The sequence below is a fragment of the Medicago truncatula genome, chromosome 6 (assembly GCF_003473485.1).
Source record: "Medicago truncatula cultivar Jemalong A17 chromosome 6, MtrunA17r5.0-ANR, whole genome shotgun sequence".
Classification (NCBI taxonomy): domain Eukaryota; kingdom Viridiplantae; phylum Streptophyta; class Magnoliopsida; order Fabales; family Fabaceae; genus Medicago; species Medicago truncatula.
The window spans coordinates 23,494,940-23,567,028 of record NC_053047.1 but is presented as its reverse complement, the minus strand read 5'-3'; the positions used below and the strand labels follow the sequence as shown (position 1 = coordinate 23,567,028).

General features: G+C 35.1%; 1 protein-coding gene and 1 non-coding gene across 2 annotated transcripts; both read left to right on the top strand.

The window, feature by feature from the left end:
* The first annotated feature begins 33,475 nt into the window (after nucleotides 1–33,475).
* Nucleotides 33,476–36,531, top strand: LOC25497091 (uncharacterized). Its single transcript, XM_013596839.3, has 3 exons — nucleotides 33,476–33,679; nucleotides 34,842–35,168; nucleotides 36,121–36,531. Exons 1-3 carry the CDS (start codon nucleotides 33,622–33,624, stop codon nucleotides 36,312–36,314), a joined length of 579 nt encoding a protein of 192 aa, XP_013452293.1. The 5' UTR covers nucleotides 33,476–33,621; the 3' UTR covers nucleotides 36,315–36,531.
* Nucleotides 36,532–49,815: 13,284 nt separating this feature from the next.
* LOC120576229 (small nucleolar RNA R71) lies at nucleotides 49,816–49,922 on the top strand. The gene has a single exon (XR_005642306.1). It is a non-coding gene; the product is annotated as a small nucleolar RNA R71 (small nucleolar RNA).
* Nucleotides 49,923–72,089: the final 22,167 nt, after the last annotated feature.

Genomic DNA, 72,089 nt, shown 5'->3' with positions numbered 1-72,089 from the left:
ATAACCATCTTGCATGATTGGTTCTGTGGAGTTATTGAGCGGAGATTGTGGTGGAGTTTCGAATGGAGTGGTTTCCTTGGGTGATTGTGGGGTTGAATCGAACAGGGGAGGAGATGACGGAGGTTTCTTCACCGGAGGTGATGGTGGAGAAGGAGAACGGGTTGGTGACGGTGAAGGAGGAGAGTCACCTGGGTTGGTGTTTCCGGTTCCTTTGGTTCGAGCCATTTGTGGTGGTGAAGATGGTGGTTTTGAGAGAAGAAGAGGAGACAGTTTGAAGAAGGAAGAGAGTGGGAGTTTTTAGAGAGAGAAAGTAAAATCGGTTTTGGGAGAGGGAAAAAGTTGAGAAGTGACTTTTAGTGGTTTAATGATGAGAGAGAGGACAACATCATTTATTAGTTGTAATTTCTAGTTGATCCTGGTAATTACCTAGTTACTTAGAGATCAGCTTTTATAGAGAAAAGTGAAAGGACATGGTTGAGGCGTGGCCATCAAGTATGTCTTTTGAATGGGGATTTCTTTCAAGAATGTTTTCAGAACATTCTGATGAAGAGAGACTCTTCCTATTTTAATCCTTTGCAAGGATTTTGAATAATATGCAATTTCTCTTTAATGAAATTAAAGTGATCCTCAACTAAAGGTTTATTAAAGATATCAACTAATTGATTTTTTGTATCAACAAAAAATCAATTCAATTTCCTTTTTATTAACATGATCCCTAATAAAATGATGTTTTATTTCAATATGTTTTGATCTTGAATGTTGAATGGGATTCTTTGATAAATTTATTGCACTTGTATTGTCACAAAATACTGGAATATTTGTGTACCTTATTGAGAAATCCTCAAGTTGATTTTTAATCCAGAGAACTTGAGAACAACAGTTGGCTGCTGACACATATTCTGCTTCTGTAGTTGACAGAGCGATAGTGTTATGCTTTTTGCATGACCAACTTATAAGTGCATTCCCAAGAAACTGACATGCTCCACTTGTACTTTTTCTTTCTATTTTGTCTCCAGCATAGTCAGCATCACAGTATGCTATAAGATCAAAACAAGACCCTTTGTTATACCAAAGGCTAAGATCAGTAGTACCTACTAGATATCTGAAAATTCTTTTTACAGCAGTTAAATGAGATTCCCTTGGAGAGGTTTGAAAACGTGCACATAAAGCAACAGCAAAAACAATATCTGGTCTGCTAGCAGTTAAGTACAACAAAGATCCAATCATACCTCTGTATTCCTTTTCAGAAATGGTTTTTTCCATTTTCATCCTTATCTAAATTAGATGTTGGATGCATGGGAGTTGCCATTATTTTGGCTTCATTCATTTTATATTTTTTGAGAAGATCTTTTATATATTTTTCTTGACAAATAAAAATGTCATTTGTTTCTTGCTTAATTTGCAAACCAAGAAAGAATCTTAATTCTCCCATCATACTCATTTCAAATTCACTTTGCATGAGATTTGAAAAATCATCACACATTTTTTCATTTTTGAACCGAATATGATGTCATCAACATAAAATTGAACAATTAAAAAATTTGTTTTGTCATCTTTTCTAAAAAGGGTTGTATCAATTTTTCCTCTAGAAAAATCATTTTTGATTAAGAATGTACTTAACCTTTCATACCAAGCTCGAGGAGCTTGTTTAAGACCATATAGTGCTTTTGTGAGTTTAAACACATGATTAGGTTTGTTTGTGTTCTCAAAACCATGAGGTTGATGAACATAAACTTCCACATTTAAGAATCCATTTAAAAAGGCACTTTTGACATCCATTTGAAATAATTTAATATTTTTATGAGATGCATATGCAAGAAGAATTCTAATTGCTTCTAACCTGGCTACCGGAGCAAAGGTTTCATCGTAATCAATACCTTCTTGTTGATTGTACCCTTGAGCTACCAATCTAGCTTTGTTGCTGATAACTTTTCCTTCTTCATTTAGTTTATTTCTAAATACCCATCTTGTTCCAATGATGGATTGATTTTGAGGTTTAGGAACAAGATTCCTGTTATCTGGATTTTGGGGTGTCAAGTCATTAATTAGGCTTGAACCTTTCAATCTTTGATATTCTCTATTTTTTCTTGGGAAGGGGAAAAATGAGAAAACCCTTTGAAACTCTAAGTTCGGGGGTTGTTTTCGTTACGGGAAGGTGTTAAGCATCCGGAACGACTATAGTATTCTATAGGAACCGTTTTCCTAAGTTTATGACTACGCTTTATTTTTATGCTTATTTATGGAAAAGAAAATTTATTTAGTTTAAGAACGGAGGGAGGAAAATGTTTGAGATTTTATTTTATTGGACTTGGAGAGGTTTTGACCTCTTGCCTACATACCCTTTTAAGTGATCAAAATTCCATGTAGTTCTCTCTCAAAAAATTGTTTTTGTGTGTTTGATTGATTTTAAGTTTTGCAAATCGTTTTGAAGAAGAGAAGGAGGCCGTAAAGGCATGAGACGAGACAATAGTGAATGGTTGGTTCAATTATTAAACAAAGAGTGTCTAAGTAGAAATTAAGATTCATTGAAGTTTTGATTAAGAAAATAAAGGAAAATACAATGGAGTGTTGACTCCAAGGTTTATTAGAGAAAAAAAAGTTTGAGTTATGGAGTTATTTCCGGGAAAATGATATTTTTTCTAAGTATTGCGTTTCCTAAACATACATCTAAGCGGTAAACATACAACGTGTGTGCGTGTCGGTGCTTGTGTCGGTGTACATCATTATAGAGAGTCCATTGTCCTTTACACTTTGCCCTAGTTTACATGTTATGGTCTTGCAAGAAATTAAAAGGAAATTAAACTACCTAGAACTATTACATGTCCACTTAACATAAGAATGAATAGGAATGAAATGATGAAATGCTATAAAATGGATGAGACATAGAACAAAAATGGTTCGTAAAATAAGGCATGAAAATATGGCAAGGAGAGCAAACAAAGGAATATAGGATAAACGGTAAAATAACGACGATAACCACAATACAAAGAGAAATGCAATAGTTGCAAGGCAAGAAATTAACAAATCATGTCGAAAACAGCGAAACACACACACAAACAGCGACATTCTCATCATGAAATTGCACATCGGACATTCATACCATAGATCAAGATATCACGAACGGAAAAACGAGAAATTGCGTGAAATTCAACTAAAGAGAAAAAGTAATCAAGAAAGCAACACATATATTTTTTTATCAATTTTATAACATGTAAAACATCACAAAAAAGTAAAAAATGTATCAAGAAACACATAGAAATTTTTTTTAGGAATTTTTACGAGAAAATTAGAACGAACAGTGGTTCAAACAGCAAGAAAACAAGGTGTGAATAGCAAGAAAACAGCAAAAACGCAGCTAAACCAAAAGGAACAGGCCCAAGCCCAAACCTAAGGGGTCCGGACGCACAGGAACCACAAGATTGATCCAGGGGATCAAACCCTAGATCAAACGGCTAGGATTGAAGGGAAATGGACTGGTCTTGGACCGGTCCGGTTCACTGGCCTATACAAGGAGGGGAGCACCGGTTTATTTCATTTGCTATTTCCTTTCTCTCTCTAACTTCCCACTTCTCTCATCTCTCTCTGACTTCCTCCGCCGGACTCATGAACGAACGGCCGGGGAAGATGAAGATCTGGCCGGAACCTTCATAGGTCCGCCGGAATCTTCATCTTCTCCGGTGAGATCTCCAGTTTCCAGCAACCTCTAACCTCACCAGAACTTCAAAAATTTTACGTCTTTCTACTCGCCTCTAAACCCTAAACACGAATCTAACACTGATTTTCACAAACAAGGCTTGAAACAACGTAGATCTAGAATTTTCATACGGTTTTGAAAATTATTTTTAGGTTTTTTCAACTTTTTAAAGGTAACCGTTCAAACTCCTACAGATCTACATAGTTTCGTCTTTGTTACTGTTCTTGAGAAAGAAAGATGAAGTTTGAGTTTTACCTGAGTTTTTAATCGGAGATTTCACGAGATTCTTCGGAAAAACTTGATTCTTGGCTCTGTTTTGTTGATTTTGCTTGGAAACCGAAAATAAATAGGTGTCTTCACCGGTTCACTTTCTTCATCTTCTTCGCCGGTTTGAAACTCTTTTCCTTTTCTTCTTCTTCTCCTTGTGATCGGTGCTTGAGTTTCTCATCTCCAGTGAGGAATTCGCGCCTGGAATTGCAGGGACTTCAGTTCAGTGATGAAGATTCATCCATGAATCTCTGAGAACTGATGCGATTTCGGTGAATTTGTTGATGAAATTTGGTTATGAAAGTTAGGGTTTGTGAATTGTTCTTGGTGGATTTTCTGTTTTGATCCTAACTGCCAAGAGAGAGAAGTTTTTCACGTGTTTGTGATGTGGCACTGGTTGAATGGGTCTCTGTGTGGATTTCTCTGACACTGTGCACTATTTATAAGCTGCCAGTTGTACTTGAGATCCAATGAAATGGTGACACCTGGACATGTATGAAAAAAGGCTCGGCCTTGGACTTGTTGTGACCTAAGGACCTTTCTGCAAAAAATGTAAAATTGAGGACTAAACTGCAATTAATAATAATGGACTAAAATGCAATTCTGGAAACTTGCTTGAGGGACCATAATGCAATTAAAAATATAATTGAATTAAAATTGGTAAATTGGAAAAAAAAAGTAAAGTGAAACCTAAAATAAAACCAAGAAAGGACTAAAACGAACCAATTACAACAATGAGGTATTTTACAATACCTCTCTGTCGAATTTTGGACGGGAAAAGACTAAAATGCCCCTAGGGACTAAGCTGACTCAAACTGACTCAGACACAATTTTGAAATGGTTTTTAAACAAAGACTCAACGATGATTTGTAAAACAAGCCGAAAAGACTCAGAGACAAACACAGGGACTAAAATGGGTTCCACTGCAGGAAATGACCAAAATACCCCTTTTGTATGATTTTTGAAATAACATGCAGGAAAAGCAATGCAATGATTCAGAGAGTTTTCAAATGACTTGTAATGTAAGAAAGACACTTTGGGATGATCCTATGCAAGAAAAACACAGGCAAAACCATGATTTGAAAATACCTTGAGATAGAGACAGTAAAATATGCAGATGAAAATAAAGTGAAGATTCAAAGTAAAACAAGAGTAAATTGCAATTATCAGTGGTAGAAAAGAAATTTGAACGAGTATTTTTAGGTCCAAAATCAGGGTATAACAATTTCATACTTCATTCTTTTCAAATTGAGAGAGTTCTTCTTCCATGGCTTTTACCCATGATTCTTCACATATTGCTTCTTGTATATTTTTTGGTTCAATGTGAGAGATCATTGCCATGTTGACATCATTGTTCATAAATGATCGTCTTGTTCTTATTCCATCAGATGTGTCTCCAATGATTTGTTCGGGAGGATGATCACCAACAGTTTTCCAGCTTTTTGGAAGAACTTGAGAAGAATGTTCTTGAGAATCATTACTTTCTTTTTGAGAAGTTTCTTCTTCATCTTCTTTGTTGATTACCAAGTCATCAAACTTATCAAAGATAACATGCATACTTATTTCCATGGTTTGATTTTTCAAATTATAAATTCTATATCCTTTGGAGTTTGTTGCATATCCCAAGAATATTCCTTTATCTGATTTTGAATCAAACTTTCCTAGATTTTCTTTATCATTTAAAATATAACAATAGCATCCAAAAATATGAAAATATGAGATGTTCGGTTTTATATTTTTCCAGAGTTCGTATGGGGTTTTGTTTAAATTTTTCTAATTGAAACCCTGTTTATGATATAGCAAGAAGTATTTATGGCTTCAGCCCAAAAGTATTTTTCTACATTTGATTCATTTAACATTGTTCTTGCCATTTCTTGGAGTGTTCTATTTTTTCTTTCAACAACTCCATTTTGTTGTGGAGTTCTTGCACATGAAAAATTATGAGAGATTCCTTTTTCATCAAAGAAATTTTTAAAGAAAGCATTTTCAAATTCTCCTCCATGATCACTTCTTACTGAAATGATTTTTGATTATTTTTCATTTTGAACTAATGTGCAAAAAGTTTTGAATGCTTCAAAAGCTTTATCTTTATGTTTTAAAAATAGAACCCATGTATATCTGGAAAAATCATCAACTATAACAAAACCATATTGTTTTCCACTTAAACTGGCGGTTCTAACAGGACCAAATAGATCTATGTGAAGTAGTTCAAGAGGTCTCTTAGTTGAAACAAAATCATTTGTTTTAAAACTGCTTTTAACTTGTTTACCTCTTGTACAAGCTTCGCATATTCTATCTTTTTCAAAATCAATTTTTGGAGGTCCTCTTACAAGATCCAGTATAGAGATTTTTGAAATAGTTTTCATACTTATATGTCCAGCTCTTTTGTGCCAAATCCATTTATCTTTTTCAAGCGTCATAAAACATGTTTCAGCTGGAATATCATCTAAGTATAAAGCATATAGGTTTTTCTTTCTAGAAGCAGTAAAGAAAATCTTACCTGAGGATGTGTGTTTTACAATACATATATTAGGTTTGAAAACAACTTCGAAGCCACTATCACATAATTGACTTATGCTTAGTAGATTGTGTTTTAAACCTTCAACATATTGAACATCCTCAATTTTTGCAGAGTCTTTCTTACCAATAATACCTTTACCTTTAATTTGTCCTTTGTCATTATTACCAAAGGTTACTAGACCTCCTTCCTTTTTTATGAAGGAGATGAAGCATTGTTTATCCCCAGTCATGTGTCTAGAACAACCACTGTCCAAGTACCATGGCTTTGTTCTTGCATCTTGTGAGAATCCCTGCATTTTGAGTTAGTGGTTCCTTAGGTACCCATGAAGATGTGGGTCCTTTGAGGTTAGTTTCTTTAATCTCAAGATGTTTAATCTTGAGAAAACAATTTAATTCTAGATGACCTAATCTCTTACAATATGAGCATTCTTTTCTTTTTAATGAAAAAGAATGTTCTGGAGAATGTTCTGAGATAGATTGTTCTTCTTTAATTTCTAGTTTTCTCCTTTTATGAAAACAAACAGATTCATGATGTCCTCTTTTATTACAGAATGAACATTTTAGTTTTTGTGGTATAAGACACTTTTCATAAATTTGATTAAAACCTAAACCAGATTTGTCAAATTCTGCCATTTGTGAACCTACAATTTTTTGAAATGTTTCTGTTGATTTTATAAACTGTGAAAGATCATTTCTAAGTTCTTTGACTTCCTTTTTAAGAATAACATTTTCATTCTTAGAATTTTCAGGAAGTTTTGTTTTTCCAAAAACTTTTAATTTTTCAGCTGCTTGAAAATAAGAGTCTTGTAGACTTTGAATGATTTTCTTTTGATCATTACTCAAAGTTTGAAGTTTCTCTTTTTCTTCTTTTAACTCATAAATTTCTTTTTGTAAAGAGTGACATTTGTTTGTTAAAAAATTTGAGTCAAATAAAAGACTATCAAACTTATTTTCTAACTCTTTATATACTAGAGGTTGGTTGATAAGAATTACCTCTTCATTTTCTGAATTTGCCATTAGAACCATGTTGGCTTCAGTGTCTTCATCTTTTGATTCTTCAAGATCATCCCATGTAAACATTGATTTTGAGTAGGGAGATTTCTTCTGACTCTTTTTGTTTAATGGACATTCGTTTTTGTAATGTCCTAATTTGTTGCATCCGAAGCAGGTTACTTGACTTTTGTCAACTTCTCCTTTTGAGTTATCTTTCTTGTTAGGAAAGTATTTCTTTATTTGATCTCTTCTTCTCATCATTCTTTGAATCTTCTTTGTGATGAGAGCTAGTTCATCTTCTGCTTCACCTTGGATGTTTTCTTCTTCATTGGATTCTTTAATTTCTTCGCTTTGTGGAAAGGCATCTTCTTGTTCACTTTGAGATGCTTTGAGAGCAACCATCTTTCCTTTCCTTGATGGTTTATCATCTTGAAGTAATGTCTCATGAGCTTTTAATGATCCAATGAGATCTTCAAGAGCTAAGGAGTTTAAGTCTTTAGCTTGTGTGATTGCAGTTACCATGGGTCTCCATGTGCTTGGAAGACATCTTAAGATTTTTCTTATCCGATCATGAGTGGTATAAGTTTTTCCAAGTGATCTTAATTCATTCACAATAGATGTGAATCTAGAGTACATTTCATCAATGTTCTCATCTTCGTTCATTTCGAAGATTTCAAATTTTCTTACGCCAATATCTATTCTTGTTTCTTTTACGTGGCTAGTTCCTTCATGATGAATTTTTAGAGTGTCCCAAACCTCTTTTGCAGTAACACGTTCATAAACTCTTTCACTTTCTTCCATGCTTAGTGCGCATGATAGAAAGAGTCGAGCTTTAGAGTTTAGAAGTACTTTTTCTTTATCTTCTTTTGACCATGATGCTTCTAGTGTAAGTGTCTCCACCTTTGTTGTTGCATCAGTTGTCATAGGTATATGATTTCCATTCGTGATTATTTTCCACATATCCACGTCTTGGGATCTAAGGAATAGTTCCATTTTTCCTTTCCAGAAATAATAGTTCTTTCCATTGAAGAATGGTGGTCTTGTGCATGATAGACCTTCTGGTATATACTTTTCTTTTGACATTGCCTTCTTCCTGAATCTTTTCCTCCAACACTTGTTAGGTGTTTTCGTAGAGCCCGGGCTCTGATGCCAATTGAAGTAGCAGTAAACGTCACAAGAAAGGGGGGGTTTGAATTGTGACCCTTTTAAAATTATCCCTGAAACTTAAGTTTAGATTTATATACTCAAGAGTAATCTTGGTGTATGTTAGTTTGACAAGATTAGAGTATATAACAATTAATTGATTTAGAACAGAACAATCTGATGAATGATTATAAGCAGAATGAGAAAAATGATATTAAGTTAAAAATAAAAGATTATTTTAGCAAGGACCAGAATGTTCTGGAGATTAATAAAATAATGTGTGTGTGTTGTGTAACTTTAAATAAAGAGAGAGAGAGAGAGAGAGAGAGAGAGAGAAGAATAACACAGCAGAGTTATCCTGGTTCACCAAACCCGACTACTTCCAGTCCCCACACCTCGTGTGAGATTATCCACAGTTTTCTTGCTAACAGAAACTTCTGACTAGCACTACAAGATCTTGCTCACACCAGATCAGTCTGTTACACCTGTATTATCAACCTCAGCAGGCTTATACAATTCTTTGCACACTAGCAAAAGAAAGGATGGAATTTTCTATCTCAAAACTATTAAGCCCAATAGACTTTGAGAAATACAACACACTTTGTATGATGAGATTTGTTTGGATCAAATAAATACTCAAATCTTTGTTTGAGTTTTACAATAGCAAATTCAAGAGAGAAGATCCAAGAGATATAGTGAGAGAGCTTGGAATTTGCTTTGTTTGCGAAGAGCTTTGTTTGTAGTGATGATTTTCACTTAGAGAGATATTAGCTTGCAAAACTCTTGCTTATGACCTACAAAGGCCCTTGTATTTATAGGTGAGGAGTGTCTTGGTGATCAAGGGAGAAAATAGAGCTGTTGGACACGTTTTTGATAGCTGTCCAAAGTCTCATTTGATTTCTCTTTTCTTCTTTAAAATAGCCATAACGTTCTCAGAATGTTCTTTCTGATTTGCCTGGCTTTGAAAGCACTATTGCTTTGCTTGCGCATGAGATAACCAGCTGTAATGAGCTGTATAACTTGCTGCCCAATGCTGATGATGTCATCTCCTTTTGGTTTAGTGATGTCATGCTTAAATAAGCCATGTGATCTTATCCATGAGAGATTAATGGGCTTTTCTTTTTCCAAATGGGCTTAAAGCTTTTCTTATGGCCCAATAGACATTTATTAAAACATAATAAACCATGCTTTCTTGCTGTGCAGACTTGTTCACTTTTGATGTACTGTTCCATTTTCATCGTTTTCACCAGAACATTATTAGTTCATTCTCATGAAACAAATTCTCACAAAAACGAATTAGTAGATAACAAGATTAAATAAGTATAATATGTTTATAATACGGGTACGAAACCTTCATCCTACTCTCCGGTTCCCAAGCGGCACTCTCACCAGTTTGTCTAACCCAAATCACTTTGACCAAAACAATCTCTTTGCCACGCAATCGCTTCATCTAACAATCCTCAATCCTAACCGGCCAATTAAGTTGAGGGCTTGATGCCCTGGGAGTATATTAATGCTCAAACAAGTTGAGGGCTTCAAGCCCTGGATTGGTACCACATGCATGATTAAGAAGATAAGTTGCATAGTCAAGTCGAAGTTGCATTGTCGGGTCAAGTTGTTAAGTTGATATGTTTTTATGAATTGTTTAATGATGAATTATTATTATGACGTGTTGATGATGTTTATGTTGTTAAATATAATTGATGAATTATATGCTTAATATTATTGTTTGTGAAATTTCACCCCTTCTGCTTGGAAATGTTGCCCTCCGTATGGGTAACTTACAGGTGATCAATGTAACACCCCGTTTTCCCAATATAAAAATTCTTAGAAACATTTATCAGAGTAAGCATCATAAACAACGGGATATCACATAAAACATAATCCAAAACAGTTAAATAATAATTTAACCAATATCTTAAACATTGCAGCGGAAATTATATCATAGTCATAAAACGTTTTGGCACGCAGGCCCCATCAAACAGTTCATATCATAATCCATATCAATATTTAAAATAACATATTAGTCACGTAAGAGAATGAAGCATGTATAGCATATAACCCCATCCCATTACGTATCAGAGCGACCTAGACGACACAGTGAGGCAAGGTCGGTCACAGAAGCAACTACACACTAAGCACGATCACCTGCAAGTTACCCATACGAAGGGCAACATTTTCAAGCAGAAGGGGTGAGATTTCATAACAAAATAATGCTAATCAAACTAATTCGAATCATAATTAACATTAACATCATAATCATTCTTGGATAACTTTGCATATTCAAATAACAAGTATCACGTATTCACATATTCAATAAACAAATATCACGTATTCACTTATTCAATCGTCATCAACAACATAGCATTATGGACATGACAATGTGACAATGCTCTTAGACTCCTTATATGCATGTGGTACCAAACGTCATCATAAGTATTAATATACTTTAATCGTGCGGAGGACAAAGCTCCTAATAATCGTGCGGAGGACGAAGCTCCTAATAAACGTGGTGAGGACTAAGCTCAATGAGATGCTATGCATGGACTCTTATGAACAAAACATCGTAATCAACATATCAACATGCATCCAACAATTTGGAGCTAAACGTCATCATTTCATCATATATAAATATATACAATGCACTTAGTTAAATAACAGAATCAAGTCACATAACAGGATGATATCATTATATCAATAGCACATCAATTATATCATAATTAAACTTCCATATCTTAGATAAATGTACAATACATTAATCATACTCCATCAATATCAACATATCTTAAACAGCTTTACAGACTGCATTTAACGTCATCATTAGGTCTTATTATCATAAGGGGGTTCGCTCTTGATCAAAACGTGCGACACAGATCGCACAAACACTCATAACACTCAAGGTTGGAGGTGCTCGCGAGGCGAGAGTTCTTGCTCGCCATGGCGAGTACTAAACAATTCCCAAACTAAAGTTGTTCTGGGTCTAATCTTGCCCTACATTCATTCTGAATCATTACTAGGTATGTTCAGGCACTCTAAGGCATTCAAGGTCCAACTAAAAAGTCGAAAATACAAAATCTAACATGCTCTCTGCCTTAGCTCGCTATGGCGAGTAAGGTCGCTCGATATGGCGAGCTGCATTGCACAACTCGCGAGGCGAGGGAACAGGGTTCGCGAGGCGAGATATGAATGTTCATCACTCGCGAGGCGAGATTCATAGCTCGCCGTGGCGAGCGATGAATGTCGCTACGGCCAGACTTCCTAAATTCACAAAAACTCGACGATTCACATGGTTCTAAGCTTGTTTTTGATTCCAAAGTTCGTCCTAAACATTATCTAAGGTCTATGAACACTTTCTACATCAATTAAACCAATTCCCACCGTTTGATCATCAATTCTAAGGTTTTGACCTAGTTTTCGTTTTCTCCAATTCAATCCTAATTCTTGTTAACTAATCATCAGAATCACATTCAATTAACAATACTGAGTTATTAGTCTCACCCTTACCTGGTTATGAAGAAATCGCAGCCCTCTCTATGCTCTTCTCCCTTCTAAGCTTTTTCTCCCTTTTCCAAAAGTTTTCACGTACAATGAGTTTCTAAAATATTAGGTCTTCTCCTATTTATATCTCTTCCTAATTACTTATCTTATCTCACTTTCTCCCCCAAAACTATCTAAAATATCAAAACAACCCTTAACTAAATATTTTATATTATTTTCAAATCTTTATTTTATTTAACAATAAAATAATTCTCATATCCTTATCAAATCTTCCAAAACTCATAACTTATCACGTCATCGATCAAATCATTCAAATCATCGTAAATCATCAAAGCATACCAAAATCATGCATATATTATATAAATATAATATAATCGCCTAAACTCGATTAAATAAACAATTTAACGAAAGTGGGCGTTACAACTCTCCCCCACTTAAAAGATTTTCGTCCTCGAAAATTTACCTCAAGCAAACAACTCTGGATAAGACTCCAGCATCTTACTCTCAAGCTCCCACGTCAAGCTTTCACCAGTCGCTCCCGTCCAAACGACTCTCACGAGAGGTATCTCCTTGCCTCTCAACGTCTTCACTTTACGATCATCAATCCTCACCGGTAAAGTCTCTACCGTAAGGTTGTCTCTAACTTGCACATCGTCACTTTGGATTACATGAGATGGATCCGGAACATACTTCCGAAGTTGCGACACATGGAAAACATCGTGCAAATTCGAAAGATGCGGTGGTAAACCCACTCGGTAAGCCACCGTTCCAATTCTTTCCGATATCTGATACGGACCAATGAACTTTGGGGTCAACTTCTTTGACTTCAAAGCACGTCCTACGCCAGTCATAGGAGTGACTCTCAAAAACACATGGTCTCCTTCTTGAAACTCAAGATCTTTTCTACGCTTATCATGATAACTCTTTTGTCGACTTTGCGACGCTTTCATTTTCTCTTGAATCATCTGAACTTTCTCAGTAGTCTGCTGAACAATCTATGGTCCTAAGACCACTCTTTCACCTGACTCAAACCAGCACAACGGAGTTCTGCATCTCCGACCATATAAAGCTTCGAAAGGTGCCATTCCAATACTTGAATGATAACTATTATTGTATGTGAACTCGATCAACGGAAGATGACTATCCCAAGTTCCTCCTTGCTCAAGAACACAAATCCTCAACAAATCCTCTAGCGACTGAATTGTCCTCTCCGACTGACCATCTGTTTGCGGATGATACGCCGAACTCAATCTCAACTTCGAACCCAAAGCCTCTTGCAAACTTTTCCAAAATCTAGAAGTAAATCTTGGATCTCTATCTGACACAATGCTCGAAGGAACACCATGCAACCTCACGATCTCCTTGATATAAATCTCTGCCAACTGGGCAACAGGGAAACTAATATTGATCGGTAGAAAATGAGCCGACTTCGTCAACCTATCAACAATAACCCGCATTGCGTCGTTCCCTTTAGGAGTATTCGGCAAACTTGTCACAAAATCCATGGATATACTATCCCATTTCCATTCTGGCACATCTAAAGGTACCATCATTCCAGCAGGTTTCTGATGCTCAACTTTCGACTTCTGACAAACTATACAGGAGTACACAAACTGTGCCACATCTCGTTTCAAACCAGACCACCAAAAAATCTTCTATAAATCATGATACATCTTCGTAGCTCCCGGATGAATACTCAAGCTACTTCTATGACTCTCTTCTAGAATCATCTTCTTAATCTCTTCATTGTCTGGAATACAAATCCTCCCTCGGAATCTCAACACACCTTGATCATCGATTTTAAAATCACTTTCTTCAGTCTGATTACTAGCAACCAACAAATCTACAAACTTGACATCAACTCTCTGTGCTTCCTTGATACTTTTCAGAAATTCACTATCAATCTTCAGCATACCCAGTTTCACACTCTGAGGTGACCATTCGCAAACCAAACTCATATCTCTAAACTGTTCAAGCAATTCGAACTCTCTGACCATCATAGCGGACATATGCAATGTCTTCCTACTCAAGGCATCTGCAACAACATTAGCTTTACCTGGATGATAATTCAAACAAATGTCATAATCTTTCAACAATTCAAGCCATCTTCGCTGTCTCATATTCAATTCCTTCTGATCGAACAAATACTTCAAACTCTTGTGATCACTAAACACCTCAAATCTCGAACCATACAAGTAATGTCTCCATATCTTCAATACAAAGACTACGGCCACCAACTCGAGATCATGCGTAGGATAATTCTTCTCATGAATTCTCAACTGTCTTGAAGCATAAGCTACCACTTTACCTTCTTGCATAAGCACACCTCCTAAACCCAATTTGGACGCATCACAATATACCACAAAAGTTTCATCAGACTTCGGCAAAATCAAAACTGGAGCAGTCGTCAAACGCTTCTTCAATTCACTAAAATTGTTCTCACAATGGACGTCCCACACAAAAGTTTTACCTTTACAAGTCAACTGCGTTAGCGGAAGAGCTAACTTAGAAAACCCTTCAATAAACCTTCTTTTGTAACCAGCTAAACCCAAGAAACTTTTAATCTCAGTAACTGACTTAGGAGTCTCCCACTGTGATACCGCTTCAACTTTAGACGGATCCACTACAATACCATCACCAGAAATAACATGGCCAAGAAAACTCACTTCTTTCAACCAGAATTCACACTTAGACAATTTAGCATAAAGTTTCTTCTCTTTCAACACTTGCAAAACAATCTTCAGATGTTCAGCATGTTCTTCTTCAGTCTTGGAGTAAATCAAAATGTCGTCGATAAACACAACCACAAACCGATCCAAAAATGCATGGAAGATGCGATTCATATACTCCATAAACACTCCAGGTGCATTGGTAACACCAAAAGGCATAACTTTATATTCATAGTGACCATAACGCGTCCTGAAAGCCGTCTTCTGCATATCTTCATCTTTCTTCTTTACTAACAAAACCGGCGCTCCCCAAGGTGAAACACTTGGTCTAACAAATTTCTTCTCAAGCAAATCTTCCAACTGTTTCTTTAATTCAGATAATTCAAAAACAGACATACGATAAGGTGCCATCGACACCGGCTTCGTTCCAGGAACAAGATCAATAGAAAACTCAACTTCTCTCTGGAGGCACATCAGGAATCTCATCTGGAAAAACTTCAGGAAATTCACACACAACTTGTAGCTTATCAATCACTGCTTGATTCTCAATAGATAAAGTAGCCATTAACGAAAACATCAAGATACCGTCGCGTTCCAGTTGCTGCAGCTGCTTAGTAGATAAAAACTCTGCACCACTTTCCTCTTCGATGGAAGAGAAATGCACTGACTTGCTAAAACAATTAATAAGAACGTGGTTGTACTCTAACCAGTTCATACCCAGAATCACATCCATACCGCTTAAAGGTAGACAAACTAAATCCATTTCAAAATCACGACCAAACATAGACAAAGGACATTTCAAACATACGAGAGAAGTAGTCACCGAACCCTTAGTTGGAGTTTCGACAACCATCTCTCCATTCATATCAGACAAATCAAGACCCAAAGCAGAAACACAATCGAAAGCAATAAAACAATGCGTAGCACCAGTATCAATAATAGCAACTAAAGGAGTATTATTGATATAGCAAGTACCTCTGATCAAGCGATCCTCGTTCTCTGTCTGAGTACCAGTCAAAGCAAAGACTCTACCAGTAGTCGGCGCCCTCTTAGGCCGGGTACACTGTGAACTAATGTGACCCTCTCCATTGCAGTTAAAACACACAATGTCCGTACGATTGCAATCAGCTACAATATGACTTTTCTTGCCACACCGGACACACTTCTTGATTTCCTCAGGGCAGACATTGCTTTTGTGGCCTTTCCCACCACAATTGAAACACACAATCTCTGAAGCATCCTTCTTCTTAGGCCGCCTATCATCGACCATCCTCTGTTTCCCTTTATCAGCAGGGGCACTGTATGGCTTAGGACGACTCTGCTGTCCCTTGCCCTTCCTCTCGTTCACAATCTTATAGTGAGCCTTGGTATCTTCCTCATAGATCCTGCAGCTATTAACCAAATCCGGAAAAACTCTAATCTGTTGATACCCAATCGCCCTCTTGATGTCGGGCCTCAAACCTTTCTCGAACTTGATGCATTTCGAGAACTCAGCATTTTCGGCAGTATAGTGCGGGTAGAACTTCGCCAGCTCCACGAACTTGGCAGCATACTCTGTCACAGACATATTTCCTTGCTTCAACTCAAGGAACTCGATCTCCTTCTTCTCGCGAACATCTTCCGGAAAGTATCTTCTCAGGAACTCTCTCCTGAAAACAGCCCAAGTCACAACAGCTCCTTCTTGTCCAAGGGTAGGTAGAAGACCAACCCACCAATCATCAGCTTCCTCAGCTAGCTGATGAGTACCAAACCGCACTTTCTGATCTTCAGTGCACTGCATAACCCGGAAAATCCTCTCAGTCTCTTTTAGCCACGTCTGGGCTCCATCGGGGTCATAACGTCCTTTGAAAGTTGCAGGGTTCTTCTTCATGAAAGTCTCCAACATCCTAGCTTCAGCATTCGCACCAGCATTCACGTTAGGTTGTTGTCCCACAGCTTGGGCAACAGCTTGTAGAGCAGCAGCTAACGCAGCATCGTTTCTTCCAGCCATTTCTGATATTCTACAAAAGTAGCAACAACAAAATAAGATAGTAATATAAATATTACTAAGACTCGACACGACTCTTCTAATTGACCGGACGGACCAACCTGCTCTGATACCAATTTGTAACACCCCGTTTTCCCAACATAAAAATTCTTATAAACATTTATCAGAGTAAGCATCATAAACAACGGGATATCACATAAAACATAATCCAAAACAGTTAAATAATAATTTAACCAATATCTTAAACATTGCAGCGGAAATTATATCATAGTCATAAAACGTTTTGGCACGCAGGCCCCATCAAACAGTTCATATCATAATCCATATCAATATTTAAAATAACATATTAGTCACGTAAGAGAATGAAGCATGTATAGCATATAACCCCATCCCGTTACGTATCAGAGCGACCTAGATGACACAGTGAGGCAACGCCAGTCACAGAAGCAACTGCACACCAAGCACGATCACCTGCAAGTTACCCATACGAAGGGCAACATTTTCAAGCAGAAGGGGTGAGATTTCATAACAAAATAATGCTAATCAAACTAATTCGAATCATAATTAACATTAACATCATAATCATTCTTGGATAACTTTGCATATTCAAATAACAAGTATCACGTATTCACATATTCAATAAACAAATATCACGTATTCACTTATTCAATCGTCATCAACAACATAGCATTATGGACATGACAATGTGACAATGCTCTTAGACTCCTTATATGCATGTGGTACCAATCGTCATCATAAGTATTAATATACTTTAATCGTGCGGAGGAAAAAGCTCCTAATAATCGTGCGGAGGACAAAGCTCCTAATAAACGTGGTGAGGACTAAGCTTAATGAGATGCTATGCATGGACTCTTATGAACAAAACATCGTAATCAACATATCAACATGCATCCAACAATTTGGAGCTAAACGTCATCATTTCATCATATATAAATATATACAATGCACTTAGTTAAATAACAGCATCAGCATAATCAAGTCACATAACAGGATGATATCATTATATCAATAGCACATCAATTATATCATAATTAAACTTCCATATCTTACATAAATGTACAATACATTAATCATACTCAATCAATATCAACATATCTTAAACAGCTTTACAGACTGCATTTAACGTCATCATTAGGTCTTATTATCATAAGGGGGTTCGCTCTTGATCAAAACGTGTGACACAGATCGCACAAACACTCATAACACTCAAGGCTGGAGGTGCTCGCGAGGCGAGAGTTCTTGCTCGCCATGGCGAGTACTAAACAATTCCCAAACTAAAGTTGTTCTGGGTCTAATCTTGCCCTACATTCATTCCTAATCATTACTAGGTATGTTCAGGCACTCTAAGGCATTCAAGGTTCAACTAAAAAGTCGAAAATACAAAATCTAACATGCTCTCTGCCTTAGCTCGCTATGGCGAGCTGCATTGCACAACTCGCGAGGCGGGGGAACAGGGTTCGTGAGGCGAGGGATGAATGTTCATCACTCGCGAGGCGAGATTCATAGCTCGCCGTGGCGAGCGATGAATGTCGCTACGGCCAGACTTCCTAAATTCACAAAAACTCGATGATTCACATGGTTCTAAGCTTGTTTTTGATTCCAAAGTTCGTCCTAAACATTATCTAAGGTCTAGGAACACTTTCTACATCAATTAAACCAATTCCCACCGTTTGATCATCAATTCTAAGGTTTTGACCTAGTTTTTGTTTTCTCCAATTCAATCCTAATTCTTGTTAACTAATCATCAGAATCACATTCAATTAACAATACTGAGTTATTAGTCTCACCGTTACCTGGTTATGAAGAAATCGCAGCCCTCTCTATGCTCTTCTCCCTTCTAAGCTTTTTCTCCCTTTTCCAAAAGTTTTCACGTACAATGAGTTTCTAAAATATTAGGTCTTCTCCTATTTATATCTCTTCCTAATTACTTATCTTATCTCACTTTCTCCCCCAAAACTATCTAAAATATCAAAACAACCCTTAACTAAATATTTTATATTATTTTCAAATCTTTATTTTATTTAACAATAAAATAATTCTCATATCCTTATCAAATCTTCCAAAACTCATAACTTATCACGTCATCGATCAAATCATTCAAATCATCGTAAATCATCAAAGCATACCAAAATCATGCATATATTATATAAATATAATATAATCGCCTAAACTCGATTACATAAACAATTTAACGAAAGTGGGCGTTACAATCGAGAATAAGTTGCTGTTAGATTGCTGTCGTGAGTGGACTATCTCTCACTTGTGCCTTTAGGTGCTCTGATACGTAACGGGATGGGAACTTTGTTATTGCTTTTCTATTCCTTACGTATTACTTTATGAAGTTTCAAGACTATGTTTTTAGATTGGATTCTTATGAGATGTTTATGATGAGGCCTTCGTGCCAAAGACTGTTTTAGATGTTGAATAAATTCCGCTGCGAGGTATTAATTATTATGTTGTTGAACTTTGAAGGTTAAATGGTTATTTATTTCCGTTTATGATTTCTAAGAAAAGAAGTGTTACATTCCGTTTGTGATGAATAATATGATTATTTATGCGAAATTTTTATGTTGGAAAAACGGGGTGTTACACTTAACTCACTCATTCACTAATTCAAAAATGTTTATACTCACTTAACGGTAAAATAATAACAACGATCACTTACTGGCTCACAACTAATTACCACACTAGTAACTTAGTAAAATAATGGTTCTCACTTGAAACACTAAAAATAATCCTCACCATGAATTTACTAAATTTACCCTTACTTACAAAATGACCAAAATACCCTTTACACACTAAAACCCTTTAAAATGCACCCAATGATAAATAATCACGCACAAGCACATATAAACACATATTAAAACAATTAAAAATAAATCTAGCGAAAATCGGGTTGTTACACATATAATCACTTGACTATATCCGATGTGGCAATTGATGACCACTGTAATCATATTTTATGGCTTAAGCAAATTTCGCTTAAGGTTAATATTTTTATTTGGCATTTGTTCCAAAATAGATTAGCAACTGCGATTAATCTATTTAGGAGAAATATCTTAGATTATAATGACTCTTTTTGTTTGGCCGCTTGCGGATTGATTGAGGATCAGAATCATTTGTTATTTTCTTGTGTTTTTATGATAATCTTTGGCTTTTAATATCAGGATAGTTAGGAATCTCAACGACTCTTCAAAGTCCCTTATTTGAGATATTTCTTCAGTTTGGTGGTCTTGGGGGTTTTTCCAACAAGTCCCGTTTAGCTTTTAATATTATTTGGATTTCAACTCTTTTTACTATTTGGAAGGATCGCAATATAAGACAATTTCACAATAAATCGGAACAACTGCTATATTTGTTGGAAAAGATTAAACTCCAAGTCTTTTGGTAGTTTAAATCTTATTATGCTGTTTTTTATTATGAGTATTCGGTTTGGAGGTTAAATTATTTATTATGTCTTCAGGTTACAACATAATTTAATTTTTTTTGGCTACTTTGTGGTAGCATGTGGATTGCCTTACTGTAATTTTTGGATTCTTTAACTTCCTTTGGTACACCTTGTACTAGAGGAGCTTTTTTATCTAATATTTTATTTAGCTTCTTAACAAAAAATTGAAAATGGCGTAAAAAATTTATATATGAGTAATTTTTATTGATTGTTGAAAAAATTAACCATAATTCTTGCAAGATAATTTATATATGACTTTTAACCGTTTGTTGAAACAAAAATAAAAAATAACCAACTTTCTTTGGTCCGTTCCTTGACCATGCGCAGAGTTGTAATTTGCTCCGCATGTGAAGGAGAAAACGAACATTAAATTACAATTCCTAACAATATCAATCAATGTTTACATTTTTCATCGGTCTTTGCCTAACTTCCAAGAAAGTAGCACCAAAATTATGTGTTAAATATATTTTCATTAGCTTACGTGATTAGATTCAAATATGTTTCACCAAAATACAAATCTTTCGAGAAAAGCTGAGTATGATTTCTGAATCAAACAATTTTTGGTCTTTTTATATTTACCTTACGGTTAAACTTCGGTCTATGAAGGTCACCTTCCTCTAAGAATCAATGGGTTCACAACAAAATAAACTAATATTTCATCCATTCTTTCTTGACCAATCATAACCCATTAAGCCATTAAAAAAAAAAGCTTAATTATACTTTTGGTCCTCGTGTTTTGGTCTACTCACGAAACTGATCCTGCCCTTTTAAAACATAACAAAACAGTCCTTCAATTATCATTTTTGTTGCATTTTTCGTCCTACCCCCCATTTTATTCTCCAACAACGAAGAGAAATGACAGTTTTAAATCTAACCCCTATGCTCAACCATGAAATAAACAAGGAATAAAGCATGTGGGTACAAAGAATCCACTTTATTCAACACACTAACCAAAAAAACTCTAATTTCTAAGATATGTTTCAAATTAGGATTTTTTTGGTTGGTGTGCTGAATAGAATAGATTCCTTATTCCCACATGTTTTATTCCTTGTTGATTTCATGGTTGAGCATAGGGGTAGGTCTAAAATCGCCTAAAACTGTCATTTCTCTACATTTCTAGAGTTTGAAAATAGGAGGTAGGACGAAAAATGAAACAAAAATGATAATTGAAGAACCGTTTTGTTCTGTTTTAAAAAGGCAGGACCAGTTTCGTGAGTAGGCCAAAACACGAGGACCAAAAGTGTAATTAAACTATAAAAAAAAATCAATATTAAATTAGAAGGTTAAATATGTTTTGTACCTTATAATTTTACCACCTTTTTGTTTTAGTGCTTCTAAATTTTTCCTCTAATTTTTAGTTTCACTATAAAATTTTGAATCACCATGTGCAACCTTTGTATTTTTTAATAAAATTGTGTTGAAATGGGTATAATATTGTAAAAATCTCTCCACAATTTTTTTTAACGAAACATGAATTAAATATGAATTTTTAACCGTCAGAAATTTACAAATTCATATTTAATTAATGTTTTGTTAAAAAAAAAATAATTTTTTTGGGAGAGAATCTTGTACTATTATAACAAAAAAAAATTGAAAATTTTTATTCAAAAATATGAATTTTACATATGAGTTTACTTAAAATGAGAGACAGAATGTGAAGATAGAAAACTTTTTTAGGACTAAAAGTTAGAGAAATTTTTTATAAAGACTAAAATAAAATGTTGGTATATTTAAAAGAACTAAAAACATATTTAACCCTAAATGAAATATGGCACATGCACATGTCCAATGATCGATTAAATTAAGTAGTTACTTTCTTCCATGATTTGTCAATTTTACTTACTATCGTTATAAATACTTCATGAGTGTTTCTCATATAATAAATCAACTTTTGTGTATGTGCGTTCTATTCTAGATAATGTCATGATAGAGATTCTTATAATATTATGAATTTTCAAGTATATTTTTGTTTAAAAATATGAATTTTATATATGGCTTTATTTAAAATGAAGGAACGAAAGTGAAGATGAAAAACTTTTTGGGACTAAAGTTGAAGAAATTTTTTAGAAGGACTAAAAGAAAAGGTTAGTCTATTTATATTGACCAAAAATATATTTATTCCAAAATTAAATATGGCACATGCACATTTCGAATGATTGAATTAAATAGTTATTTTCTTCCATGATTTGTCAATTTTACTTATTATAGTTATAAAGTACTTCATGAGTGTTTCTTATATAATAAATCAACTTTTGTGCATGTGCGTTCTATTTTAGATAATGTAATGATATAGAAATTTTTATAATATTCTAAATTTTTATGTAAATTATTATTTAAAAATATGAATTCACATATGAGTTTATTTAAAATGAGACAACAAAAGTGAATATGAAAAAAATTTGAGGACTAAAAGTTAAAGAAATATTTTAGAGAAATTAAAACAAAAAATGGTTAATATAGAAGGATCAAAATAAATTTAATCCTAAATTAAATATTGCACATGCACATGTTAAATGATTAGATAAGTACTTATTTTCTTCCATGATTTGTCAAGTTTACTTATCATAGCTATAAAGTACTCATGAGTGTTTTTTATATAATAAAGGGTTAATTATGTTTTAGGTTCTTATAAATAGGCGCGTTTTCAATCTATTTAAATTTTATTAAATTTTTGGTCCCCGACGTTTTTTTCCGTTAGCAAAATAGATCCTCACTATTAATTGTTGCTGATTGAGAAAACGGAAGCACACGTGGATGCCACATCTGACTCTTTTTTGTTGGGTTAAATATGTTTTTAGTCCCTATAAAATTGAGGCATTTTAAGTTTAGTCCTTACTTAATTTTAATAGTTGTTTTAGTCCTTACAAAAATACTATGCATTCAATATTAGTCTCTGCTCAATTCAAATTTCTTTAATTTATTCTTAAACTCTTAAGTTTTTTAACAATTTTTTGTAGACGTGTTAAGAACATTACTAAAAGTTCCGCCGCAAAATTTGATTTATATGTCCATATTTTATTACTTTTATCTTTAACTTTTATTGTTTTCAAAAATTCATATGTAATTCGTTTCAGGTTAAAAAAATTTAAATTTTATTAATTGAACCTTTCATAGTGTTCTAAACTTGTCTCAAAAAATTCATTCAAAAATTTAAGAGTTTAAGGATAATTAAACAAACTTTGTTTTAGTAGGGACTAAAAAATCCTACTATAAAACTAGTTATGATAGTATTTTCATCATGAAAAGATATTTTTGACTAATAATTATTCCAAAAAAAAACTTTTTACAGGACTAAAAATGAAAAACTTTTCATCATGAGGGAATGAAAGTGAAAATGAAAAACTTTTTGAAAACTAAAAATTGAAAAAAAAAATATTTAAAGGGACTAAAATCAAATATTCTACATATTACAAGGACCAAATCCAATATGAATCAATTTTACAAGGACTAAAAATATGTGTTTCTCCCTCTTAAATTAAAATTTGTTTAATTGTACTTAAACTTTTATATTTTTAAATAATTTTTAACAGACATGTTAAGAACATTATAATAATTTCTTTCATAAAAAATAAGAATTTTTTAACATGTAATGAATTAAATATAATTTTTTTTAAACGCCAAAAATTCAAAATAAACCTAACGAAAATTTGGACTTAAAAATATAATTTTAATCTAACTTATTGCAGAGGAACGTCTAATACTATTTTAAACAAGTATGTAAAAAAATCATTAAAAAAATTAAAATTTTAAGCATAATTAAACAACATTTAATTTAACAGGGACTAAAAACACTAACGGAAAATTTTGTAGAGACTAAAAAGTGTGATTTTATTTTTATAGGGACTAAAAACAAAACTACAGATAAAAAACTATATGTTTTCTATTGTTAACAGGATTTTTTTTAATAATGCAATCTCATCTTTTACGTGTGGGATGCCATACATAGAGCAAAACTATGTATTAATTAGTCCATTATTGTAATTTGGCAAAGAATAAAATCGAACGTGAGATTTTGAGATGAGGACACTACAAGGTCTCAAAACAACAAAATTAGAACAACACAATTAAGTTTATTGTTAAAAGGATTAAATTTAATAATTATTAAAAGAAGATGTAATTTATGGATAAAATTTATGTGCATTTAAGTGTTTTTCATATGTTTCTTAATTAAAAATAGGGTTAATTAAGTTTTTGAATATCTGCAGTTTCGTTTTTAGTCCCTATAAAAATAAATCACATTTTTTAGTCCCTACACAATTTTTCGTTAGTGCTTTTAGTCCCTATAAAAAATTTTGTCAGCATTTTTAGTCCCTATAAAAAAATTCCATCAACATTTTTGGTCCCTAAAATGCTTAAGGAAAATGTCACAGGGACTAAAAAGTGTGATTTTATTTTGTAGGGACTAAAAACAAAACTGTGAATATTTATAGGGACTAAAAACTTAATTAACCCTTAAAAATATAATTTTTTTATTTTTTAACTAATTTGAAAATAATCATTAAATTTTAGTCAAGAACCATACAAAAAGCACCTTAGAAAATGAACTTCAGATTTGTCTTTAAATTAATCGAATCAAATCATGTCAAATAGATATTTGCAATAATATTTTAGGAACTCATTTGAAAAAGTGCCATCATAAAGTTATTTTATTGAATAAATGTGTGTAAGTTTTTACACCATCAATGTATACAAATTATAATGAACAAAAAATTAAAATTATAAAAGATGGTTTATATTCAATTTTTTTCATTATTTAAAAAAAATAAGTTTAAAATCATTATAAGAGATACGTGAGGATAGCTGTTTCTTACGAACAATGCATGTAAATCCGGAGGATATATCAAAAAACAATCAGTATTTCTTTTGCAGAAAATTCCTCCGGGAAAGATGAATTTACCTTGGGATTTTCCTTCCAAAACTGGATCCATAGGAAATCAACCTCTAGGTACAAAATCCGCAGCAAAATTGTCAGGAATTCCTACGGATATTTTTCTGTGGGAAAATCCACCTAAATTCACTAATTACTGTGCTCATTTCAATGTCTCAAATTCTATTATCTTTGATGTCAATTTCGATGGTTTAATTTGACTAAAAAAAATCTAGAAAAAAAAGTAATATAAACTTCTCCTTTTTTAAGAAGAAATTACATATTTTTTGTAATACAATGTCATATTTTAGAAGAAATTGCATTGTCCGTTCCCACACTATGACAGTCAATATCCTCTTTTGATTTCCTAACAATGCCAAGAATGATACTTGATTTTCAGCCACCCTCCTTCGTAGGTTAAAATTATTATAAAAAAACAAAACATAAAATACCAACAATAGAGATTGCAAATTCATGAACACGGCTCAAATTATAGTGACAGATTCTTTTTCCATCCTACAAGCTTCTCACGCGTCCTATACAGTTCGGGTTTTTGAATCCGAACTACATAAAAACCCCATAAAACCTTTTAAAATAGGGTAAATACCTCTTTTCGTCCCTGTAATATTAGCGAATTTCGGTTTTAGTCCTGTAAAAAAAAAGGTAATTTTAGATTCTTCCACTTTTGGTCCCTCCTTTCATCAAGGCAACAGAATCTGCATAAATTATGTCCCTGTAATTTCAGATCCTTTCCACTTTTGGTCCCTGTAATTTTTAGATTCCTCCACTTTTGGTCCCTGTAATTTTTAGATTCCTCCACTTTTGGTCCCTCATTTTACGTGTCATGTATGCAGATTCTGCTTACGTGGTGGAATGAGGGACCAAAAGTGGAAGAATATGAAATTACAGGGACAAAATCTAAATCTTTTTCTTACAGGGACTAAAACCGAAATTCGCTAATATTATAGGGACGAAAAGAGGTATTTACCCTTAAAAATATGTTGAAATGCTTTAAATTTTAGAATCAGAATAGGATGCACTAGAAGCTCATATAATGAAAAAAGTAATGGTGAATTATACTAGTACACACTAAAAAGTCCTTTTAGTATTTCGAAGTTATCCTAATACTTAATTTAACCAAGATTTATATCTTTCAAACATAAATAACCGAGAGTTATATCTTTGAAAGATAAATAACCAAGAGTTATTGGAAATATAAAAAAATCCTTCAATGAGTATCCTTAAAACACAACTTCAATGAGTTAATTATGTAATATAATGGCTTAATTGATATGTCGTCCCTTAACTTAATTTTTTTATTTAAATTGGTTCTATAACTATTAACATTTTCAATCTGGTCCTTTATCTGTACTTCAGTCTATCAATTTGGTACTATTTCGTTAATTTTGATTCTCTCAAAAAGGAGACCGTCAGATAAATGATGTCTATCAGATCTTACAGTATATCAACAACACTTAATTTATTTTATTTTACTTCATCTTCTCCTATCATCTTCATCTTTATACAACATTCATCAATCTTATCTTCATAAAAAAACATAATTTTTTTTCTTTCAAAAATCCATCATTTCAAATTCAACAAAAACCACATAATCAAACCCTTAAATCATCTGACTTACAATCAAAACTAACACCATTTGTCAAATCCAACACCTTCATCGAGCTGTGAAGGGTTCTTCTCTGTCATTCATACAATTTTTCTTATAAAGCTAATCACGATGATCAAATCTCTTCTGAGTATGAACAAAAACTTTCTCTACGCACTGTTGTTTCTTCTTCTTCTACCAAACAACGTTACTGCTTCAATCCATCACTACTCCAACCAACCCTTCCATCTCAAATGAGATTTACTTTGCTGTGACCCATTCCTCTCTAAGACCCAAAATTGCAATATGGTTTTGTTAATTTACTGAAACCATAATAAAGAGTAGAAGTTAATTAGCGATTTTGATGTTGAGATTGATCTTTCTTCAAATGGTTGTAAATGGAGGGGTTAGTTAGTTGAATTGAATGTGAACAACTTGTTGGAACAAAATGTGTTTTACAATAAACCTTAATGAGTTTTGATGATAACAAGGTATTAAAAATTGTCAATTGGTTATTGCTAATATTTGTTCAAGTGCACAGGACCATAGGCAAAGTTATTCAATTTCAATAGGTCTTGGAAGAACAATAGAGAGCAAAGGAATCTAAAGCATCTGAAGAAAACTGCGTCTGAAGCTATGAAGTGCTTCTGAAGTGATGATGTCATCAGAAACAGAAGGTCATCAGAAGCAAAAGTTCATCAGAAGCAAGATTTCATCAGAAGCTATATCATCACCAGAAGCTACAGTGGATCAGAAGATTCAATCTGAAATCTCAAAAGAGCTGATTCTTTATGTTAACCTCGTCTAAGAGAGCGAAGGATCAAAAGGAAAGTGTCAACGTTCGTTTGAAAAGCACTGGGTGCTTTTACCTCATTGAAGAGTTGACAAAGTACAAGTGTACAACCACTACCTCCACGACCCTGAGTGTGTCCTCGCTACAAGACAAGATAACAGCTCTGCCTGCAGAATTGTTCCTTCAAGATATGAATGAATTTGAAGTTGATCCTTTATAGGACTACACCCAAATCAGACAAAAGATTACTGGTGGATGATCAAAGGAACTCAATGACTCTTTGGACGTGCTAAAAATCTCAACGTCTCTCTACTCACCTCTATATAAAGGAGTGAAGACTTGATGATACTATGAGGACTGAACTTTTGATGCCACTGTACAAACTGTGGGGGTGTTGCTCACTACACTTTTGATGCTATAATGTTAACTTCACCAGGAAAGTCATTCTCATGACTTCACTATAGATTTTTCCTTTTTAAATTACTAGTATTACATTTTTGGCCCCATTCAGAACAAAATCTTAGGTGATAAATTTGATAAATGGGTGTTAGTTTTGATTATGAGTTTAATGATAGTGATGTTATTAATTCTAGATTTAAAGGTTTGATTATGTGGTTTTTGTTGAAGTTGAAATGATGAATTTTTTGAGAAAAAAAATTGGCTTTTTTACAAAGAATATGAAGATTGATGAATATTGTATGAAGATGAAGATGAATATTGATGGATGTTGTATGAAAATGAAGATCAGAGAAGAAGATGATGTAAAGTAAAATAAATTATGTGTTGTTGATATACCGTAAGATCTGATAGTCCTCCTTTATCCAATAGGCTCCTTTTTGAAAGAATCAAAATTAACGAAATAGTACCAAATTGATAGACCGAAACACAGATAAAGGACCAGATTGAAAATTTTAATAGTTATAGGACCAATTTAAATAACAGAATTAATCTAAGGGATCCGCAGATCAATTAAGCCTCATATTTTTGAATAAAATTTTGCAGAAGAATTCATAATATTTAAGAACTTCTTCAGAAAAAATTAGAATTTTTTAACAAAACATGAATTTAATATGAATTTATATATTTTTAACGGTTATAATTCATATTTAATTTGTATTTTGTTAAAAAATTCTAAATTTTTTGGGAATTTTTTTACAATATTCTACACATTTCTGCACAATATCATTAAAAAAAATATAAAAATTAACTTAAAAATAGGGACCAAAAGTAGTGATTGAAAATTTTATAGGGACTAAAACGAAAAGATATTTATAGGGACCAAGAACATATTTAACCCAAAATATGAATTCTACATATGTGTTTATTTTAAAGGAGGGACCAAAAGTGAAGATGGAAAATTTTTGAGGGACTAAAAATTGAAGAAATTTTTTAGAGGTACTAAAACGAAAAGTTAACATATTTATACGGACCAAAAACATATTTAACCTAAAATTAAACTTGTTAAGGAAAATCACAAAACATTTCTTAGTTGATGCTTTAAAGATAACAAACTTAACTAATTGAACATAAGATCAATTGAAAAGAGGCTTTCGGTCCCGGTTGATGGTGATTCACGTCGTTTAGGTTTCTGTCACCATTGACTGATCATATTAAAAAGAGGCTTTCAATGTGAAAAAGTATAAATCTGTCATTAGGGGTTCACTTGGTTCTTCTGAATTTTTCTTGTCTTCTATACCAGTCTACTTACTATCCTTCTTCAAGCCTCACATATGTATAATCTCGTTGATGTATAGGGATACAATTTGATTGGATATGGAGAATGGATGACTGGTGTTAGGAGGATTATGAAATTTAATTTCGCATTGTTAGAAAAATGGAGTTGGAGGATATATGTGGGTCAAGGGAGTTTATGGTACAAGGTGTTGGGGCAAGGTATGAGTTTGAAGGTGGTCATATTAAGGAAGGTGGGAGGTTGCATTCAATTTGGCGGTAACATATGATGGATATCCGTAGTGAAGACGAGTTGGAAGTGGGTACTTGGTTTGATGGTAATTTGGAAATGGTGGTTGTCGATGGGGCCAAAACGCTTTTTTGGCTGGATGCGATGTTGGAGGTGGGACCACTGTGTGATAAGTTTAGACGTCTTTTTGAGTTAGCACATAATCATTTGTTGTTAGCTACGGATAAGTATTATGTAGGTTGGTGGTATGGGGAGAGACTTGGAAATGGTGGTGACGGCTATTAGCTTGGGAATAAAGGTAGGAGAGTGTTGTGAGATGTTAAATAACACATTTTCGCAGTTAGGTAGACAAAGATTATATGGTAAGTGGTGTTTATCATATGCTCCCTAAGATTGAGTCAGCTGTTCGGGAGGTAACTAATAATTTAATCTAGAACAAATTAGTTTCTTTAAAAGTTTATTTTCTTGCTTGAAACTTATTGCATAATTGTTTACCTACAAAGGTAAATATGGCTTGGCAAGGTATTTTTAAAGCTAATGTTACTTTGTGTGTGAGCGGCAGCATGTCGACATAAAGTTTTGATCATCTATTTCTAGGTTTCAATATACCTGTTACACTTGTCTAATCATATTCTTCAATTTGGTAATCTATGAGGTGTTTCCAAAACTATTCGATCTTCATTACATTTGATTTGGTTAGCATGTGTTTGGACTTTTTGGAAGGGAAGAAATAGTTATATTTTTCAGGATAAGGCAAAATCAATATCTCACCTGTTTGACAAATTCTAATGTTTATAATATTTGTGGTTAAAGGCAAAAAGTCCAAATTTAACTTTTGATCTTCATATTTGGTGGCTTAATCCAATGTTGTGTATGAGTTTTGGCACTTAACTTTCAAGTTTTTCTTTTTGTTTGGTATTTTAGATGGTTATTATGGTCCTCTAATGAACTTTTTCACTCTTCAATCCTATCCTTGCACTACTTGTACTAGGAAAAACTCTTCTTTAATTAATATATTTTATTTTCCCTTATTAATATATATATATATATATCAAAGTGATTCTAATATGTTTTGTTTTCGGACATATTTCTTTAAGTATTCTTTAGAATAGGAAATTACAAAAATGCACAAAATAAAAAATAAACCCAAAGAAACATGGATATCAACATAAGGATGTGGTAAGAAGGACTTTATATTTATATAAAGGACCTCAGATTTATATCAAAAATGTCTCATCAACACATCAGGTTAAAGATAAGATTGATCAAGGAAATAAGATCTAAGAGGCAATGTCAGAATCACAATGAACCACGTTTATATCAGAAATGTCTCATCAACACGTCAGGTTAAAGATATGATTCTCATGAACTACAATGTCCTAAGATTGAACATCCGAAACACTTTAGTTTTCATACTAGTGAGATCATAATAACAAGTCAGAATCACTTCAGATCAAGTTTAAAGAAGGCATCTGTTCAAAGTTCAGATGTAATCTCATCCCTTAATCCAAGATCAAAATTTTGATATCACAATTAAAATTAAGAGCACTTCAGTTGCAGATCAGATAGATCAGATAGCAACTCACAAGCACATAAGTTGAGCCTCCGAAGATCATAATGGAGATTAGAATGGACTTTAGAATGGAAAATCCAGGAAACACAAAAAAGAAAGACGAAGCCAAATGTGTCCTAGAAGATTGGATTGATACATCAGAATATATGAATTAAAAAAAAGAAAGTACCATAACTACTTTTTGGAAGAAACTTGGTCACTAATATAAAGCACAAAAGACAAAATAACGACTAGTTTTTTAAAATGGTTAATTTTTTTTAGATTTGTTAATTTATCTTTCTCATACTTTTTATTACGGACAACTTTGTAAAATAACTTATAATATTTATTTGGCTTATTCAATCATCTAGTCCCTTAACTTAATTGATTATATTAATTTGATCCCTTAACTATAATTTGTATCAATTTGGTCCCCTATATTTTGATCCGTTATTAGTTTTAGTTCTTTCTGTTAGTTTCTCTAAAAAAACGTTAACTTATGTAGCAATTTGGTCCCCTATATTTCGCTCTATTACTAGTTTTAGTTCTTTCTGTTAACGATTTTTTTTAGAGAAACTAACAAAAAGGACTAAAACTAGTAACAAAGCAAACATAGGGGACCAAAATGGTACAAATTATAGCTAGGGACCAAATTGAGACAATCAATAAAGTTAAGGGACCATGTGATTGAATAAGCCTATTTATTTCTCATACAAAATTAATTATATATATTTTTAATATGTGTGACATGTCCAAAATGTCATATATAATTTGAGACGAATATGATTTATGCTTGTTTCATTGAAGAAATCAAATTAGCGACCTATTTAAATTAACGTCAAGGTGGATCAAAGTTAATATTTTAAAAGGAACACACTTCAATGTCTAAAGTGTTGAAATTTGGGGCCTAATTCATCCTTACAAAACCGGTGTAAGGATGAGTTAGGCCCCCAATTTCAACATGGTATCAGAGCTTGTCGAATTCAAGGGCTGCCTAAACCTATTCACGCACCAAGCCTAAAGAGTGCTGGGCGTGAGGGGGGTGTATTGGGAAAAACCCAAATCCCACATCAGATAGACAAGACTCTTGAGAATAATTTATAAAGAGGAGGCAATCCTCATCTTACAAGCCGGTTTTGTAAGGATGAATTAGCCCCCAATTTTAACATAAGTCAATACCATCAACAAGAAGAGACGTATCGACCCCATGATTGACTTGAATTTTGTTCATTCATATTATTTTCATTGCGTATGTTATACTGCCCAAAACGTTGAACCCTCTCGATACGGTATTGACGCAATAGAAGGAGCCATATCAATACTATTTTGTTTTCTACCAAACTTTATTTTTTAAGAAAGAATTGTATATATAGTGTCACAATTGTCTATCAATCTATCCTCCACTGATAGCGGTAATTGACTATAGTTGACTAGTAAAATATCACACCCAACCCTCATAGACTTGTGAAACGGTCCAAAACCATGCATCACATGATGGCAATGTTGATTTCATATAAGCTAACAAGCTTTTATTCTGTAACAATAATTAACGTGAACCAGTTTTCCATTCTTTCTTTCAGAAAGTCTTAGCACTGTTGACAAAAATATAAAATTATTATGTCCAACATTATAATTGGGGTTCAAACCTTAACATCTCTACTTTATAAGTTGGTTTAAATATGCAAACCGTTTCTGTAATTTGAGCGCATTTTAATTTTCGTCCCTGTAAAAAAAAAAATTAATTACATTCCTGTAAAAAAAAATTTTTTGTAAAAATATGTCTGACCCCACTTCATTGGTGATTTGGCAAGGTTTTGGGCCACGTGGCAGTTACTGACTGTGCAACTTATGCCACGTGGCGCTCTGTGCAGTGACGGTTTGCATATTTAAGCCTTATAAGTTTTCATTTGACACTAGTTGAATGAATTTATAGTAAGTGCAAAGTTAATTACTAATTTTCTTGCATTTTGTTAGAGATGTCAAATTTAAAGAGTCGTTAAATTTTTATTTGTCTCTAATTTTTATCGTTATTTCAACTTTTTTCGATATGAAAGTAAGATAGCTAAATATACAATCGAATCTAAAGTCTGGCTATACATTTTATCTTGAAAATATAAAATGTTACTTTTGATCAAGTAATTATTACAAAACTTTTTTATAAAAACTTACTTGATTTGAATATTTAACCAATACTCTTGAGATACTGATTAACATTCTCCTTGAACCTATTCGTGGGTTGATATGGAATTATTGCATTGCAATTATTACATTGAGAGATTAATATTTGATATATTTGTGAAAAAAATATTAAAGAGAAAATTAATCTAATGCAATTTTTTTTCTTTTATAATCGAGTCTAAATGTTGTAGTACCATTATTTTTTTCTACCCTATTTTATGACTTCATTGAAAACTCAACTAACTAATAAATATTATTCCTTTTCTTTTTTGAAAACGTGTCAAAATTTCCGGTCTAGAAACTCACTATAAATACACTCCGTAACTAAAGCTATAATGCATCCCAACAATATATTCCTCCTATTACCATAAACTTGGCATAGTCAATTATACCAATTTTCAAAGGTGTTTAGGCCATTCCCAACGACACCTTCTTGTGCTTGAGCTATAGCCCTTAACATTAGCATGAGAAATTTGGTAATAGTTGCCTTTGTATTTTTTGTTGCAGTGGAAGGAACTCTAGGTAAGTGATCTCTCAAAACCCATCATGGTCTTAAACTTCATTTCTCAAGTTTATAAATTCATATTTCATAAAATAAGATAATTTTAGCCATTCATGTTAACCTCAATTAGTTCAGTTATAATAATTGTTCGATTGACATACAAGTTGTTAGACTTTCTGTATGAAATTCTACTCTTGCTATGTTATGCATAAACTCTATTGCATGAAATTTCGTCCTATCGTACACTGCTAGAAAAAGCAAAATTAGCGATGCAAATTAGTGACGGAAAAAATGAAATTTCTCACAAATTCCATGGTCGCAAAATTTAGTGACGGAATTAGAGTGGGATTTCACGTTTTCCCTTACAAAATTTCTCTCACTAATTTTTGTTTTTTTAGTAGTGGTACATGGAGGTGTGTGTCTCAAAATTAAATACTTTCATATTAAAAATAAATAAATTCAATTATCTTTAGTAAAGTTTTGAATTGAAATGCTGGAAATAGAAAATTGTTAAACAAAGGAAGAGTTTTGAATTTTGATAGTTTTGATGGTGATTTTCACCTTATTTGACTTGAATTAATTCATAGAAGTTGAGAATGACTTCTAGATAACTAAACTTGAAGAAGAGAAATGTAGCAATAAATTATATATCCTCTCTTTTTAACATAGAAAAATTGAATTAGCAAAAGCATAAAATCTGTCTCTAATTCTCTCATTAAGTTTAGTGACGAAAAGTCAAATATGAATTTATATTTTTATCTTTAATTGTTGATGTTAATTAATTCATCCGATCACATTTATAAGTAGCTTTGTTGTTTTCAGACTCATTGAAAAACTTATGTATTTGGACTATAATATAGTCTATATACATCGTTATTCTTAGTAAAATTGAATAAACAAAATTGATTTATAAATGTGACTCAGGAAGTTTTATTTTTTAGTATATAATCCCTCCGGTCACTATTATAAGTAAAAGTTGACTTTTTAGGTTCATTCAATAAATTGATGTATGTGGTTCACATATAGACTACATACATCATTTGTTAAATGAATCTAAAAAGTGATTTTTTTCTTATAATAGTAACCAGAGTATATCTTAAGATAAAAAAAAAAATCAAATATTTCTAAAATAATGGTTTTGTTCATATAGATCTGTAATATGTGGTGAAATTAATATTGCAGGAGGCATAGAATGTGAGAATTTGAACCAAGACACATGCGCATTTGCAGTGTCATATGCAGGAAAACGTTGTGTTCTTGAGAAGCATGTTAAGAGAAATGGTGAAGAAAAATATACATGTAGAACATCAGAGATTGAAGCTGATAAATTAAAGGACCATATTGAAAGTGACCAATGTATTAAGTCTTGTGGTTTGGACAGAAAATCCTTTGGAATATCATCTGATTCTCTTCTTGAATCTAGTTTCACAAAAAACCTTTGTTCTCCTCAGTGTTACAAAAGTTGTCCCAACATTGTTGATCTCTACTTCAACCTTGCTGCTGGTGAAGGTACACATATATTGAACAATATTAATAAGAGTTTTATTTTTATACATCTTTCTAAAATTAATTTATTGTATATACCATTGCTGTCAAAATCCCGACTTAAATCCTAAAATCCAGAATTTTGCATCTTTATTCACCTTCAACGACTCAAATCCATAGCAGAATCCCAAAACTGACAAAATCTAAAATCCAGCATTTTGCAACTTTATTCACCTTCAATGACTCAAATCCATAGCAGAATCCTAAAACTAACAAAATCTAAAATCCAGCATTTTGCAACTTTATTCACCTTCAACGACTGAAACCCATAGCATAATCCCAAAAATGACAAAATCCTAGTAAAATTGCTTCAAAATCACACAAAATCGTGAAATCCATACAAAATTTTATAATTTTAAAGAATTTTGAAGGATTTTATCCATTTTTTTAGTCATTTATGTACAAGTATTTTGTGAACTTTAAACTGGATCATTTTTTTTTGGTAAGAAACTGGATCATTTACGACAATATACAATTTATAACATATATTTAACGTTATTTTTATTTATTTTTGACACAATATTTAACATTATTTTTGTTTGTAGTCATTTATGTATATGTATTTTGTGGACTTTATACTGAGTTATTTAGCACTATATACGATTTATAACATATATTTATCATTATTTTTGATTTGGTAGAATCCATCAATTTTGATTGCGATTTTACGAATTTCGATTTTGCTCCTCCCATTCGACGTGAAACAAAATCTTGATTTTTTTTTTTGAGTAAAAAATCTCGATATTATCAACCTTGGTATATACCATCATTATTTTCATGAATTATAATTTTACATATTTTAATTGTTAAATAAGATCAAAGCCTTTAAATTAATTTGAATCAAATGATGCTTAAATTTCTCAATCTTGATTTGCATTACTAAAAACATATTGAATTTTCTTTTAATTATGTATAGGTGTGTTTCTTCCCAAGTTGTGTGAGGCTCAAGGTGCTAATGCTCGTCGAGAAATGGCTGAGATCAAAAGCTCTGGAATTGCTGCACCAGGACCATTGCATTCTGGAAAATTCGTAGCTACATCACCAGAATCCTCTGAAGCCATGAAACTCACAGTTGAACCTCCAGTTGCACCAACAATCCCACCATACTAAGTAGTAGAGCTTTTGCAAAACAAAGAAATAAATTATGATAAATATATTTAATGTTTAATAAGTTATATTATGTCCAGTTTATTTATAATAAGGAAGTTGATCACAAATAATATATAGGGTTTTGGAATGTATTAGTAATATATTTTGTTGTCCACTCAAAATAATGTGTGTAACTGTTGTATGAGAGGATTTAAATAAATGAATAATTGAAGTATAATAGCTGAATAATTGAAGTACAATAGCGACTTCAATTTTAAATAATTGGTATGATGTTATTTTTTTGAACAAATCAAAATGGAATATATTGCTCAAAAGAAAGGTGATTCACCCCGCACAAGGTGTGCTAAAGTGAGAAAACACCCAACGTCTGTTACAAACAAAAAGCACCTAGTAACGATGCCAAAACAAGAAAGACCAAAAAGTTGAAAGCTAAAAAAGATTACATGATACCCATACAAAACCGTGGATATCGCCACCAATCATGAAAACCGAACGGAAAACTAGCCACATTGGACGAAAGCCAAAGGAAAAAAAACAGCTTCACTCTTTCAACAATGGTAAGAGGATCGCTAACCAAATTGTTGAAGACACAATTATTTCTCTCCTTCCAGATTGCCCAAACACAAGCCAACCAAATAATCTTCAAATAATCGTGAGAAGCACGCGTCATACCTGCCATCTGACTAAACTGAAAAAAGTGTTGTGTTACCGAACCCTGAAAAACACAAGGGATACCAACCCAATGACACACAAGATATCAGACCCTCCCAAAGGAAGTACACTGTACAAAAAGATGGTCCGCCGTCTCAGGATAGCCGCATCCACCAACACACAAATTATCAGCAACTTGTAACACACGACGACGCACCAAATTTGCGCGAGTAGCAACTCTATCTTGAAGAAGACACCAAGCAAACACAGACACCTTGGACGGAACACATTTATGCCACACATCAAGACCTACACCACCAGTTACCTGAACCTCCATATTAGTTAAGAAACAATAAGTCCCCTTAACCGTATAACCATGAATAGGATCGAGTAACCACCTCCACTGGTCCTGAATATTATCCTGCAAAACAATGTTATGTAACAAATTGACACAGTCCCTCACACCATCCTCCTCCCAAGCAAATAAACGACGCCTCCACACCCAACCACCTCCACCCGCGGCCCACCCCGCTCTCTCCATATCCTCCACCGAACACTCCTTATTAACAGCTAAATCAAAAAGACGACTAAACTGAATTTTTAAAGGAACATCACCCAACCAATTATCGGACCAGAAAAAGGTATTACGACCGTTACCTACCACCCGCCTAATATTATCAACAAACCAACTTCCTACCAACAACCCACTACCATCCCGCACGCTACAAATCATTCTCCACCACCTAGATGAATGTCAACCTCCCTCCTTAATCCGACCTCCAACTTCCCCATACCGAGCCTTTAAAACTCTGTACCACAGACCATTCTTATCCACCAACAACCTCCAACACCATTTACCTATTAAAGACAGATTAAAATCCTCTAACTTCCGAACCCCTAAACCACCACGACTCAAAGGTAAACAAACAGAATCCCATTTAATCCAGGCAATTTTGTTAGAACCCTCACACCCACCCCAAAAGAATTTTTTTAAAATAGATTCGATAGAGGAGATGATACCTGTAGGGGCCTTGAAGAAGGAAAGAAAGTAAACCGGGAGAGAGGATAGGACAGACTTCAGAAGAATCAGACGACCACCAGAAGATAAATACTTATTATTCCAAGTCGACACTCTAGCAGATATACGATCCAACACAGGTTTCCAAAAACAAAGTTTTCTCTCATCACCACTAATAGGTAACCCCAAATACATAAAAGGAAGTAAGCCAGTTTTGCAATTCAACACAGCAGCCGCTTCTAATAACCATGAATTGGAGATGTTAACACCTGCCAACATGCTTTTATTGAAGTTTACCTTCAACCCCGATACTTCCTCAAGAAGAAGTAACACCGCCTGAATCGTACGTACATTCAACCAACATTTCTCACCAATAATGAGAGTATCATCGGCAAACTGAAGATGAGACAACTTTACCTCCCCTTGAGCTCCTACTCCATACGGCTGGAACATATTATTCAACACAGAGGCCTTCATCATAACATCAAACCCCTCGACCGCTAGTAAAAACAAAAAAGGAGAAAGAGGATCCCCCTGTCTAAGTCCCCTCTGAATCGGGAACTCCTCCGTCGGACACCCATTAACCAGAACCAGAGCAGAGGCTGTGCCAATACATTCCATAATCCATTTTCTCCAAAGAGTTGGAAAATTCATATTCAACATCACCGAATTAAGGTACTTTTGATCAATCGAGTCATAGGCCTTTTCAAAATCAACCTTAAAAAGCAATAATTCTTTTTTCAAGCGTCTAGCCTCATCAACAACCTCATTAGCAATAAGAATACCATCAAGAATTTGTTTACCTCGAACAAAAGCTGACTGAGCATCCGACACCACAAAATCCAACACAATACGTAGGCGGTTTGCAAGGACCTTAGCCAATAATTTGTACATACAATCAACAAGAGAAATGGGGCGAAAATCAGCTAACCGTTGAGGACTATCCACCTTCGGAATCAACGCAATGAACGTCGAATTTACACCCTTTGTTAATTTCCCATTTCGATGGAACTCCACAAAAAACCTCAACAAATCATCTTTAAGCTCATTCCAAAAATCTTTAATGAACCCCACATTAATACCATCAGGTCCCGGACTCTTAAAACTATCACAATCCCAAACCGCTTTTTTAATCTCATCCAGTGTAAAAGGCCGAACCAGACTCCCAGCTTGGACAACAGATAGTTTTCGAAAATTGAAACCATCAACACCTGGCTGCACCACTACATTATTACGGAAATGGCTTGCAAAATGATTAAAAACAGCTGTTCGAATGCCCTGAACTCCTTCCACCAACACTCCATCAACATGAATCACCTGTAAAGCATTTCTACGCTGTCTTGCAGACATCACATTATGAAAAAATTTAGAATTTGCATCTCCCTCCCTAACCCAATTCATTCTAGCCTTCTGCCAATTCATGCTAGTATACACACGTGACATAGAATGTAACTCAACAGACAAATCTCGAAGCTCCTTAGATTGTTCCTCCAACAACTCACATTCCTCCCCCTTAGTGTCAAGAATAGAAATTCTATTTTTTATATCCCCAATCTTACCATCAATATTCTTGGAATGTAATTGATACCACTCCTTGAGACACAATTTAATCATCTTGAGCTTCATTTTCAGCACATGGCCGCCCCACCCTTCCAGATTGAACGAATTCAATTTTTCACGGACAAACTCACCATAACCAGCATAATCGAACCCGTACTTCAACAAACGCAGAGGGCGAGGGCCCCAATTTGACTCATCAACATATAAAACAAGGGGAACATGATCAGATAAACCCCGCTGGTAAGCAACTTGAATACAGTTAGGCCAAGATTCACTCCACTTTGCAGACACCAGAAATCTGTCAATTCTACTCATAGAAATACCATCACCCCGATACCAAGTAAATAATCTACCACACAGCGGTAAATCTATCAATAAATTTCCATCAATGAAATCATTAAAATGGTTAGCATCTATATGTCTGAAGATCATATTCCTACCTCTTCTCTCCTCCGCCACTCTAATAGAATTAAAATCCCCACAGACACAAATATTTGTTTCACTATTGTTAATAATAAAATAAGAAAGACGTGCCCATAAATCTTGTTTTGCATCAATATCACAAGGAGCATAAACATTAACGATAATAAATTCTTGACCTGAAAGAATAACCCTCCCTTTAATAATCAAAACATGTATGAAACTCAAAGTACACCAAACTTCCACCACGGATGAGTCCCAAATAGATAATAAACCTCCTGAAGCCCCTACAGAAGGTTGATAGGAGTACCCACAACATGCGCTGCCCCACACCGATTTAACTGTAAAATTATCAACCAAACTCAACTTAGATTCTTGAAGACATAACACAAACGGTTGCTTATCTTGAACCAAACGCCGCACTTCCGATCTTTTCTCAAAACCACCCAACCCCCTAACATTATAAGAAAAAATCTTCATACGCACCTAAACTCCACCCCCACCCACAACCTCCCCACCGACACCTACAACCTCCCCACCGACACCTACATTCCGTCCCCTCCATCCCTTCTAACCACCTCCGTACCTTCCACCTCCATACTCACTCTCTCCGGCCTCAACCCTTGTCTACCCTCCTTTGTCAACAAATTGAAACAATTCATATTATCACCCTTAAACGAAGCACCCAACAACTTACCCAACTCCCTCACATCCTCCTCCACCTTCTCCTTTTTATCATGAAGGATCACCCAATGCTCCCAATCTTTATTCACCGACGCATTGGACGTATTAGTAGAAGTAGAGGTTGAATTATGTGTTGCTAAAGAATTCTTGATCAAAGCCTTTTTTTTGCGATCTCTTTTTCTTAAAATTTTCAAAATTTCCTTTCTATCCTTCGAAGGTAACCGAGCTATTCTTTTAACAAATCCAGCCGAATGCTTAAAAGATACCCCCACCTGCTTCTTATTTTTAATTTTCGATTTTGAAGAAGGCACACTTGAATTGGTACATACCTTAGCCGATCGTGTATCAACATCAATGAAGGAATTAAATTTCTTACAAACGGAATCAGCCATCTTGACCAAAGCCGGATCCTTGTTCTCCGCCGGAGGCTGCACTTGCTTCCCAACAAAAGCATCTTTTAGAGACAAATTTTCCGCATCAGCATTCGAACCACAACCTTTCCGCCAGTCTTCATTCAACTCATCCACCAAAATATCAATATCCTCCTTAAAATTATCTACATCAATATCATCTTGAAAGTTATGTAATGCTTCCGACGTTGCCTCCACATTCTCTTCTAACAAAAATGCATCCTCCCCTAGATTACATCCCCACTCCTCCACCAGCTTTAGATCATGTTTAACTTCGTCAATAACTAACTCACAAGAATAATTAATTACCTCCAGATGAGATGTCGAAATAAGAACGCGAGCATAGTCCAACCGCCCCATATCCTCCGTACATCCATCCGATCGAATAAATCTTCCACACTTTGACACACATAATTGAAAAAACAAATTGTTCCAAGCATGCATAGGAGTACCATAAATCCGTAACCAAGCACCCCTTTCATAAATAAGATCCACTGACGACCATTTATGCAAATCCCCAAACAGCATCCCAAAAAAATGTATAGCATCATTGAATACATTCCAAATATCCTCGCCCCCCAAACAATGCAAAAAAACCCTATCACTTCCCATTGGAATAACAACTACGTTTGGGAAACCGGCATCCTCCACCCTATGCTGTAAAGATAACGACGAGTCTCCCGATAACACCCTTGCCACCATACCTCCACTAGCCCACAAACGATCCTCCGCTTTCGAATTGTAACACAAAATTTGAATCGAATTAAAGTGGATTACCCCGTGCTCCTCTGCTGCCTTCTCCTTGGACTCCCACAATAGCCTACCATCCTCCACCTCCTTATTTTTTTTTCGCACACACCTCACCACCTATCTTCTTCCCAGCAACTCCCTCATCCTCACTCTTCTTTTCTTTTTTATCATTTTCAACTATATTTTTTTCATCCAACTTCCCAACCTTAACATCCACCAAACCTACCTTCACAATTTTTTCCCTTCACTCTCCTTCTCCAGCTCCGCCTCCTTCCTCAACCTCACATTCACAATCCCCTCTCCATGAGTAATCACTACAGGCCTAACCTCCACAGCCTTCAAAGAACTACTTCTAACCCTTGTATCTTCCCTAAAATCCTCATCAAAAGCCGCAAACCTATCAAACCTCGCTTCCCTAGCCCAGACACGACAATCACCAATCCAAATGTTGTTTAAAGCTTGCCCTAGTTTGTCTCTATTTTTCACATTCAGATATCTAACAAAACCATACACCTGACCACGAGCATTAGGTCGTCTGGCTACAAACACATCTGAAAGAATACCACATACGTCAAAATAATGACGTAAACGATGACCTGGAAAATGCTTACGGATATTGGTAAAATAGAAGGAAACTCTGTCACGTAGATTTGCGGTGTAACTCTTGCTGTCGAAGGCATGCTGACGTGAAACCTGATGATCATAAACCCTAACCTGACCTCGCGCTGCCCAGTCTGATCTAACCAAATCTTTTTCTGCAATTCCCTTTCGCTGCACCAGTCCTCCCTGCCGCTCTGAGTCTCTGAACCTGTCCCATCCTCGATCCTCCGGTTGCGTCGCTTTCCGCTTCCGAGACCTGACTACAGACCACCCACCCCTAACCCCCCTCTCTCAATTTATGCCGCCCTGGCATGATCCCTAACCCCCCAGTGTTTCGCTCAAAAGGAGAGAGCCTTCGGCGCGGTTGCCACCGATGGAACGGGCGACCCCGTTGCAGACACTCGCTCGCCTCACGTTCTCTCACCTCACGCTCTCTCATTTTTTATAATTGGTATGATGTTGAACCAACCATTTTATTTCTTTGCATGCCAAGAATTCTTTCAAATTAATGAACGTTATTGATCAACTAAATCATGGATCCGTCACATAAAGCTATATTTATAATTGAGTTTTTTTTTTTTTTTTTTTTAAGAAACTAGAAATTTATTCTAGAAAGAAAAGGAGGGAAAAAAAGCTGGAGAAACGTAAACATAACTCTATAAAAGATTAAAACAAAAATGAAAAAAAAAATACAAAGAAATATAAAATCATCAAATTACAAAATATTTCTATTTGTATATTCTCGAGTATAGTATTTCTTTATCAGTGTATCACTTTAAGAAGCAACAATGTTAAAGTTAGGGATCTCGTGGTTACTTACCTCACTTAGCCGGTGGCATTTAGGGTGGGTGACGGAAAGAGTTTACCACTATGGGAAAGTTTTATGTTACCATAAGATTAAAGATGTGCACAAATTTTAAAATGGTCTGTCCACACCATATATTTTCCCCCATCATCTTCAACCCTTGAAAATACAAATCTGCAATGGTGTGTTTTTTATTTAACTTCTAACAGCACTGCATCCCTTTTAGCTTGTGCATCCCACATTGAACACATAACTTTAAATCGTACTCTACTTCTATTTCACTTTTCAAATTATGTTTTTCTGTCTCGTCTACGATAAACCCACCAATCTTTAGAGGCCATTTCCGGCAACCTTGAATTTGCTGAAGGAAAACAAACACCGGATTTGTGATCCTCGTCGCCAGTTCTCTCTATTGAACCACTTATTATTTCATTCTGAGTACATCATCGGAAAGCCGCCGCCGGCAAGTTTCTGGTCATCTTCTCTGGCTTATGTTTTCTTCTGTTGATATTTTTCTGCGAATCAGAATAACTCATTAAAATTTACAGTTCATGTTTAGCGCAGTTCCAATCGATTTAGCTAAATGTATCTTAAAATTTATTGTGGAGTATTAAACTCATTAAAATTATAGTTCATTGATGAGATAAAACCGCAAGTGTACGGTCTTACCGAAGTAGTATAAAAGAGTATCGTTCCGACAGGGAGTAGTTCAATTTAATTAACCTTTAGAGATGATCAGAAGAGAGAAGAGAATTGTAAGTTGGGGGTTTTTAAACGATTAAAAAGCAATATAATAAAAGAGCCTTGGGATCGTTGGTTTCATCTAAATAACAAGTCCTTCTCAAACGAAAACCATAAGCTTATAATGTTATGTTAGACCTAATTTCTCAAGACAGTTTCTCTTAAGTTCCTCTAGCAACCAAGCCTATTTCGCTGACTTGATTACTATTGGATTTTGGTTCCTCTAACAACCAAGCCTATTTCGCTGACTTGATTGTTATTAGTTCCCTTGAAGATCGAAACTATATGTCTCAAAGATTGCAAAGCCTATTTCGCTGACTTTGCAATCCTTGTCTGAATTCACTTGTTCGAATATCAAAGCTCCACTTTCGTTTTATGAATTGATATTTGGAATAATGGACGAACAATTATCAAACCCTCCACTTTCGTTTCCACAGTTTGATAATGGTTAATCCATGTTAAGACGGTGAATTCAGATAAGAAATTAGGGTTACATAAGATTAAGGCTTAGGACTTGGTTTGATTAGGATTATGTCATTTAGACTTATCCAACAATCCCAAGACAAGAAGAAGTCTACTCACTCATGTTCATCGTAGACATGGGGGAGAAGAGAGAAAGCATGAAAGTAAAAGATAGGAAAATAAAGGAAAGGAAAAGAACTTTATTTAGAAAAGCAATTGTCACTTATTGTATTCCAAGTAAAGATGAATATTTGTGATGGCTAGCTACTCTATTTATAGTACCCAATTGACTTAAAATCTAAGCAAGTATATTCCAATAATATTCCTCGGTAGATTGTGTGCCAAAATAGAATAGCTTGGAGTCCAAGCAAAAGCAGCAAAAGGTCTTCTGGAGGGTGGCACGGCCGTGCCAAGGCTAGCACGGGCCGTGCCAGGCTTCTGACTTGTGGGAGATATATTTTGTTTCCCAATCTTCGTATTTTCGTGTCCAATTTGCTCAAAATCCCTTTCTTTTGCTCCAAGACTCAATCCATCCAATATTCTTCCCTGAAATATAATAAATTGCAATTTAAAGTACACTATCCTAAAAAGGAAATAATACTAATATAAAATTATATAAAATCTAAATAAAACTAAACTAAAAAGCATATTAAAATAGCATATAAATGACTCATCAAAGTCCCCCATACTTGAATCTTTGCTTGTCCTCAAGCAAAAGGCATAAACATAGTAGCATCAACAGTTAAATCAAATGACAATTAAATTAAAGTACATGTCTCCTCAAGGGCTTAAATCCAAAATGTACACTAATTATAAACTTAAGTATTTCTTGGAATCTTTATTCTACCCAACGATCAAGTTTCAAGTGAGTGTGTGTGTGAAGTCCAACCCTTTTCTTGCTCCTGTATAAGATAGGCATTATGAGGAAACATGGTCTAATCCTAGCATTAAACTAACCAAGGAAGATTCCTTCCACAATTCATATAAGAGAGATGGGAGTATTTGAGAATCTTTGTTCTTTGCCATATGCACATTTTAAGTTCTTTATTTAAGGAACAACATTTTCACGTAGGAGGTCGGAGGGCCTACCCCCTTCCCCAATCTAGATTCAATGGTATCCCTTAAAACATCGTCTTCACGTAGGAAGTTGGAGGGCCTACCTGCTTCCCCAATCTAGTTTCAACGATGCTTTTTTTTAAAGTTTTTTCTCAAGATAACAATCACCTTCACGTAGGAAGTCGGAGGGCCTACCTCCTTCCCCAATCTAGATTCAGTGATGAGATCTTGGAATTTATTTGGCTTTTTCCCTTTTAATGAAATCCCTTATACTCACTTATACTACTGGCGCTTTGAGAATCTTTAAAGGTTAATGCACCACTAAGATTAGAACGCGTTTCCTTAAAATACCTATTCATACATTTACTCAAGGGAAGCAACTTTATGTTTTTCTCATTGGAGAATTTTATTCACTTTAAAACAAGATGTGGTTATATCAAGAAGACTTAAAACACAAGAGTTTGCTTTCATGTACAAGAATCAACAAAATAAGAGGAGACAATGAAAATTTGTGTGTCATGATTTTTTTTCAATAAAAATTAGCTGCTTAACTATGCCTTTTACAATAAAACAAAACAAAAGAATAAAGTTCAAGGGAGTTTGGAAACACTACGACTAAAGACACTTTATTAGGCTCCCCCAAACTTAGGAGAAGCATTGTCCTCAATGATTCAAGATAAAAGAAAAATAAAAGAGAAGGAGAGGTAGAAGAAGAAGAAGAAGAAGAAAGAGAAAGAAGGGAAGAGTGGAAGAGGAAAGCTCACATTTTTATCATTGAGGTCCATATGGAGGACCATGGAGGTGAAAGTGGTGCATCATGTTCCGAAGCATTTGGTTATTTTCTTCGGATATGCGGTTGCCCCTTTGGACATCGTGTCTTATGCTCATGAGTTCAACACCTTGCCTTTGTTGCTCGGTGCTTATTCTTTCGACCTCGGTAGTCATCCATGCCCATCTTGCATCTTCATTTGTTTCACCTTCATTAGGGTCATGGTGTTCCTCATCATGGTGCAGTTGGGCACCTTCCTCTTCTTGATGCAAGTGTGCACCCTCTGTTTCTTCATTATGCTGTTCTATGTGCACCTGTGGGTCATCATCAACATACAACAAATTTGCTTCCACCTCGGTGTTAGTTCGAGATGGGTTAGGCAATAAAATCAAGATGGGCACATTGAGTTGGAGTGTATAGACAAAGGGGACTCGAGTTTTTATGAAATTCATAGAGATGAGAGTTTCTATGTTTAGTCTATTGTTACCCTCGATCTTGTTTATCCCTAGGTCTTCACTCACACCGAATCGCCCAGCTATGTATGTTATGATACCACCAACTACTATTTCTCCCCTACTATCTGACCTATTTCCAATAAGGGAAAGGTAGTCAAGCAAGTAAAAACAAGTGTTAATGGGTTGGTTGTGCAGCATAGCCCAAAGCATGAAGAGTTCATCATTCCTAGTGTTCCCTAGTTCTTTCCGTCCCCTAATGGTGCAAGCCATAACCCTTTGAAGGTACCTAAGTACGGGGTTGTGAATGTTGCTAGCTTTGTTGGCACGTGTGTTAAATTGGTCAAGACCGGTGATTTGCTCCCAAAAGGCGGCGGGTTGATAGTCAACCGGTTTTAAATTTTGATCTCAAGAGTCGTGGATGAACCCCGCATTTGCGAAGCCCATCTCATCACAGAAGTGCTGAAGAGACATCTCGTAATCAATATTCAAAAGCCGGAAAGAAACTCTATGGTTAGGGTTATCAAAGTTCAACCTATCTTTCGTAAAAACAATAGAACTTAAAAATTCATAGGTGAAATTCTCATACCCTCGCATAGGTCTCAACATATCAACCCATCCTAACCTTTCTAGCAGATTAAACACATTATCTTTAATACCTAGCTTATTCATGTCATGGTTATCAGGGTACCTGCAAGGTTGTAGAGGTTTAGAGATTAGAAGTTTGTACCTATCCCTTTGCTTGTTGTCCCGGAAGATGATGCCATGATTTTTGGCTTGTGCTTTCTTCTTTGGGGGAGGTCCTCCGGATGAGCTTGCAACTTCCTTTCCACTTCTCTTTGAAGTCATTGCCTTGACCTTGCCTTTGGTGTGGTGGTTTGGGTAAGGGTTGTTTTGGTGGAAAAGGTTGGATTAGTGTTGTGGTGAAGGTTTAGGTGAGTTTTTGGGGTTGGGTAGGGAGGTTGGTGAAGAATTTATGGTTTTTGGGTTAGGTTAGGGAGGGTTACGAATTTGGGTGATGTTGGTTGGGGTGGATGAAAGTTGTTTTCGAATGGTGGGTTATGATTGGAATGGTGTTAGTGATTGATTGGGTGGAGAAATTTTGTGAATGGGTGTGGTTTGGGGGTGGTTGTGAAGGTTTGTAGTTGTATGGTTATGGAGGTTTGAGAGAAGGTGGAAGGTAGAGAGAAGTTTGTGTTGGAGAGTGAGGGAAGAAGAAGTCCAAAAGGTAAGGTTATACTTACCTGTGATCGGGCACGGCCGTGCCAACACTCTGGACTTTGGCCTTTTGTTTGGTGCATGAGGGTCTGGCACGGCCGTGCCAGTGTGAGCACGGGCCGTGCCAAGGTTCTGGAGGGCGAGGCTTCAAAATTTTCTGTTTTCTTGAATTTTTCTCGGACAATAACCTACAAAATAATTAAAAGAAACAAAAACAAAAACAAAAGCAGTTAAATGCGTGGGTTGCCTCCCACGAAGCGCTCGTTTATTGTCATTAGCTTGACGTTAAGAAAGTGTCCTTAGAAAGGATCAAAGAGGTCATATTGTGTAGTTGACGCTAGGAAGCGTTCTTTCACATTATGTACTTCAATCATGTTACAAGAATAAAGAGCGGGGCCTTTCATAACATTTTCCAGCTCGAACCCAATCATTGCATCACTTGCTTGAAAAACTATCCTACCACTCTGAACATCTATTATAGCACCTGCAGTAGCTAGGAAGGGTCGTCCTAAGATTATTGGGACATCATGGTCCTCTTCTATGTCGACCACTACAAAATCAGTCGGGATATATATCCCTTCTATTTTGACGGGTATGTCCTCAATGTAGACAGCTAGAGGGATAGTAGAACGATCTGCTAGTTTTAAGATCATCTCGGTCGGTTTAAGCTCTCCTATTCCCATCCTTTTGAAGAGGGATAAAGGCAACAAACTTACACTAGCCCCTAAGTCACACAAGGCCTTGTCAACGGTTTCTTTTCCTCTCACACAAGGGATGGCAAAACTACCTGGATCTCTAAGCTTTTGGGGTTGCTTCTTGACGATTGCACTACTTTCCCTAGTTAAAGCTATCGTTTCCTTGTGATCTATAGCCTTTTTCTTTGAAAAAATTTCCCTTAAAAATTTGGCGTATAGAGGCATACGAGATAAAGCTTCAGCAAAGGGGATCTTAATGCAAATCCTTTTAAGTATGTTTAGGAATTTAGCAAATTGGGCCTCCAAGTTGAGCTTAGTGAGCCTTAATGGATTAAGGGTATTGTTCTTATCAAGCGGTGTTTTTATCGCATTCTTCTCACCTAGAAGCTTAACACTCTCTCCCTTGACACTTTTGGCTTTGGTAATGGTCTCTTCTAACTTATTGCCCCCAAGAGAAATGGCATTGACATGGGCTTTGGGGTTTGTTTCAGTTTGACCAGGAAAGACTCCTGGTGTTTGAAAAGAGATGGCCACTTGGGAGATTTGGGTCTCAAGCATTTTGGTGTGTGTGGCGATGGAATCAACCTTGGTATTGAGCTTGGAGAGAGAGTCGTTCAGAGATCCTGTTTGGTTTTTTAACTCCTGAAGTTGTTTATTTTGATTCATCATGCAATTTTCCAACAGTATTTCCAAACTAGATTTCTGAGCTACTCTCTGGTTGTTTGTATAGCCAGGTGGTGCTGTTTGCTCATAGGAACCTTGAGGATTTTTGTAAAAATTTTGATTTGGCCTCATTCCTTGGTTGTATTGAGCGTAATTCAGTTGCTCAATATTGGCAGCACTACCTAACTGACAATCAACACCTGTATGACCAGTTATACCACAGACTTCACAAGTAGGGGATGCAGGGGAAGGTTGGGCAGCATTAACATTAAGTTTTTCAATTTTTTGTGTTAATGCCTCAACCTTAGCAGCAAGGTGGTTATATTCAGAGACTTCGTGTATACCTGCCTCTTTCTTAGAGGGAGTAGGAGTGGTGACGGCTCTTTCGTTGGTCCATTGATAGTGATTTTGAGCCATGTCCTCAATCAAAGCATAAGCCTCCGTGTAGTTTTTGTTCATTAGAGCTCCACCTGCAGCTGCATCAACAGACATCTTAGTGGTATATGACAAGCCATTATAAAACGTGTGGACTATAAGCCACTTCTCTAGGCCATGGTGGGGACAAAGTCTAAGCATTTCCTTGAAACGCTCCCACGCCTCATAGAGAGACTCCCCATCTTTTTGATTGAAACGCGTAATTTGGTCTCTAAGCTTAGCTGTTTTAGATGGGGGGAAAAAATCGGGCGAGGAATGCTCGCCTCATATCGTCCCATGAAGTAATGGAACCGACTTCTAGGGAATGGAACCAAGCGCTAGCTCTATCCCTTAAGGAAAAGGGAAAGAGATGAAGTCTTACGGCTTCTTGGTTCTCTTTTATGGTGCCACTGAGTCTAAGGAAGGAAGAAATATGGAGATTTGGATCCTCAGTGGGTGATCCAGAAAACTGGTTTTGCTGCACTAAATTGAGTAGTGCAGGCTTGATTTCGAAGTTATTACCCGCAACCGTTGGGTACACGATAATAGCTTGTGGCTCTTCCGTTGAAGGAGTAGCATACTCTTTGAGAGTACGTTCAGCCATAGCGGTATTATTTTGTGCCTCTCTCTCTTTCTTATGCAAAAATCTTTCGATCTCAGGAATAAATTCTCCGAGACTTTTACTTCTTCGCATAAGAAACCGAGAACCCAAGAAGTTAGTGGTAAAACAAAAGAAAGAAAAGTAGATGAGAAGAGGAAGAGAAAAGAGAAGAGAGTTCTAATCACAAAGAAAGATTTAATTAAATTAGTTTACTCCCCGGCAGTGGCGCCAAAAACTTGATGAGATAAAACCGCAAGTGTACGGTCTTACCGAAGTAGTATAAAAGAGTATCGTTCCGACAGGGAGTAGTTCAATTTAATTAAACTTTAGAGATGATTAGAAGAGAGAAGAGAATTGTAAGTTGGGGGTTTTTAAACGGTTAAAAAGCAATATAATAAAAGAGCCTTGGGATCGTTGGTTTCATCTAAATAACAAGTCCTTCTCAAACCAAAACCATAAGCTTATAATGTTATGTTAGACCTAATTTTTCAAGACAGTTTCTCTTAAGTTCCTCTAGCAACCAAGCCTATTTCGCTGACTTGGTTACTATTGGATTTTGGTTCCTCTAACAACCAAGCCTATTTCGCTGACTTGATTGTTATTAGTTCCCTTGAAGATCGAAACTATATGTCTCAAAGATTGCAAAGCCTATTTCGCTGACTTTGCAATCCTTGTCTGAATTCACTTGTTCGAATATCAAAGCTCCACTTTCGTTTTATGAATTGATATTTGGAATAATGGACGAACAATTATCAAACCCTCCACTTTCGTTTCCACAGTTTGATAATGGTTAATCCATGTTAAGACGGTGAATTCAGATAAGAAATTAGGGTTACATAAGATTAAGGCTTAGGGCTTGGTTTGATTAGGATTATGTCATTTAGACTTATCCAACAATCCCAAGACAAGAAGAAGTCTACTCACTCATGTTCATCGTAGACATGGGGGAGAAGAGAGAAAGCATGAAAGTAAAAGATAGGAAAATAAAGGAAAGGAAAAGAACTTTATTTAGAAAAGCAATTGTCACTTATTGTATTCCAAGTAAAGATGAATATTTGTGATGGCTAGCTACTCTATTTATAGTACACAATTGACTTAAAATCTAAGCAAGTATATTCCAAGAATATTTCTCGGTAGATTGTGCGCCAAAATAGAATAGCTTGGAGTCCAAGCAAAAGCAGCAAAAGGTCTTCTGGAGGGTGGCACGGCCGTGCCAAGGCTAGCACGGGCCGTGCCAGGCTTCTGACTTGTGGGAGATATATTTTGTTTCCCAATCTTCGTATTTTCGTGTCCAATTTGCTCCAAATCCCTTTCTTTTGCTCCAAGACTCAATCCATCCAATATTCTTCCCTGAAATATAATAAATTGCAATTTAAAGTAAACTATCCTAAAAAGGAAATAATACTAATATAAAATTATATAAAATCTAAATAAAAATAAACTAAAAAGCATATTAAAATAGCATATAAATGACTCATCATTCATCAGTTTTTACTTCTGCGAAGACCTGGTATTTTCCTAACCTTCAACAACTGTCGCAGTTCATCATGTTTAACGCGCCGGGATGTCGTCAGTGAAGCTGTTGCCGCCGAGGTTGAGATGGGTCAGTGTTTTGATGTTGTTTCTGCCGTCGGGGATTTGGCCGGTGAAGTAATTTTGGAGGAGATTGAGGCACCTGAGGTTGGTACAATTGTACAGCCATGTCAGCAATGGAAAATCTGGGTTGGTGTTCAAGTGACGTGGTGGTAGTGGTTGGAGGTTAATAAGGTTGAAGACAAATATGGGATGACTCACTCATCTTTTGCTAGATGAATAAATTTGTTTTTTATATATGTAGGAATTAAACTTAGCCTATTACTTTTCCCACCCTGTTGCCTTCTCGCGCGTCCTGTGTTTTTGACCAAAATACCCTTTGTCCGGATTACATAATCCGGATAGCATTCGGATCCTATAATCTGAAATGATCAACAAATCACCCTGATTCATATGGCCTGTGATACTTGGGATTGGTGAGGGTGAAAGGCTATCCGAAAAACATAATCCGGACACTATGGTTACATTCCGGAATAGAAATTCCGCATACCCTGTATTTAAACTGAGTGGGAAAAATAGTCGTTTTTTTTTCTTCATAAAACGAAATCTGGACAACTAGGTTATATATAGTTCTGCAGAATCTAGCTGAAGCAGACCACCTTTATCACAAACACTCCCTATACCTCCAAAAACACACCATTAAGGGCGAAAACATGGTTTGGAGCAACAATCTAGCCATCAAGGGAGGTTAACATCATCATTTTCGACTGAATGCAAAGGTAATGTGTATATAATAAACCTTCCCCCATTTGTTTTTTTTGGCGATTTCCTTTTGATCACGTCATATGATCTGTACTGAAACGTTCTGGAATTTCAAATCCGGACTGCATTCATGCGTTCCGGATTTTGAATTTCGGATAGAACCAGTGCAGAAACTGTGTTCATCTTTTGACTCTGCTTCGCACTGCTTTCAGTCATGGTTGTTCCTGTTGATGCCCCACATGATGATCCACCTTAGAATGAACCTCCTATTGTGTTGACGCTTCTTTTACTTGAAGATGCGCATGATGACGGAAATGCCAAATCCGTGAATCCCCCACCACCACCACCAAATCTTGAAATTTGTCTAGGCGGTTTGAAAGTAGAGAATGCTTGTAACGCCCTATTTTATTATTTATTTACTTTATCGAGTTTAGTGTCTTTTTGTATAATTTATTTGAATAATTGTGATGTGATTATAGGTTGGTAATTATTATGATAGTGAGGGAATTTAATTAAAATAAATTAATGAGGCATAAGGGCAAAATTGAAATAAGGGAGAATATGTAAGTTAAGAATAGGAGAGGTTTGGAATAGAGAGTCAGAACACGTGAAAACAATTTTGGGAGATAGTGAGAAGTCAGAGAAGAGAAGAGATTTGTGAGAAGAAGGGAAAGCTTGTAGAATTCAGAGTTTAACCAATCTAAGGTAAGGGTGGGACTAACCTACTTTAATCATGAGTATATGATTCTGAAAAAAGGGTTTAATTTTATAGTTTTTAACAGTTTTGATGTTATAGAAGTTAGGTTTTAATTGAAATTTGATTGTTGAAAGTGTAGGAAATCCAATGAATTAACATAAAAACTGTTGTTCAGGTTGTAGAATAACAGTAGGTAATGTTCTTTGTGAAATTTAGGATTTGGGTAGTTAAGGTTGGGGTTTTTGGGTGAAAAATTGTGAAAAACACGTAAGATTAGGAGGAAACTCGCTTGAAGCTCACTTATGGCGAGTTCTCTCTGGAAGGAACTCGCCTATGGCTAAAAACTTGCTTACGGCGTGTTACTCAGTGACAACTTCTGTAACACCCCGTTTTCCCAACATGAAATTTTTTGCATAATAATCAGAGTATTCAACTTAAACAGGATGTCACACTTCTTTAAAAGATAAATAGAGTAGAATTACTGTTTATTTAAACATCTTTTATCAATAATTCAATTTACATCGCAGCGGAAAACATTCATTATTCAACGTAATGGCACAACGGCCTTAACATAAACAACTTATTGAAATTCCATTCTAGGTGGTTCATCAACATAAAATCATAGAAATACGTGACACATGGAAATTCTGGATATCTGCACGTTACCCACGTAGAGGCAACATTCAAACAGAAGGGGTGAGATTTCACATTCAATAATAATAAACATATAATTCTTTAAAATAATTTAACAACACATAATAACATCATATAAAATCATAGTTATCAACAGATACATTCATATAAGAATTCGTCAATCATGAACAACATCCTATAATAATTCAACATCATATTCATCAACTCATACATTCATATAATAATTCAACTTCGTATAACATCATAGTCATCAACATATACATTCATATAATAATTCAACTTCATATAACATCATATTCATCAACATAATTTAACAACATAAAACAACATCAATTAATAATATTAATACTTCACATAGTTCTTCATTAACTACTTATTGATAAATGACAACTTAACAACAGCGACAATGCGACAACAACGACATTAACTCGACAATGCAACAACAACAACTTAAACATGCATGTGGTATCAACCAAGGCATCAAGCCCCCAAATTATAGAGCGAAAAAGGCTCACGGGGCATCAAGCCCCCAACTTATATGAATGATTATACATTCTAGAGCATCAAGCCCTCAACTATAATGAGTATGCATGGACTCAGCAACCAACAACTTTAACAACTTAGACAACTTCAACAATTTAGACAACTTGCAGCTTAACTATATTAACATAACAACAGTAACAACGACTTCGCATCATAATATCATAATTTGTAATGCCTTCTTTAATTATTTGATTATTTTAATGAGTTTAGAATATACTTATATGATTTGTATGATTTATTTTGATGTGAGTGGTATTTTGTTATGTTATATGTTGGTATTTATTAGAAATATATATGATTTGTTATTTGTTATAGAAATATTATATATATATATATATATATATATATATATATATATCTATTAGAATAGAATATTAAGATTTGGATATAAGAGAAAAATAAGTAGGTTAAGGATTTTTATAAATAGGAGAGACCTAGTTTAGAAAAAACATAACGTACAATCAATTTTGGAGAAAAGGGAGAAAAAGCCAAGAGAAGGGAGAAGCACCTAGAGAGCTGCGATTTTCATTGTTAAGGTAAGGGTGAGACTAACTCTGCAATTCTATTAAGTATGTGAATCAAGGGTTAGGTTTAACATGAAGTAGAATGAGTTTTAGAGAAATCGAAAAGTAGGTTAAAATTGAAGAACTAATGATTAAACGGTGAAAAGTTGTTAGATTGATGTAGAAATTGTTCCTAGACCTTAGATAATGATTATGATGAATTCTGGAATCAAGAGTAGGCTTAAAACCATGAGGATTAGTGATTTTTGTGAAAAACTGCACTTCTGTCCGTAGCGACATTCATCGCTCGCCTCCCGAGTTATGATCCTCGCCACGGCGTGTGATGAACTTCATTGCTCGCCACGCGAGCAACCTTACCCGCCTCGCGAGTTGCACGACGCAGCTCGCCATAGCGAGCAGATGAACTCGCCATAGCGAGCATGACCAGAGAGCTATCCAAATTTCGTGATTTTAACTTTTGAGTTGATCCTTAGATGCTTTTGAGTGCCTGAACATGTTTAATAATGATTAGGAAAGAATGTAGAATGAGATTGAACCTGGATTAATTAAGAATGAACTTTTTGGAAGCTGACCTGAACTAGCCATGGCGAGTAGAGGCTCTCGCCTCGCGAGTTGCCCAATTACAGAAGCCTTGTTCAGGATTTTGCGATCTTTGTCGCACGAGTCGTTGAGAGTTGAACCTTGGGGCAGTTATGAATATTATATATAATATTAATGATGATCTGTGAAGCTGATTTATGATGATTTGATGTTGTTATATTGTGATATAATTGTATATGCATTACTTGAATTATATGTGAATAATTGAGACGTTGTTGACTTGCATTTGATATTATTATGTCATGCTGTTTTTGTATACTATTGTGTTGCTGTTGTTATTTAACTAAGCTGCATGAGTCGGTCTAAGATGAAGGATGATGTTCCAATTTATTGGATTTGTATTAAGAAGTCGATGTTCTAAAATGTTAGGAAGTTGAGTCCATTGCATACGCATAATACGAGATGGGAACGAGATGGGAGAGAGCTTGATGCTCTGTAATGTATATTTATACATAATACGCGATGGGAGAGGGCTTGATCCTCTGAGAGCCTATTTACGCTCAATACGATGGGGGCTTGATGTCCTAAATAGTACCACATGCATATAAGAGGTCTAAGTTGCATAGTCAAGTTGGAGTCGCATTTGTCGAGTCAAAGATGTTTAAGTTACCAAGTTATTGAAGTTGTGATTCTTTATATGAACTATTAAAGATGTGATATATGATATATTAATGTCTATGATGTATATTATAATGATTTTAGGTTGTTAAATATAATTGTTGAATTATATGCTTAATATTATTGTTTTGTGAAATCTCACCCCTTCTGCTTGGAAATGTTGCTCTTTGTATGAGTAACTTGCAGGTAACCAAGAATAGTTGATGTCGTGTGAGCTTTATCTCTTGTGTGTCTTAGGTGCTCTGATACGTAACGGGATGGGAACTTTGTTATTGCTTTTCTATTCCTTACGTATTGTTTTTGAAGATTTATGACTATGTTTTAGATTGGATTTTTATGAGACATTTATGAAGAGGCCTTCGTGCCAAAGACTGTTTTAGTTATTGAATAAATTACGCTGTGAAGTATTAAAGATTTTGTTATTGAATTTTAAAGGATAAATAGTTATTTATTCAGTTTATGATTTTAAGAAAAGAATGTGACATTCCGTTTATATGAATACTCTGATTATTTTTATGAAATTTTTATGTTGGGAAAACGGGGTGTTACATAATTCATCAATTATAAACAACATGATGTAACATCATTTTTGTCAACATATACCTTCATATAATACTTCATCAATCATGAACATAATCATACAAAATCATACTCATCAACATATACATTCATATAATAATTCATCAGTAAAAGATATTCACGTCAACCAAGTTATATTCATCACAACATAGGTTAAATACTCTTAAAGACCTTAATTGAACTCATAGTATACAAGCTTTGAAGTTTGGAGACAATCCATAAGTTTTGGGTTGACTTAGAAATAGTTATGCGGAATTTTCATAAAATTTCACTAAAACCTCCTTGAAGTATTTTCATCATAACTCAAAAACCAAAAATCATTTTCAAGTCAAACCAAAGCCACTGGAAAGCTAACACAATTACCTACAACTTTCATGTTTACACCAAAGGCCAATTCAAAACCAAAACGTGTGAAAAAGATGTAAGAACATGAAACAGGGCATGTTGTCAGAGAGCAACTCGGGAAAAACCCATTTTTAACCCCAAAATCCCAATTTTGACTTCCCAATGCCCAAATTTGATTCCAAAAATTGTCTAACCATTTCTATACATGATAAGGCAATCAAAATCATATAAAACTTGACCCAAAACATTATTTTAGAAAATCACCAATTATCAACCTAATTCATCGGATTATCTACTCTTTCTACTATCAATTCTAGTTTCAAACCCTAATTCTACAATATCAAAACCTATTAACAACTACAAGGTTAAAACCTTTTTCAGGATTACATACTTATGATTAAAGAAGGTTACTCCCACCCTTACCTTAGGTTAGATGATCACAAGGTTCTACCGCTTTCTCTTCTCTAACTCTTCTCTTCTCTTGACTTCTCACTTTCTCCCTTTTCTCCCAAAAGCAGTTTCACGTAATCCTTATTTTCTAATTCTAACTATCCCCTTTATATAAATCCTTAACCTACTTATTTTCTCTTATTTCCTATTTTGCGCCTCATCCTCAATATTCTATTTTAATATATATAATATTTCTATAACAAATAACAAATATATCTCTACCCTAAATAACAAATATATCTCTATAACAAATATATTTCTACATCAGATAACATATATATTTCTACACCAAATAAAAAATATATTTCTACACCAGTTAACATATATATTTCTACACCAAATAAAAAATATATTTCTAGACCACATAACATATATATTTCTACACCAAATAACAAATATATTATACTAATAAATACCAACATATAACATAACAAAATATCACCCATCAAAATAAATCAACTAAATTATAAAAAGACATCTAAACTCAATAAAATAAATAAATAATAAAATAGGGTGTTACATGTAACGCCCTCATTAATTATTTGATTATTTTTATAGAGTTTAGAGTTATTATATGAGTTATATGATTGATGTGATTTAAATGATTATGTGATGTGTGTTATTTTATTTAAGAGGCCTTATTTTATTATTTAATAGAATAAGATTTGGAAATAAAATAAATATTGAGATGAGGGGTTGTTTTGAGAATTTAGAGAGTTTTGTGGGAAAAGAGGAAATAAGATTAAATAGATGGGAAGAGATAAATAGGAGAAAATAGGTTTAGAATTATTTTCACGTACAATAAGTTTTGGAGAAAAGGGAGAACAAGAGGAGAGGAGAACCAATATAAGAGGCTGCCTGATCGATTTCTAAGGTAAGGGTGGGACTAACATTCAATCTTCTTAAGCATATGATTCTGATAATTAGATTTAACATGTTGTAGGTTTAATTTTTGAGAATTTGAAATTAGGGTTAAGAGTGATAATTAATGATTAGATGATGAAAAACCGCTGAATTGATGTAGAAAGAAGGTACAAACCTTAGATAATCCATAGGGTAATGTTTAGAATCAGTTTTAAGCTTAGAACCATGTGATTTGATGCATTTTTGTGAAAAACTGCATTCTGCCCGAGCTGAAATTCATCGCTTGCCTCAGCGAGCAGCATCGCTTGCCTCGCAAGTGATGAAGTTCATCGCTCGCCTCGCAAGCAATTGTCCTTCGCCTCGCGAGTGGACCCAGATGTCACTCGCCACTACGAGCAGATCACTCGCCATAGCGAGTTGATCAGTGAGTCGACCATGATTTTGTGATTTAACCTTTTGGGTCGAGTTTTATATGGTTTTGAGTGCCTTAACATATATAAGAATGATTAGGCAAGTTTTTAGATTGAAATTGAACATGGGGAAGTTAAAAATGAGATTTTTGGGTGAAAAATGTCAAGTTCCCGATAGCACCCAGTTCCTGTTCGCCAAGGTGAGTAGCTGACCCGCCAAGGCAAGTAGCCTTTTTCCTGAACTCGCCATCGCGAGTAAAGTGGCTCGCCTCGCGAGCTGCACAGTATCAGACTACCTTGTTTAGGGTTTTTGCGATCTTTGTCGCACAAGATGTTATGAGTTGATCCTTGGGGTAGGAATGGAGGTTGATTATACTACTGTTGATGTTCAGTGAGTCTGATATTATATGATTTGATGTTGTTAGTAATGTGATATAGTTGTATATGCATTTTGTGAATTATATAAGATGTTTAAGTTGATGTTGATTATCATTTGATTTTGTTATATCTTGAGATGTTTATGTGCTGCCTATGTTGCTGTTGTATATTAATTAAGCTGCATAAGTCGGTCTAAGATGTAAGATGTCGTTTCAAAGTATTGGAGTCTTAAGTTGTTGATGTTGTCCAAGTTGTACACGTTGTGGAGTCCATGCATACTCATTCATGTTGGGGGCTTGATGCCCTGGAGCTTTTGCTCAAATAAGTTGAAGGCTTGATGCCCTGGGAGCGTATTTATGCTCAAATAAGTTGGGGGCTTGATGCCCTGGATTGGTACCACATGCATGATTAAGAGGTCGAAGTTGCATTGTCGAGTCAAAGTCGTTAAGTTGTCAAAGTTGTTAAGTTGCCTTCTATACATGAGTTGTTAATGAAGTGTTTTATGAAGAATTATGATTATGATGAATTGATGATGTTATGTTGTTAAATATAAGTGATGAATTATATGCTTAATATTATTGTTTGTGAAATCTCACCCCTTCTGCTTGGAAATGTTGCCCTTCGTATGGGTAACTTGCAGGTGATCGAGAATAGTTGCTGTTAGTTGCTGTCGTGAGTGGTTTCTCCCTCACGTGTGTCTTAGGTGCTCTGATACGTAACGAGATGAGAATTTGTTATTGCTTTCTATTCCTTACGTATTACTTTATGAAGTTTCATGAATAAGTTGTTGACTGGATTTTATGAAATTTTTATGATGAGGCCTTCGTGCCAAATATTGTTTAACGTTGAATAAATTCCGCTGCGAAGTATTAAATATTATGTTGTTGAATTTTGAAGGATAAATGGCTTTTTATTTCCGTTTACGATTTTATGAAATGAAGTGTGACATTCCGTTATGTGTTGAATACTCTTATTATATGTGAAATTTTTATTTTGGGAAAAACGGGATGTTACATTACAATTTCCCCTGTTTTGCGTTCTTGCGTCTTTTTCACACATTTCTGTTTTGATTTGACCTTTGGTGTAAACATGAAAGTTGCTATTAATTGTGTTATCTTTCCAGTAGTCTTGGTTTGACATGAAAATATTTTGTGGATGATTTAACATGTTTTTACAAAGATGTATGAATGAATTATTGTTGTTAAATATGATGTTTATATGATGTTATTCATGTTAATGAATTGTGAGATTATGATGAGAAGTTGAAGTTGTTGTCGTTGCATTTAGTTGTGTCATTGCATAATCATTGTCAAGCGAAGGGGGATGTAGCCTGTCAAGCCGAATTACGACATTAGTGAAGGGAGGTGTAGCTCTGTTATTTATAAGCGAAGGGGGTTGTAGCCTGTCAAAGCCGAATTACGGCATTAGCGAAGGGAGTTGTAGCTCTGTTGGTACCACATGCATTATCGCATGGCATTGCATTTGTTGAGTCGCTGTTGTGCATTGTTGAGTAGTTGTTGTTGCATTGTTGAGCGAAGTTAATTGATGATTTGTAGTTGGACTTATGTGAAGCATTGTTAATGATGAATTGCTGTTGTTTTGTGTTGTTAAATTCTTCTACATGAATTATTGCTTATTAGCATTGTTAATGATGAATTGCTGCTGTTTTGTGTTGTTAAATTCTTCTACATGAATTATTGCTTATTAGCATTGTTAATGATGAATTGCTGCTGTTTTATGTTTTTATATTCTTTTACAAAATTATTGCTTATTATTATTGAATGTGAAATCTCAGCCCTTCTGTTTGAATGTTGCCTCTACGTGGGTAACGTGTAGATAACCAGGAGTAACCGCTGATGTGAGTGTCGTCATAGGAGTCATGCTCTGATACGTAACGGGATAGGGATGTTTGTGTGTTTTGTTTTTCCTTTATTACGTATCTTTCTATAACTTGATGTTGAACCACTTTTAGGTGAATTTTATTGATGTTGTTGATGTTGAGGCCTTAGTGCCAAGTATTGTTAACAACATTGAATATTTTCCACTGCGACATTGTTTTAATTATTGAAAGCAGTTGTTTAAATAAATAGTGAATTTAACTCTATTTGTGTTGAATGATATTTTGAAGAACGAAATGTGACATCCTGTTTGCGATGAACTCTAATTTATTTTATATTATTTATATGTTGGGAAAACAGGGTGTTACAATTGGTATCAGAGAAGGTTGGTCCGTCCGGCCAAGTAGTTGAGTCGTTTGTGTCGTGTGACGGTTGAATATTGTCGTTGTAATTTTTCGTAATCAATAGATGTGATACTAGGTATGAACTGGTTGGAGTTTAACTATGTTCATATTAATTGTTTTAGAATGACGGTACGTTTTTCTTCTGCCGAAGAAGAAGGAGAAACTGAGTTCTTGACTACTAAGCAGTTGAAACAGTTAATGCACGATGGAATCCAGATGTTTTCATTGATGGCGACTCTGTCTATAGAGAATAAAGCGGTGATTGATAAGTTGAAAGTGGTGTGTTAATTTCTAGAAGTTTTTCCTGATGAAATTCCTGATGTGCCGCCATTGAGGGAATTAGAATTTTCTATTGATCTTATTCCGGGTATGAAACCTGTTTCTATGGCACCTTACCGTATGTCAGCTTCCGAATTAGCTGAGTTGAAAAAGCACTTAGAGGATTTGCTTGATAAGAAGTTTGAAAAAGGCCGAGTGTGTCGCCGTGGGAAGCGCCGGTGTTATTGGTTAAAAAGAAATATGGTATCCACTTCCGAGGATCAACGATTTGATGGATCAATTAGTGGGTGCGCTTGTGTTCAGTAAAATTGACTTAAGCTCGGGCTATCACTAGATCAAAGTGAAAGAAGAGGATATTCAGAAGACGACCTTTAGGACACGTTACAGAAATTACGAATATTTTGTGATGCCTTTCGGTGTTACTAATGCGCTGGGAGTATTTATGGAATATATTAACCGTATTTTTCATACTTATCTAGATCGTTTTGTTGTTGTGTTTATAGATGATATTCTGATATACTCTAAATTCAAGGAGGAACATGTCGAGCATTTGAGAATTGTTTTGCAAGTGCTGAAGGGGAAGAAGTTATATGCCAAGTTATCGAAGTGCGAATTCTGGTTGAACGAAGGGAGTTTTCTTGGTCATATTATTTCTGGTAATGGTATTGCTGTAGACCCATCTAAGGTTGATGCGGTATTGCAATGGGAGACTCCGAAGTTGGTTATCAGTTAGAAGCTTTTTGGATTTGGCAGGTTATTACCGAAGATTTATTGAAGGATTTTCCAAGTTAGCACTTCCGTTAACTCAGTTGACTTGTAAAGGTAGAGCTTTTGTATGGGATGTTCAAAGTGAGAATAGTTTTAATGAACTAAAGCAACGTTTGACAACGGCTCCGATTTTAATACTACCAAAATCCGATGAACCATTTGTTGTATACTGTAATGAATCTAAGTTGGGTTTAGGTGGTGTGCATATGCAGGATAGTAAAGTAGTAGCTTATGCATCGAGCAGTTGAGGATTCATGAACATATTTATCCTACTCATGATTTTGTGTTGCAGCAGTTTTTGTACTTAAAATTTGGAGGAGTTATCTGTATGGTTCTAGATTTGAAGTGTTCAGCGATCATAAAAGTTTGAAATATTTATTTGACGAGAAAGAATTAAATATGAGGTAGTGAAGGTGGCTTGAATTGCTAAAGGATTATAATTTCGGGTTGAATTACCATCCGGGTAAGGCTAATGTTGTTGCATATGCTTTAAGTAGGAAAACATTACATATGTCTGCTATGATGGTTAAAGAGTTGGAGTTGCTTGCACAGTTCAAAGACTTGAGTTTGGTTTGTGAAGTGTCGCCGCAGAGTGTGAAATTAGGAATGTGATGGGATAAAACCACAAGTGCACGGTTCTATCGAAGTAGTAAAATAAGAGTATTGTTCCGACAGGGAGTTATGAATTCAATTAACTTTTAATAATGATTAGATGAAGGTTTCAAAGGTTAAAAGTTGGATTTTTAATTAAAATAAAATAAAAGATAAAAGCCTTGGGATTATTGGTACATCTAATTGACAAATCATTCACAAGCTAAACCGTTAAACCTAAAACCTTATTTTAGACCTAGTTTCTAAAGACGAGTTTCTCTTAAGCCTATCACATCTCCTATCGGTCTCAATGAGTGTGTTCCTCTAGCAAGCACGCCTATTTTCATGGTTGATCACTATTAGAATCCTTGAAGTTCGAAACTCTATATGTCTCAAGGTTCACTAGACTATTTTCATGTTTCGCAATCCTTGTCTAAATTCACTTGATCAAATATTAAGACTCCATTTTCGTTTTATGAATTAACATTTGGAATAATGGATTAACGATTATCAAACCCTCCAGTTTCGTTTCCACAGTTTGATAATATTTAATCCATGTTATAACGGAGAATTTATAAGAGAAACTAGGGTTACATAATATTAAGGTTTAAGGATTGACTTGATTAGGATTATGTCATTAGACTTATCCAACAATCCCAAGACAAAAGAAGTCTACTCACTAATGTTCATCGTAGACATGGGAAAGAAGAGAGAAAACATAAAAGTAAATAACAAGAAAGTAAAGGTGAACTTTTATTCAAAGAAACAATTGTCACTTATTATTACAGAGAACAAAAGATGAATATTTGTGATGGCTAGCTACTCTATTTATAGTTTACATTCGACTTAAAATCTAAGCAATTACATCACTGGAATGTTCCACAAGCAAAGGGCTTTTTGGTAAACTAAAACAGAGTAGCTTAGAATCTAAGCAAAAGCAGCAAAAGGCTGTCTGGGAGGTGGCACGACCGTGCCAACCTTAGCACGGGCGGTGCGAAGCTTTTGACTTAGGGAAGACATATTTTTGTCTCCGAATCTTCGTATTTTTGCTCCAAATCAGCTCCAAAACCCCTTTCTTTTGCTCCTAGACTCAATCCATCAAATATTCGTTCCTGAAATATAATAATATGCAATTGAAGTAAAATAGTTCAAAAAGGAAATAATATTAATATAAAATAAACTTAAATCTAATTAAAACGAAACTGAATAATATATTAAAATAGATAATAAATGACTCATCAAACTCCCCCACACTTGAATCTTTGCTTGTCCTCAAGCAAAAGGCATAAACTTGGTAGCACAAAACAATATTATCATATGACAATTTAATTAAAACACATGTCTCCTCAAGGGCTTTAATTTCAAGCGTACACTAATCACAAACTCAAGCATTTCTTGTAAACCTTATTCATCCCAACAGTCAAGTTTCAAGTGACTGTGTGTGTGTAGTCCAACCCTTTTCTTGCTCCTGTATAAGATAGATATTATGAGGAGACATGTTCTAATCCTAGTACTAAACCAACCAAGAAAAACTCTTTCTTCATACTTTATGAGGAGTATTTGTGATCCTTTGAACTTTGCCAATTACACATTTCAACATACTTTATTTAAGGAAACAACACCTTCACATAGGAGGTCGGAGGGCCTACCCCCTTCCCCAATCTAGATTCAATGGTGCCCCTTAAAACATCATCTTCACGTAGGAAGTCGGAGGGCCTACCCCCTTCCCCAATCTAGATTCAATGATGCTTTTTAAAGTGTTTCAAGATAACATCACCTTCACGTAGGAAGTCTGAGGGCCTACCCCCTTCCCCAATCTAGATTCAATAATGCAACCTTGAAATCCATTTGGCTATTTGGATTTTTATAAACTCCCTTATACTAACTTATACTACTTTTACTTTGAAAATTTTTAAAGGTCAACGTACCACTAAAATTAGAACGCATTTCCTTAAAATTACTCAAGGGAAGCAACTTGTGTTTTTCTCATTGGAGAATTTATTCACGTTAAAACAAGATGTGGGTATATCAAGAAAACTTAAAACACAAGAGTTTACTTTCATGTACAAGAAACAACCAATTTAGAGGAGACAATAAAAATTTATGTCATGATTTTTCAATAAAAACAAGCTACTTAATCATGCCTTTTACAATAAAATGAAACAAAAATAATAAACTTCAAGGGAGTTTGGAAACACTACGACTCAAGACACTTTATTAGGCTCCCCCCACACTTAGGAGAAGCATTGTCCTCAATGATTCAAAAGAAGAAAAATAAAAGAAAAGAGAAGAAGGTGAAGAAGAAGAAGAAGTAGGAGGAGAATGAGAGAAGAGATGAGGGAAGAGAGGAAGAGGAAAGCTCACATTTTTCATTAAGGTCCATAAAGGGGACCTTGGAGGTGGAAGTGTTGCATCATGTTCCGAAGCATTTGGTTATTCTCTTCGGATATGGGTTGCCCCTTAGGGAATCATTTCGGAGCCCTGATAATTCAACACCTTGCCTTTGTTGCTCGGTGCTTATCCTTTCAACCTCGGTTTGTATCCATGTCCATCTTTCATTATCATTGTTTCCTTCGGTTTCATGGTCATGGTGCTCCTCCTCTTGGTGCAAGTGTGCACCTTCCTCTTCTCCAATAATGTGCTCTTCATGTACCTGCGAACCATCACCAACATACAACAAATTTTCTTCCACCTCGGTGTTAGTTCGAGATGGGTTAGGAAGTATAATGAAAACAGGCACATTGAGTTTGAGTGTATAGGCCATGGGTGGTCGAGGTTTTATGAAGTTCATAGAGATGAGGGTCTCTATGTTAAGCCTATTGTTTACCTCAATCTTGTTGATCCCTTGGTCTTCACCCACTCCCAATTTCCTAGCTATTTATGTGATGATACCACCTACCACTATCTCTCCCCTACCATCAGACCTATTACCTACCTGGGAAAGGTAATCAAGCAAGGAAAAGCAAGTGTTAATGGGGTGGTTGTTAAGCATAGCCCACAACGTGAAGAGTTCATCAGTTCTAGTGTTCCCCAATTCAATCCTACCCCAAATTATGCAAGCCATAACCCTTTTGAAGGTACTTAAGCACAGGGTTGTGAATGCTGCTAGCTTCATAGCAAGTTAAACACATTATCTATAATGCCTATCACATTCAAGCTATAAGAATCAGGGTATCTACAAGCATGTAAAGGTTTAGAGATGAGAACTTTATACCTATCCCTTTGCTTGTTGTTTTTGAATTGTATGCCATGATTCATTGTTGGTACTTGCTTCTTTGGGGGAGGTCCTCCCGACGAGCTTGCAACTTCTTTACTACCTCTTTTGGAAGCCATAGCCTTGAGCTTGGTTGGATTTAGTGTGGTTTGTGTGAAGGTTGGGTTTTGGGAATGTTTTTGGTGGAAAAGGTTGGTTTAGTTATGGGGTTTAGGTTTAAGTATGTTTTATGAGTTGGGTTGTGGAAATTTGTGATGAATTTATGGGTTTTGGGTTAGGTTTTGAAGGAGATATGAAGGGTTAAAGGTCTATGGTTATGGAGGTTTTATATAGAAGTTTGAAGGTAGAGAAATGTTTGTGTTGGAGAATGAGGGAAGAAGAAGTGAAAAAAAAATGTGGATATACCTACCTTGGGGTCGGGCACGGCCGTGCCAAGTTCCTGGAGTTTGGCTTGGTTTGGCTTGGCATGGTCTGGCACGGCCATGCCAGTGTGAGCACGGGCCGTGCCAAGGTTCTGGAGACCGGGACTTCAAAAATTTTCATTTTCTTGAATCATTCTTGGACAATTACCTACAAAATAACTTAAAACAACAAGAAACAAATAAAACAAAAGCAGTTAAATGCGTGGGTTTCCTCCCACGAAGCGCTCGTTTAATGTCATTAGCTTGACGATCAAAGGGTTTATCTATCCTATACCCAATCTTTCACAAAGGGACAATGGCACCAAACTGACATTCTCCCCCAAATCACACATGACTCTTTCTATAATCTCGGATCCTATGACACATGGTATGGAAAAACTCTTTGGATCCTTAAGTTTAGATGGCAATTTGGCTTGAATGATTTCAACAAATTTCCTAACCTGCTCATCTAGCTTGAACTCATCAAACCCTGTGCGAAAGGAATTTTCGGTTCATATTGTGGTGATATGTTAGGCTTTTCACTCTCTATCACAACTTTCTCACTTTGTGGCTTTTCACTCTCTACCTCAACTTCATTAGTCTTGGTTTCCACAACGGGGTCCTCTAATTGTTTACCATCCCTAAGTGTAACATCATTCAGTTGACCCTTTGGGTTAGCCTTAGGTTGGCTCGGAAGGATTCCGGAGGTTTGGGAGGGAGAGGCTACTTGATGGCCTACTTGAGGGATTTGAAGGACTCTCTCGATAGGCTTTCCTTAGGTTGGCTCGGAAGGATTCTAGCATTTTGTTGTGAGTACAAAGAGAATCTACTTTAGAGGAAAGCCTATCGAGAGAGTCCTTCAAAATTCTAGCTTGGATTTCAAATTCTTTGTTATGCCTAGTGTTATCTAATACAAGATTTTCTAGCAAAAGTTCCAAGTTGGATATTTGAGGGACTCCTTGGTTATTTTCAAAACCAGGTGGTGTTGTTTGTTGTCCAAAAAGATTTTGAGGCGTTTAAAAAAATTGATTGTTCCTAAACCCTTGATTATATTGAGCATAGTTTACTTGTTCAGGACTTCTAACAACACTACCTAGTTGACATTCAACACTAGTATGACCAAATATTCCATAACAAGGAGGCAAAATAGGGGAAGGAGTCCAAGGATAGTAGTTTTCAGCCATGCCTGAGATCAGAACGGTTAAAGATAAAAAATATAAAATTAAAATTAAAATAAAAGAGAAAAGGATGGAGAGAGAGAGAGATATTATAGCTGAAGGTAGAAAAAAAAATAAAAAAAAATAAAAAAAATGGATAAGAAAAAGAAATAATATATATATATATATATATATATATATATATATATATATTTTAGACTAACCACTATTAAAAGGTTAATCAAATTACAATAACTCCCCGGCAGCGGCGCCAAAAACTTGATGGGATAAAACCACAAGTCCACGGTTCTATCGAAGTAGTAAAATAAGAGTATCGTTCCAACAAGGAGTTATGAATTCGATTAACTTTTAATAATGATTAGATGAAGGTTTCAAAGGTTAAAAGTTGGATTTTTAATTAAAATAAAAGAATAAAAGAAAAGATCAAAGCCTTGGGATTATTGGTACATCTAATTGACAAATCATTCACAAGCCAAACCATTAAACCTAAAACCTTATTTTAGACCTAGTTTCTAAAGACGAGTTTCTCTTAAGCCTATCACATCTCCTATCGGTCTCAATGAGTGTGTTCCTCTAGCAAGCACGCCTATTTTCATGGTTGATCACTTGATCTAAATTCACTTGATCTAATATTAAGACTCCAGTTTCATTTTATGAATTAACATTTGGAATAATGGATTAACGATTATCAAACCCTCCACTTTCGTTTCCACAGTTTGATGATATTTAATCCATGTTAAAACGGAGAATTTAAAAGAGAAACTAGGGTTACATAATATTAAAGTTTAAGGCTTGGCTTGATTAGGATTATGTCATTAGACTTATCCAACAATCCCAAGACAAAAGAAGTCTACTAACTAATGTTCATCGTAGACATGGGGAAGAAGAGAGAAAGCATAAAAGTAAATAACAAGAAAGTAAAGGTGAACTTTTATTCAAAGAAACAATTGTCACTTATTATTACAGAGAACAAAAGATGAATATTTGTGATGGGTAGCTACTCTATTTATAGTTTACATTCGACTTAAAATCTAAGCAATTACATCACTGGAATGTTCCACAAGCAAAGGGCTTTTTGGTAAACTAAAACAAAGTAGCTTAGAATCTAAGCAAAAGCAGCAAAAGGCTGTCTGGGAGGTGGCACGGCCGTGCCAATCTTAGCACGGGCCGTGCCAAGCTTCTGACTTAGGGGAGACATATTTTTGTCTCCGAATCTTCGTATTTTTGCTCCAATTCAGCTCAAAAACCCCTTTCTTTTGCTCGAAGACTCAATCCATCAAATATTCGATCCTGAAATATAATAATATGCAATTGAAGTAAAATAGTTCAAAAAGGAATTAATATTAATATAAAATAAACTTAAATCTAATTAAAACGAAACTATATTGTCGCGTCATTTTTGGAGATCAAGGCTATTTGATTAGCTTTTGACTCACTAATTATTTCACGACTGAACATTTAATTTTATTATGAAAAGGGGAAAAAAGTTCAAACAACCCCATATTGAAAAGATTTTGGGTTCGGGGGTTAGTTACATAAAGGGAAGGTGTTAGCACCCTTTATGTCCGTAGTACTCTACGGGAACCTCTTGGTTTTTATTTAATTTTCGTGCTATAACTTGCTTGCTTATTGTGAAAAGAAGGAATTAAAGTGGAAAAAATAAAGACCTAAATATCTACATTTTTTATTGATTGGAAGGACATGGTCCTCTGCCTACGTACCCGTGAGGGATCAAAACCTCGTAGTTCGGGGTAAAAATTTACGTTTGATTGGTTGTGTGTTTTTTATTAGTTTTGAAAAAGGTTTTAAAAATGAAAAGCCAAGTGGCAAAATAAGAATTGATTTGTGTTTTTTATTAAAAGAAAAATGACTCAAAGTATGATTAAATTGATTGATATTTGATTAAGAAAATAAAATAAAAAGACGATCACTTGATTTAGGATCAAGGTTTGTTTATGAAAATATTTTTGTGATTTTTTGGTTATTTGCATGTTTTTGTGGTTTTTGAATAATGGCTAAACTAAACTAACGGAGCAAAAAAATAAAACGTAGTAACCTAAGCAGAAAAATAAAGCATACACCCACACACGCACACATGCACCTAAGTTATTACAAAAAACCTATTATACATGCTATGGTCTGCGAGAAAGTAACGGAAATAAAATAATTTACATTCTAATACCCTTGCTGTAAAAATAAATGACATAAAAAAAAAAGAACAAAATAATGAATTTAATTTTAAAATGCATGCAAAACTTAAAATAAAATGGGTTCAATCACAAGGTGGGGTGCAGCAGTATAAACAGGGGTACACAAACAGCAAGCAAAAAATAAAGCAGCAGAGAGTTGGGCCGAAGAACAAATTCGGAATTGGGCTTAGAGGACAGGCTGGGGCCGGTTCGGTTCAAATCCTGGGTCGGTTTCAGAGAACCGAACCGGTTCGGAGGGGACATATATATAGGGTGTAAGACCGTTTTTCATTCATTTCAAAATATTTTTCTCTTTCTACTTCCCTATGCTCTCTTCTCTCTTTCTGTTCTAAAGGAAGAACACGATGAGTGTTCAAACTCATCTCCAGATTCCGGCGACGGTGATTGGCCGGCCTAGGTGGCGGCGGCGCCGCGTCGGAGCTAAAAGCTCCGTTTTTCCGACCTTTTTGGTTTCTTGCTTATTTCTCCCTCCCCGTTCTATTTCTAACCTTCAAATTTCAAGATGAGCTACCCACAGTCCTAGATCTAGAGAGACAGCAAAGTGAAAAAGGGATACTACCGTGAAATCTATGATTCGGTTTTGTTCCGATTTGGACCTCGAACTTTGACTGATTTGTGATGGCTGCTTCGTTGATGTTGAATTCGGTTCTGCCACTGTTGCTCGTCTGTTGTGGTTGGTGACGGTTCTGTGATGTGTCCGGTTTGGACGTGCGGCTTCGAGTTGATGTTGTTCCTTGCTGGTTTTGCTTCTTTGTGTGCTCTGGCTTTTTCGTGTGTTTCCTGTGTGTGCGCCCCCTGTGTGTCTTTGTGTTGTGCAGGTTGGCTATTTATAGTGATGGGTTTAGGGACTAGGGTTTGTTGAGAATGAGCAGAAAGTCAGTAGCTTGGGGAGGAGAAAAGGGACGCGTTTCTGTTCCAGTTTTTGCAGATAAGGCTTGGTGAAATCTGGATTGGAATGGCATAAGCTTGACAAAAATACTGGATTGGGATAAAGAAAATGAAGGCGTGTGATTTGTTTTGACAGACAGTTTTTTTTGGATTTTTTATGGACTTTATCGGATAATAATAAAAGAATTAAATAATAAATTAAAAAATAAAAGAAATGCAGACTTTGGACTTTTGGATCTAAAAAAAAGGTAATTTGAATTAAAAGAAATAAAATTAAGATTAAATTAAAATAAAAGATGGAGATAATTTATTAACAAAACTGAGTGAAGAGGGCCCGAATTGGAACAAAAATGAGGTATTTTAAAATACTTCTCTGCCGAATTTTTACTGAAAAGTTAGAGCCTAATCAGGGTTAAACGATGCGTGTTAGTGGGATCTTAGGTCAAAAATTGGGGTATGACAGATGCCCCTATTTAAGTTTCTTCGTCCGGAGATTTAAAGATGAAATCTTTGATTTGACGAGTCGAAGAGACTTGAATACAAAGTACACCATTTTTGACCTAAGATGCTATGAATGCATGTGATGCAATTTATGGATGTAGGATGTTTTGACTTGAATTAAGAAAAAGGGATACCCAAATTCGTTGGAGAAAAAAGGGATCCGACTCCGCTAGGGGAATGTGATTTCACTGGGGAAAATGATTGTCTACTATCGTATTGATAGCTTAACATAGACGATTGATAACTTTTACCTAACTATCGATGAGATAGCTTAACAAAGGTAAGAATGAGAGAAAAATATCGTCTAACTACCGATGAAATGATAGCTTAACAAAGACAAATGATACTTTTACCTAACTATCGATGAAATAGCTTAATAAAGGTAAGAATGAGAGAAAACATCGTCTAACTATCGATGAAAAGATAGCTTAACAAAGACGATTGATAACTTTTACCTAACTTTCGATGAGATAGCTTAACAAAGGTAAGAATGAGAGAAAAACCATTGTCTAACTACCGTTGAAATGATAGCTTAACAAAGACAAACGATACTTTTACCTAACTATCGATGAGATAG

Excerpts from the sequence above, each read along its gene's own strand:
- LOC25497091 (XM_013596839.3), top strand. The coding sequence starts at position 33,622 with ATGAGAAATTTGGTAATAGTTGCCTTTGTATTTTTTGTTGCAGTGGAA. Across the intron at positions 33,680-34,841 it reads TGCAGTGGAAGGAACTCTAG|GAGGCATAGAATGTGAGAAT; the intron begins GTAAGTGATCTC and ends TTAATATTGCAG. Across the intron at positions 35,169-36,120 it reads CAACCTTGCTGCTGGTGAAG|GTGTGTTTCTTCCCAAGTTG; the intron begins GTACACATATAT and ends AATTATGTATAG.